Source organism: Dasypus novemcinctus, chromosome 11 (genome assembly GCF_030445035.2).
Source record: "Dasypus novemcinctus isolate mDasNov1 chromosome 11, mDasNov1.1.hap2, whole genome shotgun sequence".
NCBI lineage: Eukaryota > Metazoa > Chordata > Mammalia > Cingulata > Dasypodidae > Dasypus > Dasypus novemcinctus.
Window position 1 is genome coordinate 20,083,693 of NC_080683.1, and position 72,089 is coordinate 20,155,781.

The 72,089-nt window shown below is 38.7% G+C and overlaps 1 protein-coding gene across 1 annotated transcript; it reads left to right on the forward strand.

Moving 5' to 3' along the window:
- Positions 1-10,065: 10,065 nt before the first annotated feature.
- OPN5 (opsin 5) lies at positions 10,066-37,768 on the forward strand. Its single transcript, XM_004452792.2, has 6 exons — positions 10,066-10,195; positions 14,011-14,130; positions 20,685-20,855; positions 24,290-24,624; positions 34,283-34,524; positions 37,705-37,768. The coding sequence occupies exons 1-6, from the start codon at positions 10,066-10,068 to the stop codon at positions 37,766-37,768; spliced, it is 1,062 nt and encodes a 353-aa protein (XP_004452849.1).
- Positions 37,769-72,089: the final 34,321 nt, after the last annotated feature.

The window sequence follows — 72,089 nt, forward strand, 5'->3', positions numbered from 1 at the left end:
ATCCATTAAAATGTAAACTCTGAAGTCAGGAACAAATCCCTTCTGTCTTTTTACCATTATATTCCTAGCACCCAGCAGATTGATGGAACTTAGTAGCCATATATGTTCCATGCTTTTCTAAGTAGATAATATTATCTTTTAGTCATATGGCCGCTGTTAAATTGAGGATGTCAACATCTTCCAAACTATTACTGTGTCTCTCCTTGGAATTTCAATGTTTGGGCCTCTGCTTGAACACTTAACCCTTAACCTGGACTTTCTATGGTCATTAGTCATCTTTTCATATATATTGTAAATACCATGCAAGTAAGAATTCATAGAACCTAAGCATAATCTCATGCTCAAGTTAACGAATGAAAATTGCCTATTGAGAGAGGGCCAGATTACTTCAACGTGACAATTGGTAACATCCATGAACTCTCTTTTCCCTTCCCTCAACAGTGCTACCTCAGAACTCTCAGGTTTCAGCAGAAGAGTGGTGTTGTTGGCCAAAATTATGACAAAAACCCTTATTTAGAAGCTGTGCTCCACAGAAGATGCCATTTCTTACCACAGCTCTGGAATGTTGAAGGAGAGAGATTGAATGGTTGGATTCACGCGGGCTAGAGTTGTAGGGCAGGTCCAGTGGAAAATTGAGGGTGTCAGAAATTTGTGAAACTTGTTGAGTGACTAACTAAAGAAATAAACCTCGGGTTCCAAGACAGTTAAGAGAGAAGTCAAAAGGGGCTGACAGATAAGGGCAAAACAGATTCAGGCATGGGAGTGCTTGAGTGTTACACAAGGACAGGAGTTGTGGCCAATGGGTACAATAATTGAAATTTATAGTTTCATATACGGGGCAATTTAAGGATATTTGCAAACCCAGAGTGTGGCCATAGGAGTGAGTTGCTGAAACGAAGTTCATTGGAATCGAAAAGATCCATGGACTTGGGCTAAAATTATCCATTTAGTGTAGTGGACCTAATCCTGGAACTTGGGACAGCTGAGTCCACAGAGCTTCCATTTAGAGGCAAGCATTAATCTATACAAAAGTCATATTTTGATGTTGGTAGAGAATCAATATGCAAGTTAAGGAAGAGTTTTCTGTACTGTTTCCTTCCCTTTTCCTCCTTATTTAAGCATCTTATCATTATTCTTCTCAATCACGACCCGAAGAAAGACAAGTATGTCCTGAGAATCTAAGCTTTTAAAATCAAAGTATTTTATCTTCAGAGGTGGGGCAAGTTGGTGAATGGGCGATGAGTTGGGGTATGACTTGTGGTGAGATTCTTTTAAAAAAATAAGATATGAAAGGCAAAATTACAGTGTCGATGGGATAGGATATTTAACACTGAGATTATATTAGAAAATATGGGAATATTCTTTTGGGGGGCTAGTCTGAAATAATCTTGTTATCATTTAGGAAGCTTGCCTAAAATGATTGTGTTTATTGACACCTTACAAATTTTCTCTAAAATAAGTATAATGTCCCCTCATTTCCTCCATGAAAACATTGTTTGAAACAATGTAATGTGGTGTTTAAGATCCTGTTCATTGATTTAGTCAACAGGCATTTATTGAGATTCTACAAGGAACTAAGCAGTGTGGCCTTGAGTAAATGACTTAACCTTTCTAAATCTCAATATGCTTACTGATAAGTAGTGATAATAATACTTCATAGCATTATTGTTGAGCAGCTGAAATGGAACCATGCATATTAGAACATAAAGAACAGTGTCAGTTATGGAGAATATACTTGCAAAATGCTAGACATGAACTCTTGCAGCTGCTTAATGCCAAGGAACAAAACATCATTTTCAGTCCTGACAAATCTTTGTTTATAAGCCATGCAAAACACGTTAACTTTTATGCTTCAAAAATTATGTATGAGCTTTCCTTTTTCTATGGTCTTTCTAAAGCAGTTATATTTCAGGTGACTTTAAAAGAGTTTTTTTTTTTTTAATTTTCATTTTCAGGAGGTGCCAGAGAGTGAACCCAGGACCTCACACGTGGGAAGCAGGCACTCAACCACTAAGCTACATCTGCTCCCTGAGAATATGTTTTTTAATTTTTAAAATTTTTATTTTTAAAAGATTTTTTGAGTATGTTTTTTTTAAAATTACTAGAGAAGTTGTAGGTTTACAGAAGAACTATGCAGAAAATATAGAGTTCCAACACACCTCTCACCTCACACATGCAGTTAAATTATTAACACTTTGTGGTATCGTTGTTACAATCGATGAAACAATGTTATTAATATTAAAATTGTACTATTAACTATAGTCCATAGTTTATATTAGGGTTCACTCACTGATAGTGTTGTATGGTCCTATGGTTTCTTTTTTTAATTTTTATTCTACTAATATATATATAACCTAAAATTTCCCCTTTTAACCACATTCAAATAAATAATTCAATGCTGTTAATTACATTCACAATACTGTGCTACCCATCACCACCATCCATTACCAAAATTTTTCCATCACCCCAGACAGAAACTCTGTAGCAATTAAGCATAAACACCCCATTCCCTACCCCCACAGGGCCCCCCAGTAATCTAGCTTCTGACTCTATGAATTTGCATATTCTAATTATTTCATATCAGTGAGATCACACAATGTTTGCCCTGTCTGGTTTATTTCACTCAAGGAAGAGAGTATGTTTTGATAAAAATAACTGGATGAGATAAATAATTAATAAAGGCTTTAGGGTTTAATTTTTGATTATTTAAAAATTAATCTGAGACTGTTAACTCTGGGGGAAAAAAAACCCAAGTATATGGAGCCTTAAAGCACAGTCAGCAAGCAGCATTATTCTAGTTTCATGTCAGATCAATGTAAGGGCCAAGTAGCTGCTGCTGTTTTTTTCCAATCATTGATAAATTAAGCTTCCAAAAATTGCATCTCTCCTCATAATTCAAGAAGATGCAATTATTTTTTCCACAGATATGATTGGTCCTTACAGCAAAGGGGTGGAGGGAGCAGGGAAGTCTAGAAAATGAATACCTTTCACTTGATGAAGTCTAAAATCAGCTGAAGTGTAGAGTAACTAGAGTGTTGCCTTGGGAAGAACTGGTAGGAAGACGTGGCAAGACCTGAGTAAACCCAGCTAGAAGACCAGGGAGAGGAAAACTTTTTTGACAGATCCTTGACTTGGTAAGTTTTAACGAGGAGAGGGGGGAAGTGCAGTTATGAAACTGCAGATTCTAAGATTTACTGTCTGGAAAATGGGACTTTGAATTGGATGGTCAGTTAAAGAGTATTATGAGCATGCTTCATGGGGCAAAGAGGCAATGGTTCTTAATTACTTTTAGGGCATGTTTTTTTCCTTCTCTCTTTGTGGTTGTAAGAAGAAGTAGGAGCTGATTTAGAGCTATTTTTTGAGTCTTATGTTGAATACAATTGATAAGTTAATTGGATATTTTTTCTCTGTTGAATTTACCCCCAACTAAATTCAACTATTGTTTAATAAAACAATAGTCAACTATTGTTTATTAAAAGGCATCTTAGAAACAGGATTTCCGGTCAGAAATAAAACAAGGGAAGCACCCAGCAGTAGAATAATGAGAGGCTATAGAATTGCAGTTCCGGATCTTTCTGCATTTCTTGCCAAAGTAAATGTCTTTACACAATTTTTCTTCTTCATTTTTAAAATTGTAACTTGCAGGAAATTGAGCTATCATGTATTTCTTTTTGAGAAGAATTGCTGAAAATTCTGCCTATGTTCATGTAGAATGTTATTACCGAGGGCAATTTCATAACTATGAATCAGTTAATATGCTCCGTGAGAGGTATGAGCTAGGAGCTGGGATGATTGAATTGGGGAAGTGAGTGAGGGGATTTCTGGCCCCTTCTTTCAATGTTATTCTTTTTGCCCAAATTTCCTTTTATATTAGAATTTGAGGACCGGAGGAGGAGATACATGACCACAGTGAGGATGTAGTCAACAAGGGGCTTTCATCTTGACAAGGATTTGCAGGTCCTTTTGTGCTGTGCAGTGATGTCGACAGGGATGGAAAGGTGCTGGTTTCCTCTCTCTGGCTTACCGTTTGCCCTGTGCTCTCAAGCCAACATCTAGGCCAGGCGCTCACTTCTCAGGAGCAGAAGTTTGGGCTATTTGGTTGCTTCCCTCCAAAGGATTCTTGGGAATGCTGGAAACTGTTGTCTGGTATTTGTGTTGGAAGTGCCTCGTGTTCTGTGAGTGGAAAGTATCGAGAGCTGGCAATTAAAATAGTCATTGTTATATGAAATTTACCTTTTATCCCTTTTTGCCCGGGAGAAGTGGATTGGAGAAAATGTGGGCAAAATTGATTTGCAAGATATTACACAGAAGTTCGAAGGAGACTATGAATGAAATAGGTAGAGGTTATATAACACTTGACTTTGTAATATTAGAATTAATATTAATCTAAGAAGAGATAAAAACAGACCTCTCTAATGCTTATAACTCTTGCATTACCTTACACTTGTAAATATGTTTCTAGCAGTACTGGTTTAAAATAAATTGACACAGGGTTTATTATTCTCAACAGACAACTCTGCACTCATTTTACACAGCTTAGACAATATTGAATTGAATTGATTGTTGTCTTGGTTCTGCAGAGAAAAATACTCTTTTTTTTTTCCTTTCTTTTCTTCTTCCTTCTTCCACCCCTCCCTCACTTCCTATATTTCTTGCCAACTTCCAATATTTCTAGCAAAGTGGGTTGAAGGAAATACTATTTTGTTTTCTTCTCTGGAATCATATTGGAACATGACAGAAAAAAATCTGTACAGTTTATGTGCCTTTGACAACCATCTTCGGCTCATTGCTAGTGTTTTTTTAAGGCTGTGAACAACCCCCTCTCCCCCCATAGAGAAGGCAAGATCTCATTAGCACCAGATAATAAACGTTATCCCTCTGGAGACCTGGATTGGGATATATGAGCCCCCAAACTTTACTTTATTTCTTGGTTGCTGTTTTGCCTGTTGAGGTGCTTGTAGATATTTTTCTGAAGTACGAAAGAAAAACACTATATCCTTATATATACCAAAATAATTCAGACTTTTCACTAGAGTACCGATTTTGTCTTTGACATATTAGTATTGGTGTTATTTTTACTTAATAGGCATTAAGCACTGGTAGTTGGTGACACAGGAAAAAAGTTCATTATGGAGACGGGGGTCCATGCTAAGTGAGTTTACAGGGCCCCTGGTCTTAGTCAGTTCCTGCCTTCAGCCAGGGAAAATTTAGCAAGTCAAAGAGAAAATCTATTGCCTAATATTTTTTGGAGATAATTTTTAAGACTGACCAAATTGGAACAAAATTGCATTCTTATCATTTTTTCCCAATAAATGAATATTATTTCTTTATAAATATTATACAGAGTCCACTGTAGTAATACATTATGCTTACTTAAAAACGTACATGAATTTGAAAATTTAAAAGAATGTGCTAATTATGAAATTTATCTTTAAAATTTTTAAATAGTATTTCATTTTTAAAAGTCATACAAGAGCTTCTTCTTTCAAGTTGCAGAAGGTCATTTTCACATAATGGGAGTTTAGTTGTTTTTTTGGGGAGATGGATTACATATTTTTCACTTTTTTTATTAGAAAAGTTGTAGATATACAGAAAAAGTCATGCCGAAATACAGAGTTCCCATATACCCTCTCCTCCCATTATTAACATCTTGCAATAGTGTGGTACATTTGTTACAGTTGATGAAAGAATATTATTTTAATTGTAGTATTAACAATAGTTCACGGTTTACATTACAGTTCACTGTGTTGTACATGTTATATTTTTTCTTTTAATTTTCTATTCTGGAAACATAAATACAACCTAAGATATTCCCTTTAACCACTTTCAAATATATAATTCAGTGCTGTTAGTTATGTTTACAATGTTTGCTACCATCATTATCATTCCTTACAAAATTTTTCCATCACCCCAAATTAGAAACTCTGTACACTTTTTGCTTCCCATTACCTACTCCCACCCCAGCCCCTGGTAACCTATATTCTATTTTATGACTCTATGGCATTCCTATCCTTGATACTAACTTGTTGTGTTAATTCTTCTTAGGAGGTGACTCTTCACTAAATAACCATTTTCTAAGTGCATTCATTTTGGATGACTGGTTATGCCTTAAGTTCCCCCTGAATTTTTATTGTGGAGTCACAGAGGATTCTTTTAAAATTTAATTCTAGTAACTCAGGAGTGATTTAAAAACTTTCATGTGTGAAAAGGAGTGGGGATGATTTCAGCTTTCTCTATAATAAGCTGTTAAAACACTCCTAGGAAGCTTTATTCATGGTCAAAAGGATCATTGATTAGAGTAGCAGATATGAGAGCAGTGGGTATATTTTATTGATCAAAGGACTATGGTAACATAAATAATCACATATAATTTACTCCAAGAGATTTTCTTTATATCTTGACATAGAATCATAAATTCAGAAGGAATCTTGAGAAGTTATCGATTTTATCCTCCACTTGTAAGCAGGTCGCTTTCCTCCCTCTACATGCTTTCCTTGAATCATTCAGGTTTTAAAAGAAGCACTTCCACTTTAAGTATTTCAGTAGTAACGTAAGTTTCTTTATTTCAGTTTATTTCAATACAGTTTTAGATTTCTCAGTCACAAATATGTGTCCTTTCAATTATTGATTCCTTACTGCAGTTTTATACAGCAGCATTTCCCAAAGTATGTTGTTTTTCCATGCGCCAGTACCTTGAGATACTGTGAAAGAAAAGAAAGTTTCCATGGTTCTAAATTTTGGCAAATTCTTCACACTATAGAAGCCTCTTTGTAAATGATCTTTCTATAGATATTGGAGCCTCTGGAAGTTGTGCCCAGACCATGTTATTAAAAGAATAACTAGAATATAACAGTTACAACACCACCACCAACAAAGCAAAAATAAGTATACAGTTGTTTCAGATGTGCAGCTCATTGAGCACCTGTGGTTCTGATGATAGGATGCCATCCCTGGGAACTGAGGATGCAGTGATGAGGTTTCTGAGCACCTGGGAAAATAGAACTGGATTCCATATCCAGGAGAAGTGTTCAAATACAAGGGGTAAAAGAGGGAAGGAAACAACCTTTTTTATTTTTTAATGAGTAAACCCATGCCCATTCAATTCTGAAAAAGGAATGCCCTAAAACATATCTCTGAACAAATAAATTCTTACCTGTGTATTGCATTTATTCTTTTAAGTTGTACAGCTAGTGTTGTTTGCAGACACATTTCTGGTGATCATATTGCCTCATCCTGCTTTTGTTAGTCCAAGTACTGCACACATGATGAAATAGTCACCACTGCAAACTTAAATTTGTATTTCAGTGGTGTTGACAATGCCGAAGCTAATGACAATGCTAATGATCCCACTGCTAAGGTCCTCGCCTCAATGCATTGCTACTTCGGGCTTCATTCTTTCTGGACTGAAAGAAAGTTATTCTATGCATGTGGAGATAAGAGGAAGAATTAAGTAAACCAAGCACAATCTGGTGCCCCTAGAAGTACATTAAGGAGTTGAGAGAAGAGGAACTCTTTCCTCAAGAAGCTACTAAAGGAACTAGAGTTATTATCTGAGGGATGTACCTTTTGGACAAGGGCCTAGGAATCAAGTGGAATTTAGATAAAGACCAGGAAGAAAGGGAACAGGCATTACATGTAGGGGAACACCATGTGCACAGTGTAGAGCTGGAAATAAACTTGCAGTGTTATGAGGAATCCTGAGAAGACCCCAAATAGACCATATATTTAGGGTTCTATCCCTCTTTCTCTCACTCTGTCTCAGGAAACTGTCTTGTTCTTGTAAATAACTGTAAATACCCTGGAATATTTTATTGCCAGACTTGAGCAATGAAACAAATTTCCATCAGTGAATTTAGAATATCACACCCACATGTAACATGTCAAAGGAACTCTTCTGCCAGGCATTCTAAGCCCTGCAGAACAAGGTCCCATTTCCCTGGCTCTTGATTCCCACGGAGTTAGCCTTTTCCCATTCCTTACAATCTTTATGCTCACTTTTGCCTCCAAATCTTTACTCATTTCATTGCCCCACTGAAGATATCCTTAGCAGGTCTCACTGACTAGTAAAACCCTTCTGGATCAGTAAAGTTTTACATCATTAGTAACAATATCAAGGATTTGGGTCTGGTTGTGCAAAGTCCTGGCATCTTTCAGATACAGAAAAGACAATTTTTGATATTATGACAAATATTCAGACACACACACACACTAACACATCTATAGATACACAATACAATCTAGTTAATCTCAGATCTAGTTAATAAATATGGTTATTTCCTTGCTTTAAAAAATTGTTGTCCAAAACCAAATACGGCAACATTTAATTGCTCTGTGTTCTTGCACGTATTTTTATGATAATTAGTTGTATATTTTCTCTGTCCAAAATGATAATTTTATTTCTCAAGTCTATATAACATGATTCATCTCTCATAATGTTGGGTTCATAGATGTTGAATAAATACTTGAATTATTACACAAGTATACATTCATTTAGCATAGAATCCTGAGAACATTTGGCACACCGTGGTTATATCTTGATGGACAGGTAAATGTGGGAAAAGTTAGTGTCCCAGGACTTCCCATTTGCAAAATGCTTTCAAATTCAATATCTTATTGTTCCTACAAGACTGATAAGCAGTAGGTAAGAATGCCCCTTGTACAGCTGAAGGGATTGTGGTCCGTAGAGTTGAAACAATCTCCTCCAGATCATAGGGCACGGTTAGACCTGGGTTCAATCTCTAGTCTTCTGATTTGGAATCTAAAGCAGAGGATAGGCCTGGACAGCTAGTGGGCACAGGGGACCTGCAGTGAGGAGAGAATTTATCAAAGGGAGGAACAACCAAAGGGAAATCAGGATTTTGAAAGATAAAATGTTGACTTGGGGCAGGTCTTGAGATGGGGTGGGATTGCCAGCCTGGGCTGCAAGGTGGCAGTTAGGAAGAGATTAAGTCTGTTTTTTGGGGAGAGAGATCGAGTTACACCTTTAGACCTCCCCTGCTCACTCTGTCACCAACTCCACCTCATTTCCAGGCTGTTGTGAGAAGCCTAAATCTCTTCCCAGAGAGGTTGAACAATGACATCTATTGGTTAAACTCGAAATAATCAGGTTCAAAAGTGATTGAAATATACACACTGGAATTTCTTCCCCTTTCAAAACAAATGGCAGTCCCTCCAAAGTCATGGCATCAGCAGCATGCTTTATCTCAGGAACAACATACCATCCAAGTTTGGTATGAGGCATGTTGTGTGATTTATTTTTGAAGAGGGCCCATAAAAGACTTTTAAAAAGCCTTTTTAAATAAAAATTCAATAGGAACAGTACAAAAGACTGTGTGTTCTGGGGGTTCCTCTTTGCTCAAGAGTTCATCCTGGAGTAGGAAAGGGCAAATTGAGAGAATGGATCTGGAGGGTGAGTGGTAGGAAATAATGAAGTTGCTTTTTGTTTCAGGAAACCTGAGTCCTGGATCTTCCTGTTGGATGAGCTTTGAGTAACAACCGAGATTCAGTTCTTTCCTAAATGGCTCCAAATTCTAATGGCTCACTGAAAATTTTCTTGCTCTTTACTTCACTTTAGTTAAAATGTGTTGTTCCTTTGTAATCAACACTCTATTAACCAATGACTCTTTGTTCTCTTAGTAAAATTTTAAGCTCAATGAACATATAACTGGTGGAGACAGTTTTCTGGGAAATTAAAAAATACTACACTCTGACAAATTAAAAAATAAGTGTAGTGTCTATAACCCATTATATGATATTTTCTCTTGGCTCAGACCTTTACAAGAACTGTTAAAAAGTGGTAAAATGGATGGTTTGGCTTTAAAGGGCCACTTGGAAGAGAAGGAGAAAATGGAAGCTTGGATAATCCGCAAACTCAATAGTTGGGTACTGACAAACTTAGGTCATTGAAGGCAAATGTTAAATTTTTCATTAGTTATTAATTAGAGAATCAAGCATGACCCTAGGAACTTGTTTTTCATCTTAAGGCAAGAATCATGATGGTGAAATTCAGGTATGTTGTGATCTACACCGATTTGCTTTTCAGATCCCTGGTGGCTCAGGAACAGCATGGCATTAAACCACACTGCCCTGCCCCAGGACGACCGCCTCCCACATTACCTTCGAGATGGGGATCCCTTTGCATCCAAACTTTCCTGGGAAGCAGACTTAGTGGCTGGCTTTTATCTAACAATCATTGGTAAGCATCCTTAATTCTTCTGAGCAAAGGCTGCACCAGAAAAATCATGAACTAACACATTGATTTTGCACTAAGATTCGAACAATTATGTGGATATTTTTAATAGAGGTGGGGAGTGGGAGGAAGGGAACAGATTGGGGATGCATTATGGAGCTCAGCAAATGGTTTGTGAAAACAATGTTTAATCATCTATTGGGATAAATATACCACAGATAATCCAAAGAACTTTAAGAGCAAAGCAGTTTCTCTTGAGACTGTATTTCATTTTGCTTAAATGGTAGTAGGTTTATCTTCTAAAAAACAAACTTAATGAACATAAATCTTATTTAAACAGAGTGCTTTTACTTTATAAACACTTTTGGTATAATTATAAAATTATAGATGCAGAAGGAACTTTCAAACTCATCTAGTTCAGCCTCCTCTTTTCACAACTGAGGAAGTGCTGACCCACCGCTATGGTGACATCACTGCAGCATGCCTAAGTGATTTTGGTGAGAGCTGAAAACATATACTAGTGACAAATGGAAGTCAGTCCAGGGTCAAAAGAGTTTTGTGCATAATCCACAAGATGGTGACTTTGGTTCCAGATCTGTGGTATCCAGTGCAGCGGCCACTCTCCACATTGGCACCTGAGCACTTGAACTGTGAATTCGCCAATTTGAGATGCGCTGTAGAATAAAATACACAATGGATATTGAAGACTTAGTACCAGAAAAAATAATGTCAAATATTGCAATAAATTTTAAAGTGAATAATTACTTTGCTGTTGCTATTGAAAAAATTTAAAATACATTTGTGGCTCGCATTTCTGGTTTACATTATATTCTATTGGACTGTACTGGTTTAGACAATTGGTCTTTAATCGCTATATTTTTTTCGTGCATTTAAAATGGTTGCTTTAAATGTGGGAACCAATTGCAGGTGGGTTATGTCTTTAGGTGTGTCAGCCTTTAATCTTTTTGAACATGTTAGATGTTGAGTCGAGCTTTCTCTCTCTCTCTCAATCTCTCTCTCTCTTTATTACTGTCTAAGGATCTCACTCTTTCTCCTAAAATTAGCAAAATTCATTAGAATGCTCTTGAGAGCTATGTCTGTTTGAGGTAAAAGGAATCTACCAGTCTGAATCAGAAATTCTTCTGCCAAGTGGTTCCCTGTGTCTTTGTCTTTATTATTAACGGCCCAGTAATTTAAATTCTATTTCTTATAAATAGACTCCATGCCCTTTCAAATACAAATATATATTGAGCGTCCCCTCTTTGCCACCATTTAAGTTGCTGGGAATACAGCAGTGACCAAACTGGGCAAGCTCTCTGCCCACACAGGGATTAGGTTGTTTTAACATCCACGTTGCATTTTAATTAAATCTAAGTACTTCGAATTATCAGAAAAGTCAGCAAAAATAAGTGTCTTCCAAATTGAATTTAATTTGTCTCAATCAGCTGCAAGGAACGAATTAAAAAGAAGGGCCTATAACTTGGAATATTAGTCCACCCCCTACCGAGGCAGGAAGGGTGGGGGAAGAGAGGCACCAGGCTGTGTGGGTGGAGGATCGCGGGAGCCTCTCGCCCGACGCCTTGGGGGTGGCAGGAAGATCCACCAGCAGGTTCAAGTGAGAGTGCGGAGGCGGAGGGAGGAAGCACATCCTGAAAGAATTCCCGAGCACGGGGAGCATCCGGTGAATCAGGAGTCGGGGAAAGCCAAGGCATGTTTCGGGGCAGATGCTCTGAGGGCAGCGCGGGTCTCCCGGAGCGCAGGGCACGTCCTGCGTCCTGCTTGGGTTGGAGCTTGTCTCTGGAGACAGGTTTTCACCCCCCTCGTAGGGTACTTTTGTGTGGACCGGCCCAGATTCCTTTTAAAGAACCAGGGTGGAATGAGCAGTATTTTTGGTGAGCTTTATTACATACTGGAATGGGACGATGAAAAGATAGGTTTGCGTTTGGAATGGAGGGACAACAAACTTAAAGACCCATTCTTCACCCTCCACTCTTTTACTACTGTTGTAAATACTTAGTAAGTTTATTAACAGGCTGTATGTGGGAGTTAAGTTTTTTTTCCCCATATTCATAGAGAGACCCAAGATTTTGCTAATCTAAAAATGCTACCCCCCCCCCCGTCCTTACCTTTTTTTATCTTGTTTTTACTTCAACTAGTATTAAAAATAAGTTTGCATTCTTTTAATATTCACTGACAGATCAACATCTCCTATGGGTTTAGAGAGTGAATGATCTACACGTAGTTAACAGAGAGATGACTACATTGATAATGATGTGGGCACTGGGTGAAGCCCTGTGAAGCAGTTAGTAAAAAAATTAAGGAAAAGTAAGAAAATTAATAAATTCAAAAGAAATGTAGACAAAGCCAGATGTGGATTGGGAGCTGAGAGTGAAGTGTGTTTCGATGAACCTTGCGTATGGAGTGCCTAAGCATGCTTACTGTTCAGATACAAAGTAGGTGGCCTTTGTGTATGCTTTTTCAAGCCATGCTTTCACGTTTTACTTTCCCACTCTGCCTTGCTGGCTGGTTTTCCTGAATGAGGCGTAGGTTTCATTTTCGCTGATTTGTTCTAGAACTCTATAAGCTTTTCTGTTTTATCTTCTCTTCTGCCTTAAGAAAGCTAAAGTGGTTTAAATGACCCATGAGGCAGCACTGACTCCAGGGAGTCTGAGTTTCCCAAGAGCACAATGCAGTTAGCTCCTGGTGGTTTCATACCATCAGCTGAAACACACAGTCCTTTCCTTGCCCCCAAAATGAACTGTGGTGGAGAAGTAGAAGTTAAATACAAAAATCTGGGTTTCTCCTGTTAATACTCTCCTTATTCCTTACTACCAAAGGCAGCTGTACCAGATTCTCATTTATACACAGCTACACTATGAAGCAAGAATTCCTGAAGAAATCTACTCTACATGTTAAGCTATGGAAGTAGGTGTATTCTTTTCTTAAAGTCAGTAGGGATTGGGACGTTTTGGATTTAAATTGGGTTTGTAAGAACCTTTGCACAGTTTCATTGTGATGCCAAAGCCAATTAGTCATTAATAAAAGGATATTAAAAAAATGGGAACACGTTTATGCCATTTTTGTAGGTTTGGTGGGTTGAGGGTCACTTTCTCTCCCTTTGGTGGGAGGGGGAGAGCCCATAGCATCTTTGGTCTCCCACTTCCCCTTGATACTTAGTCCAGGAGCAGTCAAAGCTGTACTGTCTGCCAGCCACCCATTGTCCTTGTGTCCATGGGAGGCAGACGTCCTGGGATCCGGCTCCACGAGGGTTCCCTTTCCTTCCAGGGGTCCTTGCCGGCCCCATCTCCAGCCTCTTGCCTCTCCTGAATGCTGGCGCTCTCCCAGGAGTCCACAGTGAGAGTAAAAGGCACCTCTTTTGTTGGGTCTCCTCATCTTCAGAATGTACCAAGAGCCAAGGGATTAACCCTACTACTGATTAGAGGAAGGAATTTCTATAAATCCAATAATTTCTAAAAATGGCTCAGAAAAATACTCCACCTGGGGGCCAGTACAAGAACTGACCGTCGGGATTCCCACGCCCTCCCGAGCTCCACTGGGAAGTTCTTGGTTCCTTTCCTGGGTAAGTTCAATCTCATAACCTCGGAATCCTCTCCCTTTGGAGGCAGCCCAGTCCTTGCCTGCCACTCACAACTCACGCTGTTTCTTTCATCTTCTTAATTTAGATTTTTATTTAGAGTCCTCTCACTACCCTTCCCTCTCTAAATCTATGGTGTCCATATATGAAATTGAGAAGGGTTTTATAGCCGAGTGAACTCTCCATCCTCATTTTAACCATGGGAACTTATATTTTTTCCTTGTAGGGATTCTGTCTACATTTGGAAATGGGTATGTCCTTTACATGTCTTCTAAACGAAAGAAGAAGCTGAGACCTGCTGAAATAATGACTATCAATTTAGCCGTCTGTGACCTGGGGATTTCAGGTAATACTACCATGCCGTTTTCTTCTTTGTGGACTTAATGTATTCCCCATCTGAAATTATTCACTGACCCAGAGGTTGTCCCCCACCTTCCCTTCACAAGTCATCTTTACCCCGTTTGTAGTAAGTCAATGCAATGGAGTGTAACCTAGCGAAAGAGATCATTCATTTATTCATTCTTTCAACATTTATTGAATCCTTTCTATGTGCCAGGCATGTTAGATGCTGAATAATACCTGCTGCTGTAGATAGCTCAATGTGTAGTAGGCTGGATGAATCAGAATACAGAAACTTAAAAGCACGTTCCAGACCACTGCTCTGAGCTCTGACACACCCCTGCCATCCTGTGGAAATAGATTTAAAAATAAGCATCCAGGGGAGAGGGTCTTGAAGGGTAAATGCTAGCCCAAGTGGGCTAACACAGTCTAATAGGTGTGTATAGGAGGTGGAAAGAGCTGCCCTGCCAGAGGTGGATTTAAGTGTGGCGTAGGGTGCACGTGTAGGAAGCTTCTAGTACAGTGGTTTTGCTGTTCAAAAAACATTTGAGGAGCTTAAAAAACTACTCATGCCTGGGTCCATACCCAGAGATTTTGATTTAATTGGTTGAGAGTGTGGCCGGAGCATCAGGACGTTTAAATTTAGAAACCTCAGTTGTTTTATGTGCAGCCAGAATTGAGGACTATTGATTTCTTTCTTGCTTCTTTTGCCTCTCTGATAACCCAGCAAGGAGGAGCTGGAAAAAATAAAATTTCGCCTTTCCATATGATTCTTTTTAAAAAATATGATTGATTTTGGATAACTCCTCTCCCTTTGTTTTCATCTATAAATTTCCAGGGTTGCCTAGCAGCGCTCTGGTGTGCTTTAGGCCCTAGCATTCTGTTATTGAGCACAGTGTCTAGGTTATTAGGGTTTCAACCATAATTTTGTTTCAACCATAGACATCAGCTCCTCTTCCCATCTTTAACCTTTAAGCAGTTTTCCAGCTATTCATATATGGATTTTTAAAATTCTGGACTGCCAATCTACAACAAGGCTTAATAGTCCTCTACTTATGATGACACTTGTATTTATCACACAGCAGTAGACGTGTGGGCTCTTATTGAGAGTTTGGATCGCCTTGGTTCTTGGACAGGCTTTACTCAGTGTGGACGGGTTTAGATACCAGGACCTCTTGTGGGAAATACACTGTACATTGAAAGAGCACGACATGTCAGGCCCCTTTCTGGAAAGTAGTTGGCAGGAATTTCCTGGAATTTACCAGGCTGCACAAATGGCTGCCGTTTTGCACGCCTGCCACACGGTGGCGGTGTCGTGATATGAATGATAGCTTCCCTGGTCAGCCACCCAGCTGGCCCCTGAAGCCTTTCGCCCTGGTCATAAAAGTAAAATGTTTGAATGAAATCTGTCATTTCAGTCACACCCTTCACCAGTAAATAATACCAGGCTTCTGCTTAAGGTTGAATTAGATTAGGCTTGAACCAAAAGATCTCTGTTTGGTACAATACATTGAAAATGCTTTCAAACAAGCCAGTAGATTGGCAAAAAGCGCCTCATTGCACTGTGCATGTCTTTAGAATAATTCACCAGAAAGTAATTTCTTCTATTTGATAACTTTCGCTGATAAACTCAGATCATTTCTCCAAATTTTGAATATATCTGAGATACTTTTCCTTTTCAATAAATGATAAAAAAATTAAATCTCTTTTGCTTTTTCTTGGTCAATTATACTCCATTATAAACACCTTGAAGATGCACGTCCTACAGACCCGGTGTATTGGATCTATGCCACTTATACTTGTCTAAATACCAGTGGCTCTGGATAAATATTAAAATCGCCTGGGGAATTTGGAAAAAAGCCCACAAAACTATAGATGTCTAGGTTCTCCCCAGATCAATTAAATCTGAATATCTGGGGATTGGAGCCCTGGAGATTGACATTTAGAACAAAGCAAAGCAAAACAACTCCTCCAATGATGGTAATGTGAATATTTTAATAATTGAAGAAGGAAGAGGTGCTCTAGATGGCATCCGAAAGCTCGTCAAAGCTCCACTCCAAAAGCAAGCTTCAAAGAGCTTTTGCTAATCGGGTTTCCAGGTACAACAGACGCTAATTTCACTCCATCCACATGGCTTTCACTTGGCTTCTAGTTGCCTCAGGCACCCACCAAGCAGATGGCCACCTCAAGCCTTTCTGTTTACTGTCTCCTTTGGCCTAGATATTTGCCTGAGTTCTCTCTCATTTACTAAGGCATTGACCTAAATGTCACTTTATCAGAGAGGCCGTCCCTGACCCCCTTTTGTATTAATAAAACAATCACTTCTCTCTCCCTCCCTCCGCCTTACTCTGCTCTAGTTTCCTTCACAGCACTAGTCATGCCCTCTCATTCCATCTAGTCAGGTCTTATATTACAAATGTACTGTTTTTGTCTGTTCTCCCCTACTAGAATGTACATTTGTCAACCTTGCTCTCCACTTGTTTGTAGCACCTTGCTTTGTGCTTGTTACATGGTAAGCACTAAATAATTTGTTGTATAAAGTTATTTATATTCAGTTTTCCCCAATGATTGAGTCAGACGAACTTGGATTTTGCAGCTCTATTCTGAGGGCTCGCAGACTACCAGCTGGAATGTGTCTAGACAATTTGAGATGTGTGTTTAGGTTATAGAAGGAATGCAATAAATAATGTTAGTTGTTAATTAGCTGGACTAACAGTAGCTCCCCCATACCATGTAGTAATTACGTGCATACTTGGGAGGGGAAAATCTAATGGAGGAATGAATAGTTAAAATCCCAGAAATCTAGGTCTGGCTGTAAATAGGTTGGGTTTAATACCTCTCTGAAGTTACTCTCTCTTGTCTGAATAAAATGTAACTCAACAGAGAAATAAATAAAGAAGAAATCCACTAAAACAGAAGAAACCATGTAGAAATCTTGTCCCAATCTTAAAAGGAAGGTATTTAATAATGGGTTCTTAAGCCATTTTATTATTTTTTTAAGGAGGTACCAGGGATTGAACCTAGGACCTGGGAAGCAGGCACTCAAACCACTGAGCTATATCCGCTCCCCAGTGAGAGTTGTTTTTTGTTTGTTTGTTTGTTTTTTAGGAGGACCTTGTACATGGCAAGCAGGCGCTGAATCACTTTGAACTACATCCACTCCAAAGCCATTTTTTTTAAAACAAATTCTTTTTTAAAAAATTAATTAATTTTTATTGTTGTCTTCTAAAAGAGATAAATAGTGAATTCTTTTCTTTGACAAAGAGTTTGACTTAGAACAGGGGTTCTTAAACATTTTTGTTCCCGAGTTCCCTTTGCCAGTCAGGTGAAAACCACGGACCCCTTTACTTAGTCCACACTAAATTGTGTATTATATAATAAATATATCACACCTGCACCAACACGTCCCCACAAGAGTAATGCTTTTTTTTTTTAAATTTCAATTCAAGCTCACTGATCCCTTGTTAAGAACCCTGACTTAGAAGATGACTATACGAAACTGATGAAAGGAGATCTCTGATTGAAACAATGTGGGGAAAGGAGCTTCAGCTGCTTAGTATCTCTTCCCCACAACGGTCTATTCACCTCCCTTCCAAGACACACACACACACACACACTCATAAGTTTCTAGGGCTCTGGATAGGAGCATTTGAAAGTTGATGGACTGAATGATTATTAAAATCCCTTCCCTTTCTAATATTATCTTTCTCTGCCCCTCACTCAGAACATCTTTTTTGCTTGTCCTGCAAGCACTCAACTCTCTGGAGTTTCCTAAATATGTTTTTTAAGAAATTGATAATAACAACAAGGAAATACTAAAAGACAAATTATGTATATGTGTATATATATATTTAAATAAGTAAGAGGACCATTTCAGATTTCCAAGAAGGGAGTTGGAAGTTGTTCCAGCTGACACCACCCTCTTCACCTGCACTTTCTAGTCTTAGTGCTCCAGAGCACTGTTCATCAGCAGTGGCTCACTGCTTGGTTCTGTAATTAAGGCTTCCTCTGAAGGAGTGCTCTCATTCTCTCCGCTCTCAACCTCTTTCACAGATACTTAACTCTTAAACCACAATGTTCCCTCAGGGTGTAAGAAACCAAGTTCTCTTTTTCACCGGAAGACTCTCCTGCCTCTCCACTAAGATCCTAAGGTGGGGCTTTTGGGGAAAGGAGATAAGTGGACGAAAATCACCATTCCCTGGTCTTTATTTTTCTCTTTCTCCTTTTCCTCTTCATCCTTCTTTCCCCCTTCTCCTTCCTCCATTGGTTAAGACAATTTTGTGGAAGTTCTTATTATGAAAAAGTGCTTACTTCCCAGGAATGTAAGTGTATTCCAACATCAATCTATTAAAAACTTGCATTAAAAGATTAAATGAGGGAAAAAAAATATGATCACCTCAGCAGATGCAGAGAAAGTATTCAATAAAACTTAGCATCTATTTATGGCTAAAAAAACTACACACAATTTTTAGAAAACTATTATAGTACTATAAAGGAACTTTTTGGCTGATAACAGGTAGCAATAAAACCCAGAGGAAATATCATATGTAATAATGAAACATTAAAATCATTCCTTTTAAAGTCATCTACAAGATATGGATGCCTACTATCATTACTTCTATTCAAGATTGTGCTGAAAATCCTAGGACATTGTACTATTATAAGAAAAATAATTCAAAAGAATGAAACCTGCCATTATTAGTAGGTGGTATACTTGTCGACCTAGAAAGTAAAAATGAATACTTAGATAAAATATTACAAGTAAGGCGCACATTTATCATGGTTACTAGATGTAAGATGACTAAAAATGAAAGGCATTTCTGTACACCACCAACAAAACAGAAAAAGTAGAGAAATAGGGTACCATTTGTTGTACAAAATATATGAAAATACTATGAACAAATCCATAAAAATGTGCAAGTTCTTTATAAAGAATCTTATAAAACTTTTTGGAAAACATCAAATAAAACCAAAATTAAGGAAATACTATACTTGTGAAAATTATAAAGATGCAAATTCTTCCCAAATTAATCTATAGATTCATTGTATTTCCATTTAAAAATCCCTAATAGGATGCTTTATGGAACTTGACAAGCAGATTCTAAGATTTGTACAGTAGACCACAGGCCCCAAAATAGTAAAAAAAAAGAAGAGGAGAAAGTTGGAAGACTTGCCTGTTAGTATAAAGCTATAATAATTAAGACAGTATGATATGTTTCAGAGTAGATAAATAGACCAATGGAACAGAATAAAGAACGCTGAAACAGTCCCACACATTTGTGGCTTCTAAATTACAGAGCAGCATTGTAGTTTGTGGGGAAAGGGTCTATTCATAACAATACTGGCACAATTGGGTACACAAATGGCAAAGAAACATTCCTGTTGTCTTTGAATGACCAGGTGGCTACTCTGAGGAATGTATGCATGCTACACATGTAGTTAAGAATTCCTTGTATCAATATCAGTTCAGGGCTGATATATTCTTTGTCTTATTTTAAGGAATGCTCCCTAGTGGAAGGAGAACATCCTTAGTAAGCAGTGGAGCAGCATTTCCTAAAGCATAATTAATGTATGCAGGACTCCGTAGTGGAGTACATTTGGACAACTCTGATACACACAGTTAGTCATCTCTCTGACATTTGGTCGTTTTTGGACCCCTAAATTTTGATTGCCAAGAAATATATGTAATAGGTAACCTTGCACATTTTTTTTCTTTATAGAAAACTTGTTTAGAGAACAATCATTCATAAAATACAGGGTTCCTATACACCACCCCACCACCACCACCATCCATCAGAGTGAAATGTTTTTCCCAATATTATTTGGTTATGGAGATGTTCTTTTTCATTTGTTTATTTTGGAGACCAACTCATGGGATCACTGTTTTGCAGGACATCCCTTTGCAAAATGCTGAAGTGCATTGTACAAAACCTAGTTCCTTGTGAAAACTTTATACTGTATTTTTTACATGATTTTTCTGTAAGCCTACAACTTTTCTAATTAAAAATATTAAAACAAGACAAAAACTTACTTCCTATGAATGCTTTTTTGTTTACTCATGCTTCACTGTGCACCTTTGGAGGGAAGAAAAGAAATGGAGCATTAGGCACTCTAGTGGAAAAAACAGAAAATATGTTGAAGAGAAAATTTTCTCTCAGAGATTTCCCTATGGATACTTTGCACTTTCCTCTTAACTTTAAAATGAGCTTTTTGGTACAAAATTAAGAGTGACTAGATCTTTTATTTGTCTGCTGAAATCACATTTCTTGTATTCCCTGATGCTGCATTTTTTCAAGACAGTAATATGATAATTTTTAAAAGTCTTCCTGTGTTCTTTATTTTATAAGAATGATCAAAAACCCCTCTGAGTAACTTCAAACTCAGTTTATTCAGAGTTAACAGCATAGTATTATTAACCCAGAAATTATGAGTGTGTGTGTGCATGCATTTTCACAAATACCTCTGTGCTTGAGGGGAAAAGGGAGGACTAGGTGTGTTGAGGTAGGTGGGGAAATTTTAATTGGAGGGATACTTCCCTTGACAAATTGCTTGGCGCTCTAGTTGTAGGCAAGCCTTTCACCATCATCTCTTGCTTCTGTCACCGCTGGGTGTTTGGCTGGATTGGCTGCCGCTGGTATGGATGGGCTGGATTTTTCTTTGGCTGTGGAAGCCTTATTACCATGACTGCTGTCAGCCTGGATCGATACCTGAAAATCTGCTATTTATCTTATGGTAAGTAGGAAGGTTTCTCGTTCCCTGATAGTCAAAGCTAGGTGGACTGAGTATCAGAGATGTATGTGTTTTGCACATATGTGATGAAATAAAGTGATTAATATCCTCAGAGACCAAGAGTATTTCTATTTATAGCCTATTTTATTCTAACTTATGTTTAAGAATTTAAACCCATGTCAGTGTAGGTTGCTTTTAATATGACTACTTTATAGTAATATCTGGTGTTTTGCTACAGTGCTTTAAAAATACCATTTTCTTGTTTAAAATGTATAAGCTTCTTCCATGTTTTGCCATGCAAATGAAAGAAATAAAATGTAGTGAAAGGATGTTAGGTCCAAGATGTTTAGCTGGTTCCCCACATACTAGGTGTAATGACAAGGCAAGATGTTTATGATTCTCCCTTAGGACTCAGGCACCCTGTGATTTTCAAGATCTTCACCTCCAAGGTAGTCATCCATGCAGCTGCTCTTGCAAGAAAGGACACATACACACAGAAATATCACTCAGCACTTTTTTACCTAAAGTTTTAATATGGTGGCAATAAGCAAGTATTCAGAGAATAAATTTTTTAATTTTAATGATTAGACCATTCTACATGTTAAAATAATTTTAGTACTCTTGCTTCTTGGGTATTTGGGAACTTATGGACCTAAGCGAGTAGCATTTGGGCCTTTTTGTTTAATATTGAGAATCAGGTACAACCAGGGAATAGTGCTGATTCCTTCTGGATAAAGTCGTCTCTGTGGTGTTTCACAAAATCTGTCTATCAGAGTGGTTGCAACCATAGAGACAGAGCAGTGCCTTGGAGACTGAGGTAGAAATTGGGTTGCCTTGACCCTCTCAATGTGGCAGAATTTTCCCTCACCATTTAAAAGGTCACAGCCACCCAGCGGATGCCTCCTTAGCTGGAGCTTAGAACAGGCTCGTGGCCAGTGATCCAGAGAGTTCAGTGCCTGAGATGAGGTACCCAATTCAAACTACTCTCCCCCATAAGAAAAAAAAAAAGGTACAGCCCCCAAACCACATGGAAACCATGCATGATGGGAGGGGTCATGGACCACCATCTTCATGATCTAGTACTCATATTTTTAAGTTACATTTCTTTTTGTAAACTGTTAAAAACTCCTAACAGAAATAGCTTGAATCAAAATTTCCATTAGGATAAAAAACATACAATTCTACGTATTTTTGATGACAGCAGAGTCATATTCTTTCTATAAGCTTATCACCTTATTTGTATAATTAAATTATAATGTAATTAATTTAACTATAGATTTTCTAGAAGAGAAGGCTGAAAGCTCAACTTCCTGGGAATTTTCAAGGGATACTAAACCTTGATGTCTCTGCTTTTAAAGTGTTTTCTTGAGTTGCGTCTTTGCATCAATTAATAATGCTGCTCACCCTCAGAATCATTGCAGGGCATAACTCCACTTGGGAACTGTATGTATTTTCCAGCTTCTTCTAAAATCAGACCTCAATGGTATGGTTTCATCTTTTTTGAAGCACTATAAAACTCTTCACACAGTGTCCTAGAATGCTGGAATTAGAAGGTCACTTGGGGACATGTAGACCTTTCTCCCATTTAATATGGTAAGCTGTTCGAAGGCATCCCTGACAGATGGCCATTTTGCCTCTTCTTGAATAATTCCAGTGACCAGTGACGGGGAGCTTACTACTGTACAAGGCAGCCCATTCTCTGATTGGTCTGCTCTCATTGTTACAATGTTATTCCTTATATTGAGACAAAACTGCCTCCCAGTAATCTCCACCCATTGGTCCTAGTTCTGACTTCTGGAGCAACACAGAACCAATCTACTAATCTACTCCCACCTGTACTTGACAGCCTTTCACCACACTTGAATGTAAGTATAAAGCACCTCACCAAGTAACCCTAACCATAAATGCTTATACATATGCTTATGCACTTTCCTATACATATGTGATTATGCCAGTGTTTTATCTGTTATAATAGCCAATCAAGAGCTGACATAATTGGTACCCATATCTGGATGGGCTTGAGAATTTTGCATTTTTGATACAAAATGCCATGTGTTTAAAAACATGGAGAAACTAGAGTATAGGAACACTCTGTTATAGGTCTTGTTAGAGCTAAACGAGACAAACTAACTTACCCAGGAATAAAAATTCATGTTAATGTAGTGCTTCATAGTTTGCAAAGAAGGCCCCTTACATTATTTCATGTAACTCTCATCAAACCCAATTAGCAATGTATTCTTCCTTCCTCCATTTTACTGCTTTGAATACTGGTATCTAGAAAGGTTAAGTGTAAAAGGCCAAATACTAGAAGTAAAAGAATTAGGCCTCACTGATTTCCCAAACATTGTACTGCGGAAAGCAGAAGCAGGCTCTGAGTCTAGGTTGAAGAAACCATTTGGCTTTTATTGCATCTATTTTGATATTTCCTCTCCATTACTACAAAGTCAAGGTAGGAAGGACTTACTTCCCTAGCCCTCTTTGCTCAAGGTGATAAGTGAAGTGTGGGGGTAATTTCCTGCATAGGTTGGAGCAGTAGATCAGGCCTACCTGTCTGGTGGTGGTTCTGAACTTTGGAAAATGATCATTAGTGCTTTATGGCTGTTCTTAGATGACTGAACTATTTCTTCCTATTGGGATTCTCTTTTGGTTAACAGAAACTAGTGCTGAAAAACAGAAGTCTTTTTTACCCCAGAAGAACCAGAGGAACATTTACACAGAATTAATTTTGCAGAACATGATACAACCTATTTATATTCTCTACCTCTCCTGTTATGGCTGTGTGAGTGCGACTGTTGTTTTAATAATGTTTGAAGATCCTAAATCTGCTCCACAAATCACCATACACAGACAATCACTTTAACATCACTATATATACACAGTAATAATCATGGCCCACCAGCCCTCACTTGACAAATTCTTAGAAGACAAATGAGATTAGAGACACAAAAGGAAGAAGGGTTTTTAAAAAATACAAGGAATGTCTTATCATTTCTCAGTTCCCTCAAAGGATTCTACCTTGGAAGACCCACAAACACAAGCTTTTGATGGCTTAGTCCTTCCATTCTACCAACTGGCCTCATATTGGATAGGATCTCAAGTCATCCCAGATATTTTCCAAAGATTGTTCCTCATCTTCAGCATCCTCTCACCTTTTCACTGCCCCCTTTCTAAGCTTTAGTTACTTCTCCCTTTGCAAGGCTTCTGGATGCCTAGAGAAAACCTACTCTTTGAAATCTCTTTGGACTTTATTCTCCTGGAGAAAGGCCCATGCTTGGAACCTCTTCCTCTTAACTCCACTCTCCCTCAGCTTCAGTTTTCTGCCCACTTCTCCCAGAATCCAAAGGAATAACTCTTTGGAGTGGAATTTTATATGTCTGGGGGAGGTACTTGGGAGCAGGGCAGATTACATCCTGGTAATGCTTTTCTCCCCCCTCCAGGGGTTTGGCTGAAAAGGAAGCACGCCTACATCTGCCTGGCAGTCATCTGGGCCTATGCTTCCTTCTGGACCACCATGCCCTTGGTAGGTCTGGGGGACTACGTGCCTGAGCCCTTCGGAACGTCATGCACCCTGGACTGGTGGCTGGCCCAGGCTTCAGTAGGGGGCCAGGTTTTCATCCTGAACATCCTCTTCTTCTGCCTTTTGCTCCCAACGGCTGTGATTGTGTTCTCCTATGTGAAGATCATTGCCAAGGTTAAGTCCTCCTCCAAAGAAGTAGCTCATTTTGACAGTCGGATCCATAGCAGCCACGTGCTGGAAATGAAACTGACCAAGGTAACTGTGGTAATAATTTACAGAGGTGTTTTTCAAATGAAAAATTTGTAGGGCAAGGAGAATAGGGAAAGTTAGAGACTGGGAGAACTTAGAATCTCCATGGTTTATGTTTTTTTAAACTTCATTATTCTTCACCTAAACTTTCTGACTCTTAGTTTCTCTCTCTTCCTTTCTCTGTCTCTATCACACACATACACACACATTTCTAATACCCACCAAATTTGCACAGTGGATTGTATGGTGATACCACTGGGGCCTTATTTTGAGGACTTATTCTCTCTATTGAATAGAGTACTATTGATTCTTAATAATGACTTTGGCAATAAAAATCATTTTTATGAATCATGAAATGCCCCATAGACTTTACTGTTTTGTATAGACTTTGGTGAGTCTTCATTAGGAACACCCGGCCACCTCACATACGGAGTAAGAGTTTGCTTCATTGCTTTCCCATGGGAAGCTTGCCGTAACACAAGAGCAATTTTTGCAACATTGGGTTCCTTGGTAAATGCTAGTTTCAGAATTGCCTGCTTTTAGATACTGTGGTATAAGGAAAAGAACACACATTTGAAAACAGACTCAGGTGTAGATCCATCACTGGTTTGTAACCAGATTTGTAGCCTAGAGCTCTATACTTAAGTTCTTTGAGTTTTTTTTTCCTCACCTGTGTAACAGGAATAGTAACACTTGGTTGTGGTGGGGATTCAATGAGGCGAACTATGTTATCCTGTCACCTCGTACCCAGTAGGTGTTAAAAAAAACAGTTTTTTCCCTTATTCCCCTTAGAAATGCCTGGTAAAGTCTGACAGTGGTCTTCACACTTTCTTGATGGTTCATCCCTATAGTGAAAACACATTTTTTAGCATTTATATTTAATATAAATGACAAATAGGTAATACCATCAAACTGTGTATTAAATATTAGCAAACCCAAATTTCTATTTTGTTATTTTAATAATAACAAATATAGATTGAAATTCTAATCTTTCCATCTTCTAATCCATCAGTCATGTTGTCCACATTCAAGGGTCTTCACAGCCTACACTGGAGACCCCTGTCTAGGGTATCACAGTTCACTTACCAGGGCAAGTCTGGCTCCTTAATAAGTCAAGGCCATAGTTGTAATATTACTTTATCCAAGTTGCCGATTTTTTGAGGTTGTGCAAGAATCTTTTGGTTGCACAATGTGAGCTAGAGATTCTTGATGGTTCTAGTTGGCCTCTGCTGTATAAACCCCCATATGTTGAGTTAGAGTAAGTTTTGAGGGAAGTTTGCACCATTCTAAACCTATACTGATTACCTAATTATTTGCCCTCTTCTTAGGCAAAAACGCAGAGTCATGGATCTACTTCTATTTTACAATTGTCTATGAAGTAGCAATGTGTTTCCATGAAACACGGCATCATTTTATGAGCCAGGTTCTCCAGAGAAGCAAAACCAATAGAATATATATATTAAAAGGAACTAGCTCATGTGACCACGAGGGCTGGCAAGTCCGTACACCATAGGACAGGCCACAGGCTGCAAATCCAATAAAGGTGATGCTGAAGTCTCTAATCTGAATTTCAAATGGGAAGCTGAAGCTGTCTGGCTGGAAATTCCAGCAAGAGCCAGTGTTTAAGCTGAGGCAGAACTTCTTCTGACTTCTGATGTCCTGAGTTCTGGCTTTTAAGACCTCTAACTGATTGGATGAGGAGATTACCGACACTGCTGAGGCAAATTTCCTTTATTGATTGTATATGCAATCAAGTGATTATAGATGCAATAAATGATTGTAGAAGTGAATCCTATCTATGAAATACCTTCACAATAACAAGTAACCCTGTGTTTCACCGAACATCTGGACACCATAGCCTAGCTAAGTTGACACATTAACACCATCACATTAAGTTCTTAATTTCCAGTTGTCTTTTTAGCCCTTATCTGTGATTAAAAAAACAAATTTAATCCAAACTAAATTAATTCAAATCCCATTCTGTACCAGATACTGTAATAGATACTGGGGAAATGAAACAATGCTGAAAAAATTTCTTTTCAATAGTTTATGGAGGTCAGCCCAGGGGAAATGGTGATTTCCCTTATATTGGTATGTGGAATCAATTTACCTTTCAGCTCCTATACTTTTACATCATAACATTCATAACCTTATGATGCTGAGTTGTCACAAGTTCCTCTCTCGTTGTTATTGGCTCTGAGATATTTGTTGGTCTTGCTCAGTGAGTCTGTATCCTCATTTCCATGAGGCCTTTCTCTAGTTTCTTCGAATCTGTAACCTCATCATCCTCTCTCCTGCTAGCTGAATTGTGCATCTCGACCTATTCACAACTAGCCTTTTAGATTATCCCAGCATCTTTGTGAGCTCATAGAGGTGGGAAGCTTATTTAATCATGCTTTTGAAGCTGGTTGTTTTTTAATCAAACTATACTCATTGATCTTGACTGTGTAGATCAAGTTTAATCAAAGAGATGATAAATAAAAAGTATACTCCTTGATCTTGACTGTGTAGACCAGATTAACCAAAGAGATGTTAAATAAAAAGTCTAGGCATATTTATGCTATGCCTACATACAGGTAAAACTTACGTATTATATTACATATTATGTGATATATTCATATTTTATTTTTACTTAGAAAACCTATGTTAAAGTAACATATAAAATATTTCTAATCACTAACATTTGAACAAAATTTTAAGGCAAGACATTTAACCTACAACATAACTTCCTATCTTTAATTACTACTTAATTTAAACCTGATTTTTCCTACTTAGTAAAAATAAGTACAAATGACCTCTCACTAGGCCTTTTCAAGGTCTATAGAGTTCAGCTACCTCTCAGGCTTGGCAATTTGCTCATCCTCTTTGGTACTTCTGATCTTCAGAACAGCCTGGTCTAAAGGTTTATTACTTAAAGGCCATCTCCTTGGATTATGGGATCAAAATCATTTCATTTACTGTGTTCTTTCTTTCTAGTTGCATTGTTATCTGGGCCTGCGTTCTGACAGTTTGATATTACCAAGCTAAAAATTGGTCTTCCAAATCTTTCTCCATTTTGCAGCTTTCCTTTAACTAATTAAATTTTTGAAAAAAAGGTTTTTTCCTAGGTTTTTGTAGCAGCTATGAATTTCAGGAACTACGAACAGTGGTGAGCAAAAAATATGACTCCTTTCATATTTCTGTGATTCAATATAATCTCATTTTTATGTTTTCATCTAGTCTTGTAAACAAAGTTAATATTAGACAATCAAAATAAACTCAGCCACATAAGGAGTTAGCCTCTTCTTCCCAAGGCTATGTGTAATTCCAGGTTTTGTATTTTTTTTTTCCTTCGTAATTCTATGGTACCATTGTGGGGGCTTCTGGTCCAGTTGTTTTTATTGACCGTGGCATTTGCTGAGATGTCAAAGGATCCCTCTGGTCTTTATCCTCAGTTGTCACAGGTCATTTCGCACCCTCCTCAACACACTACCTTGCTCCCCACCCTCCCATGTGGCCTACCATGTGGATGTTGGCAATTTGGTAGGACCCTGAAAAGTGAGGCACAATTTTATGCTCTTGGATACTCAAATCTATTGAGGTTCTGTTCCTCCCTTGCTCTTAGCCGTGGCTGCTGGTGTTCTGCTCAGTGGGGTGGGTTTAGAGCCTTCTCAGTGTCAGTTATCAAGTTCTCTAACATATTCCCTCACCTTTGAGCTCTAGGTCCTTTACCCACTGGGGTGGGAAATTGGCTCTTAAATCTACATATATGCTTCTAAATTGTTTACGTATTAAATATAATGTCCAGAGTCCTTCAGGATTTTGGCTGTGGTTTTTCCAAAGTTATTATATTTTTTTCAAACTTAAAACCCTTTTTATCTCAACTATTATTTCTCCCACAAATTTCAAATTTCTGTTTTGAAACTCAAAAGTGGAGAAATGAATGCTTTACTTCTTTGTGTATTTCCATTGTAAAAGCTCTCCACAATGGAACAGTGAACATCTAATACTCTGGCTGCTGCTTTAATGAGGGGAAGGATGGAGATGGCAGGAAATACCAGAAGCAGAGATTACTTCTTCCCAATATTATAATGTTGCTCATGTTGTTACCTCATAGTCATTTGTTCAACACATATTGATCACCTATAATGTGCCAGGCCTAGTGAATATCCACATCCCGTGGCCACCTGGATTTCTGTGATTTTTCTTATCATAGACTTATTTCCATCCAAAAGCCTTCGTGATTCCCTTGGTTAGTTTAAGGCTCCCTATCAGGGCCCATCAGAACATTTGACAAATTACCTTTAGGAGTGCTTGTCTTACTCTACTGAATCACATGCCGTTGCTCTTTTTTGTAAGATAGTAAGCTAGATGATGGCAGGTGTTGCTTGTTCTGTTTACTACAGGTCCCTACCACCTGGCGCTAATGAAGATGACTCAAATGAATCCATGAGAGAAAAAGCTAAGTTAATCTAATTACCGTGATGAATGTACACAGGTCCCTTGATCCCTGACCATCAGGTTCCATTTTTCATGGAGTATGAGGCCCTCTGTCCTTTTTTTCATACCTGATGGAACATTCTCTTTTGCTTTGTTCTTTTCACATCAGTTGTGAAGCCTTTCTAAGACTCTAAGTTGTAAAGCTCTGTTTCCTTCACATGACTCTTCTTTATTGCTCATTGAATGTTATTTATCACTCCGGGTTCAAATTGAGAGGTCTCTAAGGGTAGTTTGTGAGAAAGCTGAACTATATTGATTTTCTTCTTCTTTTTAATAACCAATTAATTAATTACTATGCTTTGGTTCTCCTTAGCTGTTCTTAGCTTCAATATCACTTCTCAGAGAAACACTCCCAAAACTCATTTTAGGCCTCCTTCTTATGTGTCAATGTCATTGAACTTGTCATGGCTTATAATTAATTTATAATTACAGAATTATTTTGGTGATTATTTGTTCAATGTCTGTCGTTCTGATAGGGAATAAGGCCCCTGGGGGTGGTGGCCATGTCCTATTTACTTTGAATCCCAAGGACCTAACACAATGCCTCAAACATGTAAGTGCTTTATACCCAAGAAGGAAAGAAAGATCTGTTCAGAGTGACTTAATAATGGAACAAGTTTCAAACTAGGGGTCAGTTCCAGTTTTACCAGTAACCTACTGAGAGATCTCAGTTAGTCAACATTTGACATTTATTTTGGCTGCCAATAGCAAACCCCTCTTCATGTCTGAGGAACATTTTGGGTTTTGCTGAGAGTGGGTGGAAGTTGCAATGGCTTCTGCAAAGATTATCTCTTAAAAGATACTGAAAAGACCAGTTATTCACTTTCTAGGATTCCCTTGCAGCTAGAGCACAGGTATGGATGATAGGCTCCAGTCAACAGACATTCCCACATCAACCTCTCTCAGGAACTACTGACACCAGATCAAAGTGTAGGGAGTTCTCTCCCAAGTCTGTAACTAATGCAGCACTGGTTTCCATATCCAAACCAGTTCACTGTCACAATTTTGGGTAACATTTATGTCTGCTTGGCTTCAATTCTAATTGAGGCCAATATCCTTTAAACACATTCCTTTTCTGCCTCACTTAGCCAAAGTCCATTTCTGTTGCTTGCAACTCAGAATCCTGACTGTTGTATCATGGGCAAATCATTTCATCTCTATCGGCTTCAATTTATTCCTCCTTAAAAGGAGGCAGGTGGATTAAATGATCTCTAACTTACATTCTAAAACTCTGAGTTTCCATAATAATGTCTAGATAGGTTCAATTATTTAAAGATCTATGGCAATATTTCTTATTGCTAAAACCATCTGGCCTCTCTACTTAAATATTCCTTCCCCTCCTAGCAGTGGTATCCCACTTGAAGGACCTTTATTTTTCTATAATGAACAGTGTAGTCTTTCCTGTTTCTTTGAATCAGACACTTATAAATTATTTTCTGTTCTTTAAGCCAACCATTGCCTAGTCAGGGACTCTTGTATTCAATTTTAGACCAAAACCCCAAAACACAGATGCAAAAGTGACATGATTTCATTTGCATCATCTCTTTTCAATCACAGCTTTTGCTTGTTTATAGAGTAGTGTTATTTTAAGATTTGAGAACATTGCAACTGGGAAGTGCAGAATTTTTTTTTAGTATGAATTCATATTTTCTACTTGGATTACAACCAGGGCGAACATATGGTAGACGTACCAAAGATCTCAGAAGTTTTTCTGTGTAAGTGTATGAAGGAGGGTCTGGGACAGTTTGCTTTAGCTGTCATTTTGTGGATAAAATACAAGGAAGGAAGAAACCAACAAGACATGCTTAGAGTAGTTAAGTTAATTTCTTAGAAGGTGGCATGAGAGCTAAGTGTCACCATATATATAAAAAAGAAAGTATAACACATTGTTACGCTCCCAGCTTTCTACCTGTCACTTGTAGTATCATTCAGTGATAGACCACCCCACCTGTAGAGGGTTATAGTCATTACTGGCATTCACTGCTCTCTTACCATCTTTTAATATCAGTTTCCCACTTGTTGGGAGCAAAGCCATATACTTGCTAACTACAACCAAAATAGAAAACACCAAATCTCATTATTCCCCTGATTCCAGCAATTGTACCCTCTCCTGAAGCAGGAAAGCCCTCTCCTTTCCTATCCTCTCAACGCAGTGATGTGGTTCTGCCTCATCCGACCTTATCTCACCCTCCCCACTGAAATATCTTTGTTTTCAATTATTTAACTGGTTCTGTAATGTGATTCCATCTTGTTATTGCTGGAGAATTTATTCCATCTTTTGACCCGCCCAAAACCTTCAACTCAACAGCAGTTTCATTCCTTCTCATTTATTTCATTCTTCAATGTAGCATATAGCTTCAAACATTAACTTAAGTTTTATTTATATCTGGACAAATGAGCCTGGGGGCAGAAATTAGGCATCCCTTCTGGTGGTTCTTAGAGAATCAGAAATTCTGTCCCACTCCCATTGGTCAGAGGAGCTGGAATCTAAAACCCAGAGACTCTCCGTGTCACTGACTTTTCCCATTATTCCACACTACCTCAGCACACCTCCCTCCTTAGAAACCCTGTCTGCTAGAATGGTTCAGATATAGTGACCCTAAAAGCTGAGCCACATATAACTTGGAGAATTTACTTTCCATTTCACTATTCTATTTTTGCTTTAGTTGGTTAATTCTTTTGAATTGATCAAGTATGGACAACATTGCTTAAGTGACACTTATTGCATGCTTGAACTATGGTTGGAGATTATGTGCATTGGTCCTCTGCAGCAAGGATTACTTAACATGAACTGAGTTGCAGATGCATTATTATTTTGTAGAAGCTAAACACACATTCTGTGAGCAATCTTTCACAAAATTAATTTAGGAATTTGAAATTTTCCTAGCGAACCAGAAGGCAGGGACCAGAGTGAAGTCATTAAAAAATAAACAATTTAGAAAACATTGGCAGGTACAGATGTGTGTGTTAGAACTGGTTTAAGGATATCTGGGAAAGAAATTTTGGAAAATAGAAATGAGGATGTACTTAGATGTGAGTTAAGTGAAAAACAGACTGATGAAAAGATTAAACAGGTTCCAAGTTGAGTAAAAAGTGCCAAAACACTGAGTGTAATAAGAAAGCTTTAGAAGCTTTTGTGGAATATATTTTTAAATTATTTTAAAGAGGAAAATAAGCAAAATGGAAAAATATCTATGCCGACAGGAAAGTTGTAGAAAAATAATATACCTTATATTAACCTGCATTCACTTTAAAAACACAAATAACATTCTGTAGTACCTTTTACATTCTTTATCCCTCTTTTGGCTTGAAACTAAATTTAAAGTCATTCAATTTAAAGTATGTTGCTTTATTCTAATCCAAGAAAACCACAATGATTGCTTTGCTGTGTGTTAAAAATCCATGGTATGTTTAATACTCCTATGTCCGTTTAAAAAGGCTAATATAATACAAATGTCCTCAGTCCTTCCTGTTCCCCATGCCATACTCTTATAAAAGTAGACAATATGGAAAATGTAGAAAATACTGTGGACTAAGTGCTAATTTATTTTTCGTCAATGACTTTGGAAATAATGCTGAAAACGGCTTTTGAGAAACTATGGAATCATCCTATGACTCATTAAAGGAGAAAGGATATTGATGTTAAAGCAGGCTTTATTTCTATAGTTAATGTTTATTTGGGTATTTAGGGGGAAAAAAGCCTTCACAGTGCAGCCTTGAGGCATATATATCATTTACACACAGACCAAACAGACTAACATTTCTCCTGATTAGGCTTCTGCAGAAAGACAGAAAAGCAAGCCCAGGGAGATAGTACACAATAGTACTCTTATAGCTATTAAGCACTGGTGAGAATTTTGTCTCAGGAGCCTTAAGCGGGACTGCAGGGCATGTGGGAGATCTGGACTTTGTGGATGCATGTGTCTGGGATTTAGATGCCCTATTACCAAAACGGAGTAAAATAGGTATTATGAGATTTTTCTGTGCTGCTGTTAATTTCTACAGACGTGTCTTGAACTTCTTGGGTGGAATTTTAGAAACTGATGAGACTTGGGGACAGATTTTCCAAGCTCCTTCCTCAACACACTCTGCAAAGATGGGGTTCATGGTGCAGACACACCCTGCAAACCGGCTGCTCCACAGGGCTTGTAGACGGAGGAATAGGAGCCATTGCCTGCACAGGGTGGCTCTGCTCTCATTCCCTTCTCTCTCTTTCAGGAAAGCACATTGAAAGGCACATGCACTCAAGTGCCTTTGTTATAAGGAAAACTTATAGCCAATTGAACTTCTAAAACACCAAAGTGTTCACAAGTGTCCCTTGAATTACTATTAGTGAAACATTTTTGGGTTTCACTACTCATCACTGATTTTTGGTCCCCATATACCCCCCACCCCCTAAAAAAGACTTTTTGAAAATAAGTGAGGTCACCTATAAAATCAGTGGAGAATATCTGTTAACTCATTAGAGGAGGATATTGTCACAGGGAATTAATTGCAGATTGTGAAAAACTAGTGGTAGTGTTTTAAACCCAATCTCTAATTGTTCTTTGTTCTGAAAATTAAGATGCCTCTCAGGTAATTTTGTGAGTGAGAAAGGTGCTTTATGGAAAAGTCTCATTTTATACAACTGTGTCACTTTTGGTTGATGCTCAAGGATTCTATATTACTTTATGTCTAGTGAATTTCCACTATCTAAGCCTCAAACTTGAGAAAAACTTGAGCCAAAAGAAATAACGTTTAATATAAATCTCTGAAGAAGATTCTTATTAGAATTCCAAACCAAGGTAGATATGGGAGATTAAAGATTTTATTGAGGTGAATATACTCTGTCTAGTTTTTAAGTGGGTTGAGAAGTCTGGGAAGCTCAGCAGGACTGATGTCTTTTTTGCATGATTACTTGCCAAATGTAGGCACAGTTGGGCAGCTTTTATAGGATTATACTTTGGGTACATTTGAATTCTAGAGTTGAGAATGGATAGGATGTGGTAAATGGGAAAAAGAATTGGAATAACTTTGGGCTCCACTTCTCAGAATTCAATATGAGATGATTTCTGAGGGCAAGATAAATGGAAAGATCATAGATGGACTCTCTTGGGTGTAACTAGGCTACCGGCTCCTACCCATCATTTCTAGCTTGGCTGTTCCATTGCGACTCATGATTCTGTTTCCCGGTGCCTCTCACTAGGTGGCGATGTTGATCTGTGCTGGCTTCCTGATTGCCTGGATTCCTTACGCCGTGGTGTCCGTATGGTCAGCTTTTGGAAGGCCGGACTCCATCCCCATACAGCTCTCTGTGGTGCCAACCCTACTTGCAAAATCAGCAGCAATGTACAACCCGATCATTTACCAGGTCATCGATTACAAATTTGCCTGTTGCCAAACTGGTGGTTTAAGAGCAACCAAGAAGAAGTCTTTGGAAGATTTCAGGTAAAATTTCTGTAGCTAGGAAAAGAATGATAATCTTTGGTTGAAAATCTCCTAGGGTTCATGCCATTCAGATGTGCTGTCTTCTTAGGGTTAGAGATCACCATTGAGGTGTGATGTAAGGAGGACTTTACTTTTTCTTCATCAAAATTCCTGAAATCAGGTGATTGGCTATGTAGGGGTTAGATGATGTGGGTAGACAGTGTGAAAAGTGATTTGGGTTTTGCTCCTGTGAAACTAAGATACAGAACTACTCCCATTTGAGCAACCACTATATGACAATGGCTCTTACTCTTGCTTTTCTGACCCTACATCCATTTTACCCCAAGAATACTGCTCTGTATGATCCAAAATCAAGATCTCAAAACAGTGAGAGTTTTTAGTCTGGGCATTTCCACCTCAGCCCAAGAGTAAAAGAGCTGGGGAGGTAAAGGAAAGGGGGAAGGAAGATAACATTTTTACCTTGTGCCAGGTTCTTTTCCTTTCCCAAGTCCCCCATAGTATTCCTTCTCTTTGTCCAGTGAAGAAACTGGGCTCAAAGAGATTATGTAAGCTGCTCATGTTTACACAGCCAGCAAGTGGCAGAACAGGGATTGAAATAAAAAATTTACATTCTTTCATCCATGCTGTTTCTGCTATATAATGGATAAGTTTGGGGATCCAGCACCGATTTTCCTAAAGGCCCTAGAGGCTTGAGGTGAGTAAAGAGTTGAGGCCATTTGGTGATCTTTTGTATCCACCCGGAGCCAGTGAAACAGGCACCTGCATTCATGGGCTAATGAAGGGGAGCTGAGGCCCAGGTCTCTGAGCCTCCTTAAGTCTTCCTCACTTGATGTCTAGATATTTTCCAATATTTCTCTCTTGCTTAAATAGGGGACAACAGAAAAAGGTGGGGCTAGCTATGGGAATATGTGAGTTTTTAATCTTTTTCATTCAGTATGCTTGTGCAAGTGACAAATCTTTTTAAGTTTAATTTCCTCACCATGTAGTACAAGATTAAGCAAAAAAGACTATAAAGCAGACATGACTAAAGGTGCTGTTGTTGCTGAGACAGAGTGGAAAAATCCACACGGTTTGGAGGCAGAAGCCAGGGTTTAAGATCAGCTTTGCTGTTTGCAATAGCTCCAGCGTTTTGGGCATGTTACTTCACTGCTTAGGACCTAAGGATTGGGAAGAGGGCATGGCAATGCTTATCTCTGGTTGGTTTTTGTAAGAATTAAACAAAGTGGGTGTGTAAAGGGCTTGGAGACAAGTGCTAGTGGCTTTTATTTTCACATTATTGGTGGCTCATGCTTCTCTGTTGAACTGAATATTTAAATTCAAATGTTAAAATGCATCTAATTTTGGAAGGAATAGCACTCTGGCCTTATCAGCTATTAATACTTTATCACGAATGCAGGTAGTAGGAATACATGTAGTAGAGCAGCTGTGGAAGAAAACAGTCGGGGAACGTCTTCATCTAAAGGAGATGGGGAATTTGAAGGGAATGGTTGAAGACAAGTTTCACCTGCCTCATAATTTTGCCTCGGACTGACTCTGTGTTCTCTACATTCCTGCACAAGCATGAACAGCACATAAATATTCAACACTCAACTATGGGAAGAGGGAAATGTATGTGGAAGAAAGTGATTCAGGGCCACAAAGCTTTGGAAAAATCATCCGGCCAAGAGACGGCTCAGTTCACATGTTCCCATCAGCCATTTATATGCACTGTAGCAATTGCTTTGCCAGAGAAGGGCAAGGGCTCTCTCCTTACTCAGGAGCTTCAGGCGTAGTGCTGGCGTGGGGGGAGCCCTGGCATCCAGACGTTGAAGTACCTTTAGGGAGGGGATTCTAAAGAGATGTGATGAATTGCAGATTTTAGGAGTGCTTGAGAAATGTGCAGAAGTGGTGGTGGGTTTCTCTTTTGCTTTCAAAAGAAACCAAGTCCCCCCCCCCCCAAATTATCTTTGTTGTTATTAAGAAGCTAAGAAGGTGGGTAATTGGAACCCACAGACTGAGGTAAAGTGATATGGAAGTGTTTAATAAACTACCAGATCTATTAAACTGCGTTAAATTGGATTAATTGATGTTCTTGTTTTTTTTTTTTCATTTTCTGAGCTCTGAGATATATTTACTTACTATGGGAGACCCTTTTGGGGGATGTTTTAAAGACAAATAAAAAAAACTAATGTGTTAAAGATGAGATTGTGGAAATACATTTTTAGTCATTTTAACAGTTCATTAAAAGTTACATTAATTTTTCTCCTGAATTGAGTCCCCTGAGATTTTGGTAAAAGCTGATGAACGAAGGAAAAAAACAAATGCGCCCATTTTGAAACCCTTTTGAAGGTATTTACCACACCTTGTTACCCAGAACTTTCCATATGAACGGTGTCTCTCAGTGTTAACTTTGGAATAGAAATACTGGGGAACTTTGAAAAAACACTGCGGCCTGCACCCCCCCTGCAGAGACTTAGCTTTAATTGGCCAGGGTTAGGTCTGGGCATCAGTTGTTTTCTTTTGCTTGTTTGACTTCCTCTGATGATTCTCATACACAAGCCCTTTTTGGAAGGCAGTTAACTGGAGCCAGGGGAGGCAGACTTTAGCAGTGCAGCTCCTGGAGGCACAGGGCTCTGTTCACTCGCCTTCATAGAGACTGATGAGGCCACCTACGGTCAGTGACAGGACAAACCACGTGGAAGCTAGGCCAATCTCAATAAATACTCGAAAGACAGCGGGCATGTGCAGTGAATGACTGAGACATTTCACTTGCTATTCCTTTTTCAGTAAAGAACAAAGGAGAACAAAGGTTAACAAAACTCTGGCATTGCTATTGTAATCAAACCATGCCCCCGCCCCAACTTAGTTTGCAAGGCTTGTCTTTCCAAAGAATGCCCTTTAACTTAGTTGAGTCACAGTGTCCAGCTGAAGGCAGTTGGGTGTGAAAGGAATTTTGTAAGGAGAGGGCAGGAAAGTCACTCATTCCATAGACAAGTTGGTTTGTTTTTGGAAATCTCAGCCCAAGGGATTCCTTTTTTTTTGAACATTCTACAGCGAATTATTCGTTTCCATGTCTTTCTAATTCAGATCTTGTACTTTCTAGTTCAGATCGTCTTGGTAGTCAAGTGTATTAAATTATGTAGTCAAGTGTATTAAATTATGTATATGTTAAGGTGTAATTTTTTTTCTCCTCTACCTTAGGCTGCATACTGTAACCACAGTGAGAAAGTCTTCTGCTGTGCTGGAAATCCATCAAGAGGTGTGAAGATGGATACACAGATCACTGATGGACACATTGATTCAATTTCTTTGCCTCTTGCCTGCTGTTACCTCTGATTGTGACCACACTTTTCCCTCTATATTATATTTTTATATTTTCTATGCTTTTCCTCTTTTTCCTCAAGCCAGGGTTTGCTGGGAAATTCCAGTGGCCTAGTGGAAATGAGATGACAGCATAAGCATACTACTTTAAGGAATATTATTAGGATAAGCTTCCCTGGAATTTTCTTTTTCTCTTACTTTAAAAGCTATTGTCATGCAAACAGTATTAAGTCTGAGATAGTAAGAAAATGTTTTAAAGTTTTATTTATTCAGGTGTTATTAATTTTGTTACATCATTATTGTTTTTTAATGGATGTAGTGGCATGGAGACAGTTTCTGGGAGTCCTTTTAGGTGGGTGATTATTGGGACAGCGTGTTGGATGATGGCTCTTTAACTGGTAGATGCTTCTGGTTCTCACAGCTATTCTCTTCTCAAGCTAAGGGAGGATTACACTCTCATGGCAGTGATTCTGCAAAGTAGTCCCTAGGGAAATCAGCTTTGCTTTGACTCTCTCATTAGAAAACTCTCTTGTATCCCAGAATTTGAGGACAAAAATAATCCCTACTGATGATAATTTTACCCACGTGGGTTTTTCTCATTAAGTTCTACTTACCAATATAGTGGGTACAATAGGGCATTTAGAACTGTAATTGTTCAGCAGATGAATTTTGTGAAAATAGATATTCCTAAGTATTGTTTCTTTCATTCGTTTGTTCTTCATTACCTTTGTTCTTTCTTTTGTTAGTCTTTCATTTAACAAATACCTTCTGAATATTCTCTACAGGTAAAGAAATGCAGATAGGAATAAGAGATGGATATGATTTCAAAGGCTGATTCCTGCCCTTTAAGAGCTAACGAAAGGGGCAGGCATGTAAATACTAGGTCCACGATGGCCTTCAACCCAATGCCGTCTGGTCTTCTCTCCTAACAACGATGAGCAGGGACCAGCTGCACTGCAGTGCTTAGGGGTGAATTCTCATGCTCCCTTCAATTCAGGGTTCTTAACCTTTTTTTGTTCCACGGACTTCTTTACCAGTCAGGTGAAAACCACAGACCCCTTACTAAGCCCACACTATCCTGTGGATTATTTAATAAATAGTATCACACCTGCACCAACACATCCCCATAAGAATCCTGTTTTTTTGAATTTCAATTTAAGTGCACAAACCCCTGGTTAAGAACCCCTGCTTTAATTCAAGGCCCAGGCAGCTGTTCTCCATGCTCTGCCCATCCTGCTATGCTCAGCTCTTCTGATCTTACTTTCTGCTAACTGTGCTGTCCATCATCTCTCCACTCCTTCCTTTTGAGGATTCACAGAGAATTGGACCCTGTGCCAAGGCTCAGCCCTCAGTCCTTGGCCCCTTTAGTGTCTTTGTCCTTTTTTTCTCGGCAGTAAAATGAGCGTTAATGGGTATGTGTACAGAGTGTGCTCTGTGAGTAAAGAAAGAGGAGTGACTACTCTGCCTGGGCCATGAGATTGCTTCTCAGAGTCTAGAAAAAAGGGACAGAAATATCAATAGGAAAGAGAGGTAGGGGCTTTTAGGCAGACATGTAAAGTGTAGGGGTGTGAAAGTATGTGGCACCACAGGTGAAGGGGACACAGGTTTAGAGCACAAGTCAGGCAGCCTGGGTTTGCGCCCCAGCTCTGGGCCCTTTGGCAAGTTTGTGAAGATGGGGATGCTAACAACAATCAGCTCACAGGGTCATTGTGAGGATTCGATGAGAAAACGTCCATGTAAGTTGCTTAGCATGGTGGCTGTAAGAGAGGAAGTACCATTTCACAATAGCAATTGTTATTATTATTGTTAAGATGGAGATCAGAAGTGGGGCTGGAACTAGCCGTCAAGCGAGGGCTAGGTGTGACCCCAAGAGCCTTGCTCTTTATACTGTTATATGAAATTTACCCTGACGGTGTTGCAGACACCCTGCAGGATTTTTAGACAGAGGAAGGAGTGGAAGCAATAAGAAGTTTTAGAAAGGTGAGTCTGGTGGAAGTGTGGAGGATGGATTGTTCTGGGTGGAGGGAGGGTAGCAGGACAATGCTGGGATACCAGGTAGGGGGCTTATAAAGACATTACGATATACGAGGGCCTGAAGTAAGAAATGGTTATAGGTACCGAGATGGGAATAGAGGTTTAAAATATTTTAAGAAGTAGGAGGTTTTGGCAGTTGATTGCATGGGAGATGAAGGAGTCAAGGATGACATGGCGGCATCTGCTGAGAAAACAGCGTGGCTGATGGTGCCTACAGAAATGGAAAGAGCAGGAGGGAGATTGGACCCAGGAGAGATACTGAATAGTACTGGGGATGTGTTGAATATGGTGTCTGCAACACAGGTGAAGATGTTCAAAATGGGTAGTTAAGATATTCAGAAGTAATACTGGATGATATGGGGATTATAGGTTTAGGGAGAAGAGGATGTTAAAGGTCATTTGAAAGGTGGCTTCGAAACCTGAAGAAAATGAAGTGAAGGAAATTTTTTTTTTTTTTGTGAGGAGGATTGTGGAAATGGATGATGGAGAAAAGATGGAAAAAAGGACATTCCGCTTAATTTAGATTTGTCTAGAAAGTGGAATTTAGCACTGACATTGTACAGAAATCCCTGAAGGTAGACTGTACTCTTTCATTTATTAACAGCTTAACTAGTATGTGGCCTTTAGAACGGCTTAAAACATGTCTAAGAAAGGACTGGCATAATTATGGCAGGAGGGGAGTTTAAATACTAGGAGCGTTGGGGAAACGTCTTTAAATTTGAAAAATATGATTAAAAAAGTGATCCGCCATGTCTGGTTCTACAGGTGTGTGTGGGCACATGTGTGATTCTTTAGGAGCTGAGAGGCACCAGAATTGTTATGAGGACTGATCCAGAAGTAGAGAGCTGGTTCTATGAGTAGAATGAAGGAAGAAAAGAATGAGGAGTCACTGAGGGTCTGCTTGCTTGTACGAGGCTCTGTATGAGTGGATAATTTCCTGATTGGGTTTTACTTCCCCACAGGTTTCCAATGATTTGAGAAAGCTTTTTGAAGTCCCCAAACACTTCTACAAATTATTCTAAAGCTTACTTTGTAAATTACATATTGCATTTTGTACACCAGTGCTGTTGTCTGTGAACAGACTGTGAAATCTTTGAGCAGACAGCCATGTCTAGTCTCCTTTGAGTTTTCTTTAGTGGCCCAGTGCATGGCATTTGAAAGGCACTTGGAATTTGAGTGGTTGAAACCAAATGAATAACTATTGGATTAGATTGAGGAGAGACTTGGAAACATGGGGATTAAGTATTAAATTAAGAATGTCAAATTCTAAATCCCTGCATTATTTATTTCAAACTCTCTGGCTTCTGTGAACCTTAGTTCAAACATGGCCTGTGCCATTAATAAATGAATGAATAAATGAATTTGGGCTTGAGAGTAGAAATGTCTTATTAAATTGAAAGGTTGGATTTCAAGAATCATAATAAAATCCAAATATGCTTTGAGTTTTCCAAGCAGAGTGAGACAACAGAAGTATAGTACACAGTAAAACCCTAATTATTTGACTCTTAGAGATGCAACTGCCTCAAGAATCAAGCATTATGCTTATTTAAGACTGAAATGGTAACTAAAAATTTTGTCTCATTTTTCCCTTGATAAAAATGCTCCTTTTTTTAAAAATTGGTCTTTAGCAATATTTAGCCCCAAAATCCACCAGTGGAAATGCCTCATCCTTAAATTAGCACATATGAGGGAGAAAAGACAAGGAGGGAGGGGGATGGGGGAAAGGAGAACAAGCTGACTAGTAGGATATTGAAGGAGTTACCGATGTTGGCACAACAAAAATGTTTTAAGGGCTGCCAAAAATGTCAGAGGCCCTTATATGTAGAAAGAGATATGTCATTAAGAGGAAAATGTTAAAGAAGGTAGCATCACACTTTGATTCAATAGCTAATTTGAATGCCTTATTATCCAGAAGGTCAAAGAGTTGACAGTTTTGCATTCCTGTTATGAAAAAGGGGCAAATGGCAAGAGATATAACAGCTGGGTGGGATTTGTTAAGGAAACACATTTCAGGGCATGCCCTTGGCAGAGTGCAGACCTAGCCCAAAGTTTCAAGGCATCAACATCCTGGTATAGCAAAGCCGTGGTGACCTTGAATGATTTTTAAAGAAGATTGTGCCACTTTCAGCATATTATATTAACCATGTTATGCAATTGTATGAAATGTATGCTGAAAGTATTTTTACCCAAGAGATTGAAATCAGAACAAGTATTGGTATCTAAATGGCTTTTCTCAATGAACTTGAATCTGTTTTCCTTAACCATGGCAGATAGCTGAGATGCTGTAATAATCATATGTAGGAACCTTCCTAGTTTGATCACAGATATATATGCACCATGGACTCAGACATGCATTACATGAAACATGTATTTGAGGGCAAAATTTATTTTGAATTTTATATGTGCTTTATTGTTATTGTTTTATTTTGGATTTAAAATTGACTAAACCTAACTAGGTAACACTGCATTAACTTATTCAGCATTGCATTCAGGAAGCTTTAATTAAATGCCTACAATATAGATTATCTTGAGTGTTTTGGGCAATACAAAGGAAGGGAAGAAGGTGATTTCAATTTTCTAGGTATCTGGGGGTTTTGGCAAATCTTGAGCCTATTCTACATTGGCGTTATCTTTAATAGTAATAATTTTTGCATGTGTAATTTATGGATATTGGGGTTTACACTGATGAGCTATAATGAGAAAATGCAAAATATCAGGACAGGTCTGGGAAATGTATTTCCATATGTACCTGTGTGTCCTAGATGAGGAGAGAAATGTTGGGTTTCGGCTGTTTCCTCTTGAGCTGAATATACTCATTGTCAGGGACAAATGGTCTTTGGCAGGTAAGTTCTGAGTATCTGAATGTTTAGTTTGAGCAAGGTTTTCTACCATAGGGTACAACCCAGTGGGGCCAGCCAGGTGATTGGGGCACTGTGTACTACATATTTTCTCCCAAACTAGAGAATGAAAGACATAGCATAGTATGGAAGTTTGTAGTTTGTCAGATCTGATCTCAAACTCAAGTTCTACCAATTACCAGTTGTGTTGATGAGAGCAAATTATTTGATCTCTCAGTGATCTCAGTGATCTCAGTTATCAGCTATGAAACACGGACAGTCTTACCTCATTAGTGTTGGTTGTGAGTAATATGTATAAAATGGCAAAAGTTCCCAAGTAGTTCTGGCCCATTAAAAGTATATACATAAGTGGAAGTGATTGTTATCATTATTATTAGAAGAAACATGTAATTATTCCAAATGGGTTCTGTGATGACAGCTGGGATCTCTTTTTTAAGGGTGGTATGAAAGAGATGCTCAGAGATGGCTGGTCACTACAGATCCAGGAAATATTCAAGATTGTCTGAGAAGGTGAAAAAAACACCAAGATTCTATGGGAGTAGCCAGTGGTAGCTCTGCCACAGGGAAGCACTAGTGTTAGAATGTGGCACTTTGAGAAGATGCTTGCCTGTTAGAGCCACAGTTGGGGTGGCAGGTAAAGCATCAGATCAAGGAAAATAGGGTTTGCTCCATTCCAGTGTGAGTCATCTTGGAAGGAAAAGGGGTTCAGAGCACTTTGTTTAACTTCAGTAGGAGGATCAAGGTGACCAACCTTTCAGGGGCACTTCATTGAGGTTAGAACATGCTAATTTGCCACTGTGGATCTTTGTGGGAATAGAGGCAGGTACAGAAATTCTATTTGGGGTTCAAGTCAGATATCAAATTTCTGTTACCTGACCCTGTGGTGTCTGGCTGAAGAGTCTCTTTAGAGAAGAGTGGATCCTATTTTGAAGGCCCGTCTAGGATTTTTAATCTGTTAATGTCTATGTAGGATGCTGTATCCGGTGTGGTCTAAATCCTTGTTAACCAGAATGTAGTCTGCAGATCTGGAGCATGGCTATCTCCTAGGAGCTTGTTTGAAATGTAGAAATTAGGCTCCATACCTGACCTGCAGAATCAGGATCTACATTGTAACAAAGTGATTTGTATGTCAATGAAAGTTGGCCATATCAATGATTACGTTAAAATTAATGTAGTTATGAGTCTTTTCCCACTGGAATTGGAATAATCAGAACTTGACTCATCAGTAGCCTCCCAGCCAATGTGCTCAGCTGGTGTAAGAGCAGGAAGCTGGAATCCGGGTACTAGAGTTATGAGTCTTCTGTGAGGACGCCCTTTAAGCTGTGTTCTAGCCTTTGAATAAAGTGCAGTATGGCATCAGGTGTCTCCCAGGTAGAACACTGAGCTGTCAGCCTCCTGTGGAATTCTGGGGACTAGGGTCCATTTACCTCTCTAAGAAACCAGGCAAGAGAAACATGAGGCCTTTGGGTGAGTCAGCATTCTCTCATATACAGCCAAATTATCAAGGATTGACTATTCGAAACAAACTTGTTCAGAGAGAAGGATATTTTCTCATAATACTGAGAACTACACTTTTGTAAGTACTTTCTATTTTGTACTCTTGAGCATCCATTTCCAACACCCACCCTCCCAACACATGCATACAAACCCAAATGAACAAAATGAACAAAATCTAATTTTGTTAGAGAAAAAGAAAAGCATCTGATCCATTTGAAAAAAAAAAATGAGCCAGATTTGGCAGCAAGATATGGGATTTATCCAGACTGCCCAGAATTAGATCTGAATCTAAAAATTTTGATATTCTATCCCTGTGGAAGCAAAGCCAAGTGTGATCTCAGGCTGATAAAAAGTTTTCAAGGATTGGAAGTGAAGAATAATAGCATTACAGCAAGTCACTCTCAACACTCCCAGAGAGTGGAGAAACTGGCACTCTCTAAATATAGGACCAGGACTGAAAATTGTATAAACACCTCTGAGCCAGTGTTTTGCAGAAACTCGCTGCCAGTGGGGAATTGGCAGAGCATCCATCAAAAAGGTAATCTAATTCTGCAGTTGAGCCTGAATATGTGGTGTAGATGAGGCCCTTGGCTCAGAACAGGACTGAAATCATGCTCTGTACAAAGGCAGTACTTTCCCAAGGAGGAGGAATTTGCTTCAAGGTGAACAGGTCCTACCCAGCTCTTTTGAATCAGAGATGCTAGAAACCTTTCTCTGTTATCATTAGGTGAGGTAACTGGGAAGACACCCACAAGGAACCTGCAGTAAGGGGAGTAAGTGGGTAGTTTGACTGGCCCCCAAGATCAGCAGTCAGGTCTGTGGGAGCTGGGAGACCAGGTGGGCACTACTGTAACAAGTGGCCAGGCTCAAAGTGTCCATGGCAGGAGTCAAAGTAACTGGATTGTATTGGGGTTGAGTGGGTAAGACAGAAATAAGAGGGAGAATGGACCACATGAGAGTCTAAGAGAGGTGATGAGCAAGGGGATTTGCTTTCTCATTCTCAGTGGCAGGAGCCACTGCTGGTCTAGGCCCTGAAGATGGAGAGAGCTACTTGGAGGATCCAATAAGATGAAGGCCACATGGGCAGAGGAAAATAACTTCTAGGCAAATTGTGCAAAAGGCTTGTTAAAAAATGTGTGACAGAAAATATGGGAAAAGGAAGCAGATGTGGCCCTTTAAATTCATTAATTTTTAAAAAATCTACTTAGCTTTAGCTCCTGAAGAAAATACCAGAAGTGGTTAAGTCCGTTGAACCCACAGTTCAGCATAAGGAGAACCACAACTAGGATGTCTAAATGTTTGCTTCACCCTTAAGTCAACCTAAATTTCCCAGGCAGGGCATCAATGCCAGGACTTGCTGGTCTGAAATATCTGAACAATTCTGAAATTCAGGGGTACTTTTTTGTTAGTTGTTGGCACTAGAAAATGAGAAATGTGATACTGGAGGGGAGAAAGGAAATGATTTATTCCATATTCCGCTGTTTAGTGCCTTAATATCATTCAGGATAATCTTGATTTTATTTAACAAAATTATGATGTAACATAGTTTGTCATTTAACATAAATGATTTTCAATATAAAAAACCTCAAAATCATTTACATCCATCAGGCTGTTATGTAGGTATAATTCCCATTACAGTGCCTTATGTGGATTTTTAAAATTAAGATCTGTGCTTGCGAATGATTAAAATTACAGTGGGAAATGATACTATTCCAGATGACCCTCTTCTGGTTTTATTTTTGAAGACAAACATAAATGAAGAGTGGTGGAAAATCTTCTGAGGTTGTGTGTCTCAGATGGCAACTGTTTTGTATTATTCCAATTAGTATGAATTGGAGAGATGTGTTCTCATTAGAGTGTTAACCCCGTGATTAAAGGTGGTATAGAAGGTTGAAACCTTGGTTATTTCCAGGAAGCATATTTCTCTAAGGAAAATAACAGCTACCATTTTAATTAATTTAACATTTGCCAAGCATTGCTCTAATGCATGTTCAGCAAACTATAGCCTCTGGGCCAAACCTGGCCCACTGCCTATTTTTGTAAATAAAGTTTTATTGGAATGCAGCCATACTCATTCATTAACTTATTGTCTATAACTATTTTCCCTGTTGAGTAGTTGTGATGGAGACTGCCTGCCTCACAAAGCATAAAATATATACTTTCTGGCCTTTCACAGGTAAATTTTCCAAAATCTGTTCTGCTGTTTTATATGTCTTAGTAACTGTAGGGAATATTTTTTATCTACTATGAGGAAACTGAGGCACAGCTTATAACCTGCCCCAAATCACACAGCCAATCAGTGGGAGAACTGGAATTCCAGTACCTCCAGGCTGACTCCAGAACCTGTGCCACTTACTGCAGTGCTGTGAGGATTGACAGTGATTTATTCCATGTTTAGATTTAATCCTTTCTTTTTGCTTGCTTTAAAATCCCACTATAAGCCCCTTATAATAATTCTGTTTTCTTGACCGATTTCCAAGCGGGATGGGGAATTAACTCATTTCTATTCCTTTGAAGGGAGTCAGGAGGTCCCAGGCCAGGGGCATCAAATCCTAACTGCATTTATGATGTAAGAGAACCAGTTATATGGAGAAGCCATTTCCTAGAGCCCAAATGGTGTGATAGTAGTAGCCAGTGAGGGTAAATTCAAATAAGGAATTATTTATTGAGGGCTTTCTATGTAGGAAGCTAGGTGAAAAATAATGCATGCTCCTTATGTGAAAAGAGGTCATAGTCTGGCGGAAAAGCCTGATGAATAAATAGATGGTTTCAATACTTTGTAGGACATGCTATGATAGAAGATGCAGAAGGAGCGAGAGGAGCTCAGGAGTGTGCTCCTCAACAGGGGTGGGGTAGGAGGACAAGGGAATCCAGGAACATTTTTGGAAGAGGGAATTCCTGTTAAGAGTTGCTCAGAGGAAGAGGCTGGGGGGGTTGGGGGGGGTTGGTGGTGGCATGTCTTCAAATTAGAACAATTTGAGGAAAAGGGCACTGTATGTCAAACCATACTGTGTTATGGAAGCCCTAAGAAGCTGGGTAGGAGGCAAGGGAAGGTGCCAATTCATGAAGGTCTTTGAACATCATGGTCAAAGTTTCCATCTTTTCTAGGTTACTGTGGAAAACTATGGCAGTATTTTTGCACATGTAAGTTGTTTTCAGGTTTCCATTTTAGGCAGGTCACTTTGAGGCCAATGTAGGAGGCATCATCCTCCCAAAATAAGGCACTTGGAGCACCTACGTCAGTGTTGCTTGGGATGCTTGTTCAGAATGTAAATCCCTGGGCCGCACTCCACTCTTCCTACATCAGATTCTTTGTGGAGTGGTCCCTATGGCTCTTCATGTAAATAAACATCCCAGGTGGTTCTTACACATACCACAGTTCCAGACACATGGAAGGATGGTTTTAGGAGGGTGTCAGGGAAAAGGATAAACCAGGATAGCATAGATGAGTCTGAGTGAAGATAATAGTATTTTGGAAATAAAAATTGACAAGAATTGGTGATTTACTGGATGTGGGTGGTGGGTGACAAAGGAAAAGGAAATGCCCTTCATGATAAAAAAAAAATCTGGTTTAGGTTCCTGAAATGAGAGTATTTTTCTCCCACTCAAACTGCTCTTCTTCCTGCCTTGTTTCTCCCATGTCAGTTCAGACATCTGCTCAATGACTTCGCTGTTTTTCATTCTGAAATGAAACACACAAACCAGTTTGGAAATGAAGGTCCAGTGTAGTTGCCCACAAACTCAGAACTTTTTCCTGATTAGTTGGCTGGATGTATATTTATTGGAATGAGGCACCTGATGCATAAAATGATGTATTTTTGAAATTGTGAAGACAAATAGGGATGTAGAACCTGGCAAGAGGGACAATTTAGTTAAATTCAGAAGATTCAGGTCTGTGGGCAGATTGGCCACCAGAGAGCTAATGAAGGATTTATTTATGAAACAAAATGACCATTTTTTTCTGTGATAAAATATTATTAGGTTGATTTTTAAAAATCATCCCACATCTCTGTTGATCCTATCCTTTGAATGAAATCCTCATACCTCACAAATTCACATATAACCTATCACAGATAATCCAAAAGTGGAGTAAGAGGTCACTTCCCTATATTTGAAGGAGACTCTTTCTAGGATATAGTTTGCTTGGGCTGCTATTAACAATACAAGAGAACAGCCCCAAAGCCTGTGACTCCAGCAGACACCCAAATCATGTACTTATTGGAAAGAGCTTTGCATAGGGGAGTCATCAGAACTGGGTTTGGTCTGTGGTTTGTTGTGTGACCTTGGCCAAGTATGTGACTGGCTAGTGAATTTAGCCCTCATGGAGCTTATTGTCTAACAGGGAAGGTATAGTCAGGGGAGGGAGAGAAAATCTGGATTAAAAGGTAAATAGGTGTTCAGGCATAGGAGGAAGTGGAAGCTCTGGCACAGGAGAGGTGTGAGTAGAGGGTAGGGCAATTTATGTTGAAGGGATTGACGGAGTATAGGAGAAAATAAGCTGTACAGTTGAGTGGGGTGCAGCTCATAGAGAGCCTTATAGTTAGTCTTAGGAGACTGTATTTCATTGTAGACAATGGGCAGGAGTAGAAGACAAGGAAATGAGTTGAACAAACTTTGGAGGTGGGGTAGACAAGAAAGGAGACCTGTCCTAGAGCATTTAGAATGTCCAGGAATGGGACAGGATGAGATGCTTCTGGAAAGCTAGAATCTGCAGGACTAATTGCCTGGGAAGCAAAGGTGAAGGGAGTTGAAGGAGAAACTGTTCTTCATGACAACATCCATCCCATTCCCGTCCTGGTGTGTGTAGTGTGGTTAGGGTCTGAATTTAGTTTCCGAATCTCTCCACTTCCTGGTTGTGTGCCTCTCCACAAAACGTAATTTCTTCTTCTTCGCAACAGGAGTAACAAACTTGTCTTATGTGCTGGTCATGAAGCATGCATCTAAAGTGCCTACGTAGCGTCTGGCACACAGAAATGTTAGTTCTCTGACCTCCCACATCAACCATCTTTACCTGGTTAGGAGAAAGGTAATTAGCAAGGAATATAAAAACAATGATTAACCTTAGGAATATGGCAGTTACATATCTTAACTGAATTCTCCCACTCTAGTAGAGAGGCAGAGTTACCAACTAGAAAGTGCTGGGAACCCAGGCTGTCAACATATCTAATGTACATCCTCAGTCTACTGAGGGAAGGACTTACCTTCTCCTGAGCTTGGGCTTAGGAAAGCTGACCTTGACATAGGGTTGCCTAAAGGATATCAGACTGTGTCTCCATCTGGGGCAGCTGGACTTCACATCTTTCATTCCGCTTTTTGTCTTGCAGCTGAGGTGCTGGGCAGAGGTGGCTATACATTGGTAAAAATATATATTTACAGCTATCAAAGCAATGCAAAGGGGCCTTGTCCTGCTGGAAGAATCAACAGGTTAGTGAGGTAGGATTTGGCGCTGATACCTTCACTACAGTGACTGAGCACCTCTCAGGCATTTTCCAGGCCTGCACCAGTTTCAGTGAGGATAGCATGGACTGTTTATGCCCGGAACCATCTCACCCATTACGGTTAATGTGTAGATTATCTGTCCCATCCCATCTGCAGGTTCCCTGATGTGAGTTGCATGTAAGCAGAAACTGTCCTATTCTTGCAATTGAATTGCTTTGTCCTATTTTACTTCCTGCTCAGTTCTCCTAGGAATGCACCCTATTAGAAGTCTTTTGAGAATATGGAATCATACCAGGGCAGCCTGAATTAATATTTTTGTAAAGAGGAGGCTAGAGATCCATTGTCTCTATAAGTCAGTAAAATAGTTTCCTTCTATCTTTTTTTATTCTTTGGAACTGCACAGTAGAAGCAAAATAAGAAGATTGTACCTTAATTTCAAAGGTAGCCCCTAGGTGAAGAGAGTCACTATGCTTACTCCCATCGAGAATGGAAAGAGGTACTTTAGAGGATAGAAACAAACCTAAACACCTGGCAAATTTTGAGTGGCTTATAAACACATAACATGAATGAAAAGGACTGCCAGGAGAATGTGAAATGGGCTAGTTGGGTATTGACTAATGTGTGAATGCAAATCTTGGTGATAAGTGGGTTAGCTGCCTGTGAACTTTCTAAAGGTTAAGGAATGATAATAGAATTTTATTAATGCCCCTAGGTGAATTTAAAACATTAAATACAGGAACAAATATGCAATACCTTTAAAAAGGCATAATTAAAAATAATGAAGCATGTTTAAAATAATGACATTTAGAACAAGAGAGCAGGTGGGGACAATTTGTCTGAAAAACCTGAAGTGATTGTTGCTTAATGATTTCATTGTTATCAGTAGAGATATTTCTCTTTATGTAATAAATTGGGCACTTTGGCAAGTGAAATGGGTTCTAGGCCAATTGTAGCTCCTGTGGGATTCCCTGGCAGCTACAGTTAAAATGAAAGATGTGCACCATTACAAGTCAAGGTAAGCCCATTGTTGCATCAGGTCAATTGAATGTTCGATAAGTTAAATCTTGCTATCCAGGGGCTGATTCTGGTTTTCCTTCTGCCCAACCTTTGGTTGACTGTAGTAGCACATCTGGTTAGTACATGAGCAAAATAATGAGCTAAAATTACAATTTATGTCCCATTGTTTCTTTTGCAAAAGACATTTTGGGGAAGAAGGTTGAGATTCTGACAGAGATGATACTTGCCTCTGTATGGCTCAGCTGGGTCCTCCTTGATGCTGTCGCCACAGGTAGCTGAGTGTTGACCTCTCCAGGTCTTTCAGGAGTACAAAGAGCTTCATCTCCAAGTTAGTCACAGAAGCAGATAAATTAACTCTGCTTGAGTGGGCCTGGGAACTACAGGAGATTAGCCATTCCTTTTAGACATTGGTATATGTTTTTTTTTTCCCCCGATTTGCTTAATATCACTAAAAAAAAACTTTTATGGCATTTTTTCAAGCATACAAAAGAGAATAGTACAACGAACCCATGTTAACCCATCACTGTTGTCAAGAGTGAGCAACACATAACCTATCTTGTTTTATGTATACCTTCACCCCCTTTCCCATCCCCCACTCTCACCGGATTATTTTGAAGCAGAGAACACCCTGGGCTTTCACTAATTTTATGAATATCTGCTTTATGAAAGCAAGATTTCCTAGAGCATGATCCATAGAAACCTAGTCCTAGGTTGGTGAAAGGGAACTGCAGTTTTGGACTGTGAATTTTAAATTGTTATAACTTGGCTCAAACACATTTTTTAATCAAAATAGGAACCATGACAATAAACACATTTTTGCCAATGAGAAATAAATTTAATTATTCCTATAGTATAAAAACCCATGCTTTGGGATTTGATGAAGTTTTGGAAAGCATTTTCTGCATCCTGTTGGTTGTGGAAATGTTTTTCCCTGCAAAAAGTTGTCGAGATGCTTGAAGAAGTGGTCTTCAGTTCATGAGAGGTCAGATGAATATGGTGAATGAGCCAAAACTTTGTAGCCCAGTTCCTTCAGCCTTTGAAGTGTTGGTTGTGTGATGTGCAGATGGGAGTTGTCACGGAGAGGAGTCAGGCCCTTTCTGTTGACTAATGCCGGCTGCATGCATTGCAGTTTTCAGCACATCTCATTGATTTGCTGAGCATACTTCTCCGATGTAATGGTTTCGTTGGGATTCAGAAAGCTGTAGTTGATCAGACAGGCAGCAGACCACCAAACAGTGATCGTGACCTTGTTTTGTGCAAGTTTGGCTTTGGGAAGTGCTTTGGAGCTTCTTTTCAGTACAACCACTGAGCTGGTCATCACCAGTTATCGTATAAAATCCACTTTTTGTCACACATCACAATCTGATTGAGAAATGGTTCATTGTTGTTGTGTAGAATAAGAGAAGATGATACTTCAAAATGATCATTTTTTGGATTTTCGGTCAGCTTGTGAGGCACCCACTTATCGAGCTTTTTTACTTTCCAATTTGCTTCAAATGCTGAATGACTGTAGAATGGTCGATGTTCGGTTCTTTGGCAACTTCTTGTGCAGTTTAAGAAGATCAGCTTTGATCATTGCTCTCAAATGGTCATTGTCAACTTCTGATGGCCGGCCACTATGCTCCTAATGTTCAAGGCTTTCACCTCCTTTCTAAAACTTCTTGAACTGCAGTTGCTTGGCCAAATGTGTTGTTGATGTTGTGAGTTGTGTCTACTGCTTTACAATCCATTTTGAACTTACATAAGAAAATCACTTGAATTTTATTTTTGTCTAACATCATTTCTGTAGTTTAAAATAAATATAGAATAAATAGCAAGTAATAAGTCATCAGCAAAAAAAACATAAAGCAGGAGATGCATATTAAAATGATGTATAACATAACCACACTTATTTTAAAATGTATGCCAATATCAAACAGCAAATTTCAGCAATGCAAACCACAGTTACTTTTGCACCAACCTAATGTATAGCTACTGCCCAAATAAAGGATTCTAATCTTCAGGGACTTTGGGCAAATGCTAGGCACCATCTTTCTTTTTTGATGAGTTGCATCCTATACACTAGAACATTTATGATTCTGAGATGCCTTCAAGTAAGAACTCAGTTAGACCAGTATTTTCCAAACTTATAAATGAGTCTGGAACTGCTTATTTCCAGAAGATCCTATTTACATCTTCTGGAAGATGTGTTAAGAGATAATATTTACAGCATCTATCAGGTACTCATTATATGCCAGATTTTCTATTAAATGTTTTAAAAATGTATTATCTCATTTAATTCTTATAATGTTGAAGTGGATCCAGATGAATATATTGCCCCATTTTCAGATGAAGAAATTGAAGCTCAGAAGTGTAAAATAATTTGACCAAGTCCACACAGTGAAAAAGAGGCAGGACTAGGAGTTACCTTAGGCCTGTCTGGCCCCAGAACCTGAGCTCTCAAACACCACGCTGTGCTTTGGGGTCCATGGACCCCCAAGGGGTCTGTGGAAAGATTGCCAGGGATCCATGAGCTTGAACTGAAAATTAAAAAAAAAACACCATTGTTCTTGTGGGGACATGTTGGTGCAGGTGTGATGTATTTATTAAATAATACACAGTATAGTGTGTATTATTTAATAAATATAATAAATAAATTTAATAAATTCACCTGACTGGCAAAGGGGTCCATGGAATAAAAAGGGTTAATAACCCTACTCTAGTGGCTTTAACATACTCCTTTTTCCTTATAATGACTAGGAAAATAGGACCAAGGAAACTCACTTGGGCAGAGTCAGTAGGCTAAGGATTTTGTTTAATAATATTTTCTATTTGTATTGTCATTGTACTTTTAAAAAAATTTTCTCACATATATTGCCTTAGATAGACTTCCCAGTTTAGCCTTGCTAAAAGGGTAGGTTAAATGTTGTTCCTATTTAGCATATGAGCCACTAAGTCACAGAGAAGGTACTTGTTTGCCGTGGAATTAGATCCTTGATATTTATGTCCATGGCATTTTTCTTTTGACTGCTTCATTAATATTGCATTGACAAATGGGGTATGCCCCAAACTCTTGGCTTGTTTTGATTGATATAAACTTGGGAGGCGAAGTAATGAGAGGTATTGGAGTTTGCCTTAATCTTGAATTATGTGGTAGTGGGAAATCCACAAAATATTTTAGACGCAAGATTTAGTGCTTCCCTTAGCATCTAGTCATGTTTTGCATGGCCTTGTTAGAGTTGGAAAGGAGAAATCTAGAGATTTAGTTTTCTTGGAACCATCTATGAACTAAGATGAGAGCCTTTTGCTCCTTCAGATCAAGGAAGACTCCACCAGTGTTCACTGTGATATCCCCTGACCTGTTTTGGACACCATCTGTAATGGAACCACTTAGCGAAGGTGTCCATGATGCAGGTGCAGTGAGCACTGAATAGTGAGTAGGAAGGGTAACTATTTAACATGTTTCTCACTTACCTTGCAAAGGTCAAAGTATTGCTTTAGATTCCATTCTTAGTATATTGTTCCCTGGGTGCAAAATTACACAAATTTTAAAAAATATATTCAATTATTTTCAAATGTATCATGATGAGTAGGACTGCTGTGTAATAGCTATAGAGAATTAAGCACCAGCGCTGTTAGGGATTTAGCAGGGCAAACTAAAGCACCTTGGATTAACTGAGTATTTATTGTTGCTGAAACACACCTACATGGAAATAGGGACTATTTGGATGTGTGGCTGCTAATAATGAACATTATCACTTCATTAAAGTGGGCCAAGGTAAAAAAAATGTGATCCTTTTTTCCCACATGCTATAATTACCAGGAACAATTTAATAGGTTTTAGTCCTGTGTATATCTGAACCATAAAATTATATCATAAGCTGTCACTCATTGAAGGTGATTAAAATAAAAGTCTCAGGACAGATTATAAAAGGAGATAGTAAAGTGCCATGATCCCGGTATTTATTATACCTACTCTCATATTTAAGGAACAAGTAGATTAAAAACTTTTTGTAAAAAACCGTGGAGGTACCATGGTATAATGAAGAGAACATTGTACCTGGACAATCAGACAATCAGAGTTAAGGAATCACTTCTAATACTTTTGACAATGTGGCCTTGGGAAAACCTTTTAATTTCTTTAAGCCTTGGTTTGCTTATTTTAAAGTTATGATAATAATAAACCCTTAAAATGATTTTTTAGGATCAAATATATGATATATGAAATTGCAAAGTCTTAAACAAATTATCATTAATAATAATGATAAAATATGGGCACAATAAAGCCAGAGCAGAAAGGTAGCAAAAAATGACAACTTAGTGCCTTATAAGAATTGATGTATCTGGATATTCAAAACGAGACCTGCTTCTTGACATAGGAAGAGTTCTGGTTTATGGATGTATGGAAGGTCAGCCACTTGGAGAGCACTGAGCCAGGAAAAAGTAGAATAGCCAACCACACCCCATGAGTTAAGAGATGCAGTAAATATTAACTGTGGGTTCTGTGACACAAGGAACAAGAAAGGTGGTTTCTTTGGCTTGGCCACCTGGTTCCTCATTATAAATAGTGTAATGGTGGACCATGGTCATTTTGATGTGAGAGTGTAATTCTCTCTCTCTCTTTGGTTGGATTGATTAGATTGTAATGACCCATAATAAAAAAAAAATTGCATTACGTGCTAAAAAGGAGTGCTTGCTAACTCAACACTTTTAAGTCAATAAATGCTTAAAGCACTCATTTGCCAAAGGGAGTTAGTCAACTTATCCATGTTTCACTTCTGGAGATACTGAGAGTTGTAGAGCCCCAAAAGCTTCTTAAGAAGCACAGAAAGTTAGTGGTAGAATGAGAGAGTACTTCATGACATGGGACTTTTCCACCTGCTTTATCTACTAAAAGTTAATTAGGTGCTTTGTAAAAATATGCCTTGTAAAAATATTTGTTACTGCACAAATATATTATTATCAAGGAAAAATGAGATCCTAAATCTTAGAAAGAGTATTAGAAGTGTCTGGAATTTGCCGAGGGTAACTTCCAAAAGGAATTTGTGGAGATCTGGTGATAGAAAGCGTGCAGCAATTACATTCTAAATGAAGAAGGTAAACTATCTAATCTTTCCAAATTAAGAAGGAATGATGCCTGACCGGAAGTCCCAGGGACATTGGAAATTAACAGTGGAAGAGGGCAGCTTATAATTTGGTGGGGAAATGAAAACGGGTGAAGGGAGGTGAAAAGTAAAAGTTGAGTTAGTTGGCACCTTGGGGATTGTCATCTTAAATTCGGGTGAGGGTGGAAAGTAGTGACCCTTGAGGACTTATAATAGACTCTGGCAGTTTCATTGTCATTTGTTTCATCATAAATTCTGGGTGAATTTGCATTTTGAGAATCTCCATTGCTTGCTCCCCAAAAGAAATACTTCTAGTTATTTTTCAGAGCAAGTGTCACACACATTAAAAATATTTTGAGTGGTAAGTTGATTTGTTCAGGAAAAATTATTTCCCCTGTAATTAAGTTTGTCCCTTATGTTACAAATGACAAAATGAGAGAAAATGTAGATAGACCTCTCTGCATGCAAAAGAGACTACAGGCACTACAAAAATATTAAGATTATTTTAATGTTCTTTGTTGTTTGCAAATTGAAATAGTGATACAATGTCATTGGAATGATTGGAGCAATATTGCACAAAGTTGTATAAAAGAACAATATTTATCTTCCCTGCAATGTTATCTCATTGCTAACATTATGAAATGTATCCTTCCACATAATTCCTTATTCATACATAAATAAGAAAAAATTTTGAGGCCAAATCTTAGATAAAACCAAGAAAATCTCAAGTGCTTAAGACTTTTCCATTTGAGCAGAGATAAACCTCTTGTGGTTGAATCTCAATACACTAGAGTCTACAATGAAGCCTTTGGGGCTTCAATGAGGTGGCTGTCATAAAAGGGCACCAGAGCAGCACATCTACAAGAATTTACTTCTAGAAAATTAACCTTGAGTGGAATCCTAGATGCTAGACAATCAGACTTCTTCCTCAACCCTCATATCCCATTTCTTTAACCAAGCATCCCAGAAAGAAGTAGATGGTGACACGTCAATCAGTGACAGTTGCATATCCTTTGGGCAACTCTTATCACCAAAGTGTATTTAATACACAGGGTTGTTATGGTACAAAGATTAGGACATCAAGCTAAAGACACAGGGTCCTAACTCTTGGAACATGGAAAGAGAAATCAAGGACCTAGAGACCGATGAGCCAAGTAACTCAAGTAGCAGAATGAACTCAGAAATTAATGTATTTGTGGTGTGTGTGGTTTATATTCTGCAGGATGGGAAGGGAGGAGGGTCTGCAACAGTGCGCATTTGAACAGGAGAGGCGTGATGAGGAATAGCTACCTTGGTTTCAGTCATGCTGCTCCCTATGTTTAGCAAACATAACACAGGGAGGGCCAAAATAAAAGGTGATTTTCTCATGCAGACGTTGAATTTCAATCTAAGCTAATGGGGGTGTAATCCCATTATGCCAGAGTTACTTTTTTCTCTTTAAGATCTTTTTGGAGATTTTGGCATATAGTATGGTATTCAGGTTGTAAAATAACAAATACCATTATAGTTACATCATGTATCTGTCCACTCAATGGAAGAATTTAGGACACAACCCTCCTATCTCTCTCTGTCTCTCATCATCTATCTCTGCTATCTGTCTATCAAATCTCTACCATCTATTTATATCATTTATTTATTCATCTGTCATCTATTTGTCTATTATCTATTTAACTTTTGCATCCATTCATCAATTTATTTACATATCATGTATATATATACACATAGTGTACCTGAATACAATAGACCTGTCATCCAAAAATTCTTATAAATACATGTAGTATAATTAAATCATTTTTGGAGTTCTTTGAAATGGGAGAATTGGGTATTTCTCACTTTTGTGGCAATTTAATTATTTATAGAAGACTTAGCAGTAGCTGCTTTTAAAACTTTCCTGGTAGGATACAGTGCAATAGGCTGTTTTTGGTTATAAGGTCGACTATGTTTGGATATTACTTTTGGAGTTCTGTCTTTCTCATTGGACTTTACTTTTAGGATTTATCTGAAGTTACCTAAGGAATGTATTCAACTTGCTGCTCTGTAAAAAATCACCCCCATTCCATTTCAGTGTCCCGTGCTGAGATTTATGTAAATATATAGATAAGTGAGATTATAGAATGTCCACATTGTTTTTCCCTTTGTGAATAGCTATGAAGAGTTGTTAATAGATACTGAAATCAATGTATATGTTGCACCTCAAAAATGTTTTTCCCTATACAGAGCGCATCTGTGATCTGAATGACACAAGTCATGGTAATGATAGTGACTATGGCAAGAAATATGAATGTATATTCTGAGGCCAAGAAACCTCACTTATGTTCACTGGAGCTTCAGTAATAAATGTCATGCTCCAACCTACATTTTTCAAATGCTGGAAAACATTTTAATGTACTAATTGTGTTTATTCATTTTTTTGAAGCTTTGGAAAACACATAGCCAATGCCAACTGAAGTGTTGTTATTGAAGTTTTGTCATCATTATGTAACATGTTGCTAAATACGCAATCTTCATTCTTCAAAGATGATTTAGAAATAGTAGCACAAGAAGGGAAGGGCATCCTAAGCAATGGGAGCACAAAGGGTGGCTTCAGTGTTTTCTTCATTGTGATAGTAAGTGTGCTTTTAATGCATTTATTATTATAAAATGTCCTTCCAACCACCAAATATTCCTTCTTGTAGGTGGTTAGATTTCTGAATATTATCTGGGAAACTTCTAGAAGCATAATCTGTCAAGCAAACTTGTATAAAGCATTTGTAAGTACTCTCTATGAGAATATTTAGAAAATGTTTTAGCTTCTGACTCATTATCTCTAGCCCAGTTGTGTGTTGAACTGAAGGACACATTTGGCTGGTGCCCTGGGGAAAATGGATTAGTTCTTTTCATCTCTGTCAGTTTCTCTTTATCCACACATTTAAAACAATTTTTCTCTCTTTTCTTTTTAAGTCACAGCTGTGTTATTCAAGTGCATTTTTTTTTCAATAAAGAAAATATATAGCACTGACATTCTGAATTGTTTTGGCTTTGTCAGTATTGTTTATTTTAAATCTAAAGATACAGTAGCACAGTGGTTTATATATGAGAAGTTTTGAAAGAACTAAAATAAGGCAATCTTTCTTTAAAGGGATCAGTCAAATTGGACAATTCTCTATTTGCTTGTTATGATGATTTGTGTGGACTTTTCTAAAAACCACAATGTTTACGTAAAAATGCTCACTGGTTGGGAATATTTATAGACATTTGACAGCCCTGGGAGTTATTCTAGCAATTTAGAATACCCCTGTGAGTTGTGTCTGTGGTTTCCTAGTCTATAGAAAGGCAGATTCCCCAAGGTCACCCTCTAAAATTGGAACAAGTAAATACTTGATTGTAATCCTGAAGTCTTAATCTTAGGAGGCAACGTATTCAGGTAAGAAGAGTGGGTTCTTCCACTATGAGTATTTAGAGCAGTCATTGTATATTGTAACAAGGGCCCCAGAAATTTAGAGGAAAGTGCTAGTCACTGAACCCAACACCACAGCATAAATCTCAATCTTATATTATAGCCATTTAAGAAAGAAACAAATATTTGAGGGAGTTGAAGGAAAAAAAGGGGGTGGGGGATGCCTGTGTGTATGTGAGTGTGGGTACATGTGAATGTGTGTGTGAGTCATACACAAGATTCCTAGAAGTAAATCAACTTTCAGCACATAGAAGTAAATCAGTTCTTGTGCAATGATAGCCATGTTTTAAAATTTTTCAAAAATATTGATTCTGACAAAGCTTTATTAATAAAGGGTATGCTATGCCATAATAACAGTCAAAATCCCTAATCTCAGGTGTTTAACACAATAAAAGTTTGTTGCTTGCTTGTGTCATAATCCAATGCCAATGGAGAGAGGTACTTTGCTCCAAATAGGCCTCCAGGGTGAGGCTTCTTCCATTGTGTGACATCTCCAACTTCAACATGCAGTCTCCAAACCTGCTGCAAGAAGGGGAAATGAGAGTGGAGACATGAGCAGGTAAGATTTTATTGGTCATGCCAGGAAGTGTTATGCATCACTTTCACAATGGCCAGAACTGTGCCATGTGGCCCAATCTGACTACAAGGAGGTATGGAAAAGTGAGTCTTCCTTTGCATCCAAGAAAAAAATGGAATAGTTTTTTTCTGAAAACAAGTAAGTGGTTGTTATTTTTGGTTTGTTTTATTTGTTGGCACCAGTGAAGACATGAACTCTTAATACTAGTGCAAGGGTCTTTAAGTCTGTGTTGAAATAAAGTAGGGGGAAATGTAATATTCTCCAATATTTATGGCAGTCTATGTATATGCTGGATATTCTACAATGTTTATTTAATCAGTCTTTAAAGACCTTTCAAGTATGAGGTAGGGACTATTATTATCACTCTTAATTTACTTAAGTTTAATCAAAAGCTTGTTTGGCAAGTGGCAGAGCTGGGTTTTGAATCCTGCCCATTTGATATCAGGGCCTGAGATCTTACTCACTGAGCCATACCATTTCACCAAACAAACATTTATCTCTTAAGCATTTGTTTGAGTACTCTTTGTCTTGATTCAGAACCAGATGCTTCCACTTTCTGTGCCTAAGCTTTGTGATTTACAAAAGAGGGGCAAAAAACTTCCTATTCCCTTAGCATTTCAAACCAAAATTGGATAACACCTGTGAAATGCATTAAATTCCCTCAGATAAAGCCTGCACAATATGCTTATAATTTATTTTTTGAATATGCAAAAGCAAATCCTCCAAGGCCACTCTCTGAACCTTCATATGATATATAGTACAAAAAGTACAAAAGAATCTAGCATGAAATTTCCCAAGCATTTGTCTCCTCGCCATCCAATTTCCTAACACAGAGGCAATCGATATTACCAGTTTTATTTGTATATTCTTCAAGAGATAGGCTAGACTTCTAAAACAAATCGGCTTTTTTCACAGCTCCTCTCATAACAATTAAGATAGAGTCCAAATGATAACACTTCAAATAAGTCCAAAATTTGATTCTCTGGTAGATTATCTAGTGCTGTTAATGGTGAACTAATTCACTCTCATCAGGGATCCAGTCTCTCTATACTTTGTTACTCTGACATTCTCAATGTGTAGCATCCTTTTCAAAGTCCAAGGTGGCTGCTCCAGGTCCTTCCATCACTTCCACATTCCAGGCAGCAGGAAGGAAGAAAGGAGTAGAGGGTATGCACATTTACTTTAAGGGCACAACTTGGCAGTGCCATGTATCATTTTATTTATAATCCTTTAGGAAGAACTTAGTTACATGGGTACATCTGGTTGCAACAAGGCTAAAAAAAGTGGTGTTTATTTTGTTGGGGGGGGGGGCATGTTCGCCATGGTTAACTGGAGATTCAATTATTATGAGAAAGAAGGAGAGAATCAGTGACAAATAGCAGTCTCTCCTACAACTTCTCTCTCTGGCCACCAAAATATCTATTTGTTCCCTTCATCTCATAAGCAGAACAAACTCCATCATTCATCCCTATCTCCATAAAGGAAGACAACTCCCAACTCCCTTATAGTTAATGCATTAGGAAAGTCCAGAATCTCTGACCATGTGGAATCCTCTCCATCATGTTTGGTGGGCTCCTGTGGATTAATGAGCCCAGTTCCCTTAGTCCCACACATTTGATAGTGGTGGGGTAGGAACTGGGTAACCACCATAAAATCTCTCCTCCAGAAAAATGCAGGATGAGAAAGACTGCAGTCATAGGTGCATAGAATTCATCATATCTAGCTTGGCAGGCATTGTAAAGCTTCCTTGCCCCAAAAGTGGAGTAAATTCCTTAGTAACCCTATCTGGTAGCTCCTGGTTCCGTTCTCCGGAAAAAATTCCTTATCATTTTGCCTGTGTTTTCTTTGGTTTTGCTCTGTGAGAATCCATCCTTGCTATTTATTGTTCATTGTGGTAGTGTAGAAGTGAGCAGTAGAGAATCTGCCTTTCTTGAAGGCTACAGAGAGTGACCAATCCACTCAACTGGTGCAGGATAAGGACTTGGGGTTGTATTAGTTTGCCAAAGGGGTGCTGTTGCAAAATATCAGAAATCAGTTGGGTTTTGTGAAGGGTATTTATTTAGGGTAGAAGTTTACAGTTACCAGACCATAAAGCATAACTTGCTTCCCTTGCCAAAGTCTGTTGCCACATATAGGAGCAAGATGGCTGCCGATTTCTGCAAAGGTTCAGCCTTCCTCTTCTTCTTCAGGCTCTCTGGTCCCAGTTTCTTCCAATATCAGCTGTAGGCTGGAATAGGTCTTATCTCTCTCCTGGGGCTCATTCCTCTCTGGGCTCAGCTTCTTTGTTCTCTTCACAAGGTCAGCTATAGACTACCAGGCTTTCTTCCTGGGGCCTCTGCTGTGTCTCTGGAGCGGTCTCTGTTCCTCTGTGTTCTTTTCCTGTGTGTTTACTTCCCAGGCTCCAGCATCAAAACTCCAACTCTCTCCTCTGCCCTGTCATTTTTTCTGTGTGTATCTGCCCACCAAGGGCATCCTACTGATGTGGCCCAATCAAAGTCTTAATCACAATTTAATCAAGTAAAAGCGAAACCTTTGACGTTAATACAATCTGATATGCCCAGAGGAACAGTTGAGTTTACAAACATAGTCCATTATCTATGTTCGGAATTCATAAACAATATCAAATTGCTACGGGGATTATTTTAGGGACCAAAAGATACACACTTTTGAAGGTGAGGCTTGTATAAATTGCCTCTATCCTTGAAATAGATAGAGTGGTGTAGAGGAAAAAAGGCATTGAAGCTGAAGTTAGAATTGTTACTATCACAACCATGTGTGACTAGGAAAAGCCCCCTTTCTCAAACTTGATTTTTTCATCTACAAAATGAATGATTTGGACTCAATGGTTTTTGAGGTCCCTACCAGTTTAATACTGACCATCAGATTCAAAGGAGTAAGCAGTTGCCAATACGAGGAATATTTGTGTTCCACTCAATGTTGGCATTTTTTTTCCTCTTGTCGTTGGATGGCAGTTCACTAAAATAGAAGGAAAGAGTGTGTCTTCTTTTGCATTCATATGGTATATTCTAGCATAGTTTGTATCACTTGAACTAACCCCTGCTCCTCCATCCCTGCCTCCCTCCCTTGATCCAGAAGTAAGGGCAGCTTCCTCTCCCAGCCTGACTTTGGGCTTCTTCCCTAATCACACTTACAAGATAGGAACATTGTCAGACACTTCTCTGGAAGGAGGAAATCACCTCAGCTCAAGGGCTAGATGGTTGGTAGTCACAGATCCTGGAGCAGTGGTCTTCCTTTTTGGGGTGTGTGTGTGTGTTTGTGTGTATAATGAGGGGTTTGTTTATTTTGAAAAATGCCTCTATGATATTTCCTGATGCATATGAACACATGTGCACTTGCACACACACACACACACACACACACACACGCTGTTCTGAGGCTGCTTGGTTTCAGCATGGTGGAGAGTGAAAGGGTTTCTGGGGTGAATCTCATGTCTCTCCCTAACCTCCAAGCCCCTATTCCAACTTCCTCTTCCCCACAACACATATTATAAGCAGCACCGTAGACTAGTGAGGTTGATAAAATATTTTTACATAATGGCAATTCAAGCTATGATGAAAATTTGTAGGTAGATAATGTATTAGTTTCTTATTACTGCTATAACAAATTACCACAAACTTAGTGGCTTTAAACACACCAATTTATTATCTTACAGGTTTGGAGGTCAGAAGTCCAAAATGGGTCTCCTTGGGCTAAATTCAATGGTTTGGCCAGGGCTGTGTTCCTTTCTGGAAACTCTAGGGACACACTATTCTTGACTTTTCCAGCTTTTAGAGGCTTCTCACATTCCTTGCCTCATGGCTTCCTTTTTCCATTTTGAAAGCCGGCCAAATTTTTCTCAGGATGCCATCTCTCTGCTTCCAACCTTCCTGCTTCCTTCTTCGCCACGTAAGGATCATTGTGATTATACTGAGCTTGCGTAAACCAGGAGAATCTCCTCATCTCAGACCTTTAATTTAATCACTTTTGCAAAGTCCCTTTTTGCCATATATGGTAACATATTTACAGGTTCTGGGGATTAGGACATAGACATCTTTGGGGGCTTATTATTCTACCTACCACAGATGCCAAGAGATGGGGAAAGAAAACTGCTAGGTGGCACTTTAGGCAGCTAATTTTAGGCAAATGTTAGGTAATGAATTAATTTTTTTACCGGTTTATTTATTCAGGAACTATGTATTGAATGCCTTCTGTGATGTTGTTGCTAAGCCCAGCTCTAAGGTTAAGGTTTGAAAAACAACAGCAGCAACTCAGTTCCCATTCCTCTTAGGCCTTCAAATCTCCTGGGGGAGGCAGACATGAGCAAGTCGGCAGCAGGGCAATGGGTAAAGGCTTACTACAGGGGAAGTACGGAAGCTACAGGGACACAAAGCAACAGCCCCAAACCCAGCCTATGGGAAAGAGAGGATAAGTGATTGACAGCTCAGCATATGAGAATAGCTAAAAATAGAACTGCTGAAGTGTAGAATTTGGAAGATGGAAGAGTTAGATGAAACTGGAGATGGGACTGCAGGCCAGACCACAGCATTGTAAGTTATTCTGAGAATGGTACTTTATCCTTGATGGTAATGGGAGTCCCTCCAGGGTATGAGGGGCACAGTTCCCTGGTATTAAGTCATTTCACACAGCAGTGCCAGGCAAGAGCAGTGGTGGTGGGAATGGGAATGTGGGGTGCATATGAAGTACATTTTAAAAAGATGTGAGGGGACCAAGTGACTGACCAGATGAGAAAGTAGGATCATTGACTCTGAGGCATTGCCCTTGGTGATGAAGAGAAAAACAGGCAAGCTTGAAGTGGGGCTGGTAAATGTGAAAGTAGAGAATTCCAAAAGATGATCAGAAGCGTTTTACTCTCCACAGAGCAAACTTTGACAGACTTTAAAGAATCCAAAATGAAAATAATTTGTTTTGTTTAGAACTAGTTGTGGTCAATACAATTGTCACTTTCTTTTTTACTATAAAATGCAAGTATATGGATTTCATCTCTTTGAAGATCAAGCTGAAGGTAAAATTGAACAAGCTTTTCTTAAGTAAAGATCCAAGCATTTTCTCTCATTCATCCTATGTTCAATCTAAAGATTCAGTGATGGGGAAATTACTTTATCCACTAGGCAAAATGACAGGGGATGTCTTATGAAAATCTATATGCAGTAGTCCTTTTTCAGCCCTGTAACTGTAAAGCAGTAATACACCTCTTCTGGAGGATTTCACATGTTAGTAATTCATTATGTCACAGATTTCTCTTGGTGTGAAATTCCTCTGATTAAGAAAAGTTGACAGAGGCAGGAGTATAAAGTAATTCTCTTCTTCCCTCTAAACAATTCATACTTAATATTTCTTCAAGGTCAAATTCATGTATGAAAATAGTACATGGTGATAGCTCTTTAGATTTGTACTCACAAATAGGTGTTCTCAGCAGAGGTCTTTAGGCAGAAGAGCAAATTTCACTTATCAAAGTGCTCAAGGAAGCAGCATTGCTTGTCAGATGGGAGATCCAGAAGTTTCAGGGATCATCTTACCTAGATTTCTCTTACTTTTCTACTAATAAGAATGTGCCTAATGCTTGAATAGCAGTACCCTGAAAACATAACTTAATATGCAGAGCAAAAATATTCTTCCTAAGATCTTGTTTGTAATTTTGATGCTAAATGTGACCTTTCAACTGGCTTCAGAATACGTTAGAAAATATATGAGAGAACCAAATGTTCTTCATCTTGGCAGTGATCCTTGCAACATCTGTTCAAAAGACCAGCGACGACTCCTTTAACTTTTTTCAACTAACTTTCTCCAACCTTTAAGTCAACTGTTGTGACCTGTTTCTCAGAGTCCTAAAGATCTGGAAAATTGATCTTGATTGTTGTATGTGAATTCGAGAACCTGCACCTATATTGGCTTTAACTTGCAGGTGCTATTTTCATGGTTAAATGGATAGGCTTTGGCCTCAGCTCTAGGTTCAAGCCCCATTTCTACCACTTACTACCAGTGTGATCTTGGGCAAGATACTTAATCTCTCTTAACCTTAATTTCCTAACCAGAAAAATGGGCATAAAGGTAGTATTTACCTCATAAGTTGTTTGTAAAATTTAAATAAAAATAGAGATGGAAAGCAGCAATTGGGCACATAGTGAGCTCTTAAAATGAGACATTATTTTAAATTTGATCAGACCCTAAAAAGAGAAAAATGATGAGGGACTACCAAAATTTGAGAGGAATATTTGAAGATTTTCTTCTGATTTTATAGCACCTGGGTATATTATAATTTGGAACTAACTGCCTTTTATAATAAATCAAGCATTTAACTCTACTAATACATTAACAGGAAATGCATGTAAGTATCTTAAAGAGATCTAAATGAAAAGAGGAGATATGGATGAAAAGATGATGTGTGAAAAAGACTTTCCTGGTAGATGTTAGAATATTCTAAGAAAGCACAGAGAAGACCTTTTTGGCTTTGAAGTACTGATGGAGATGGATCTAGAGGAAAAATGGGAATGAAAGAGAGCATAATTCCAGGATAATCAGGGGAAAGAACCTACTTGTAAGAGAGCTCAATGGTTAGTATTATCCTTCAAAAGGGAGTGGCAAAGGGGGAATAGAAAAATGAGTATTAGCATACATGGGGTGTTCTCTATTCTCTTTCTCTGTACAAATTCCACCCAACCTCCAGGGCTCAGTTCACCTCTCACAGGAACCTTTACACAGTAGATACTAAAGCTCTTCCTGTCTCTTCTCTCTGAAGGTCCATAACCCCTGGACTTTTGAGATTTCCTTTGACACCTTATTTCTGTCTTATATTTCTTAGGTTGTTCTGATTTTGGAGATTGAAGTACCCAATTTTGGTTCTATGCCATTCTTCATGGATTTGAGCATATAAATATTTCCAGGTACTTTCATTTAAGCTTTACAACTACTCCAGGAGATTTGTGTATATATATTCAAATTTGCATAGTACATATTCCAGCTCAGTGAGTTTAAATAATCTCAGGAGACCATGCAACATGGAACCACTCTCATCATCCATTATCCATTGGATGCTCATGTTCCATTATTTTGTACAACATTAAGCTGATCCAACCCCCACAGCTTCTTCCCCTGCTCTGGTTTGCCATTTACTAATGTGAATGCTCCCTTCATATCTTTGTCTTATCTTAAAATGACTTTCTTGTGATGATAAGACTTCTCCCATGGATCTCTCAAAAAATACTCCCTTTCTCCTTCATATCTCATAAACCTTGTGGTAGCTTGAGGCCTTTATGGACCCCAGAAAAGATTATGTCCTTAGTGCTAATCCATTCCTGTGGGTGTGAACCTATTATAGGTGGGATCTTTGAATTTGATTGCTTCAGTAGGGCATGACCCAGGGTGAGTCTTAATCCTCTTTCTGAAGCCCTTTATAAATGGGATGACTATACCAAGAGAGACATGGAGAGAAACCCCTAGAAGTGGAGAAAGAAAGCCACAGATGGAGCAGCCAGAAGCTGCAAGTAGTGGAACCCAGAGGAGAATGCAGAGACCAGCAGATGGCTGCAGTGTGTCTTCTCATGTGTCAGTGAAGTTGAGGATGGCAACTTCAGGGAGAGCGCACCACCTGGTGATGACTTGATCTGGACAATTTTCTCAGCCTCAGAACTGTAAACTTATAAGTTAATAAATCCCCATTGTAAAAGCCAACCCATTTCTGGTATATTGCTTTTGGTAGCTTGCAAACTAAAACAAACCTCATGGTCAGAAAATGATGTAATTTTGCTTGCTCTCAATTGCTGATTCCAAGATCCTTCCTCCCTCCCTCTCTCCCTCCCTCCCTCCCTTCCTTCCTCTCTCTTTTTCTCTCTCTCTCTCTTTCTTTCCTTCTTTCTTTCTTCTACCTCAGAACAAATAAATAAATAAAAACAAAAAAGTCAGTCCCTTTGAAACTAAATACATTCAACTATTGTATCATCCTTTCCTGTCATTGTGGCTAACTCCTGGCTTCCCTGTCTCTCTCCTCTTTTCCTGAAGACTTCAGCCCCTGGCTTTCTGTCTTTCTCTCCACCTCTAGTCTTGCCTTCATTTATGATAACTTTAAGGTCTATACAAATGAATCGTCAACACCCTATTATCAGTTCTTTAATATCCACACATCGATGACCTTTTCCTTCACCCCACCTCCCAATCTTTGACCTCAACACTTCTAAAATCCTCACTTTAGGAAGCAGAATAATCCCATGCCTCATATGAGGACAAAGTTAGTTAGGGATGATTTGGCTTTGGAAGAGCTTTGTGGCTGGAGAATAGGGACAAATTTACAATGATCTGTGTGAACTCAAGACTCAAGATCAAATAGCAAGAAGGACATTTAGGTGGATGCAAGAGTGGTTTGTATAACTACTAGGTCATCCCCCATATCCTGACATTGTTTAACCCCATAGCTCATGTCAGAAATTACATGTAAGCTTTAAGAAAATAGTAAGATCTTGAATTGACTAACATTAAGTTTCCATCATTTAGTGGATTAGGGTCATAGAGTGGAGATTAAGTTCCATTATAGAAGATTATAGAAAGCAAATTCTCTGCACAGTTATTCAGGAGATGAGGTTTATACCTGCCTTATTCACTTTTCTTCTTTTTAAAATGACTACTTCATACTTTGTTCTCTACCTTCAAACTTTACACAAATCTTCCCATGTCTCTCTGCACATTATTCCTTGAGGAAATACAAACCAACAGAGAGAGACTCTCATATTTCAAGTCTTACCTACATTTATTTATTTCTGTAAACCTCAGCCTTTCCTTCCACCTTTACCATAATTGAAATGCTCATGTATCAAGGATGTACTGTTGCAGTTGTGTGCCTTCTTCTCTTCCATTATCAGCTTCTCCCCTTTTATCAGAAATTCCCCTTCAACATACAAATTAGTATTATGTTTCCTCCCTTCCCAAATCCCATACCACCTTGAGCTACTGCCTTATTTCCCTGCTCCTTGTCATAGCAAAACATTTTGAAAACTCTTCTCCTTGGATTGTCTCCATTTTTTCATTTCCTATTCACTCTGTCGTCCTCTGCAACATGTAGTCCTCTGCAACAGTCCCCCTCTCCACTCAATGTGCTGTTTTCATATTGGCCAATGACTCTCATTTTGCACAATCCTGTGAACATGTTTCTCTTCATTTCATTCAAGAGTTTAAGTTGTGTTATGCCCAAATGATCACTCATTCCTCTTTATTGTCTTGTCTTTCTCTTTAGGCATCCCACATTCCCAGTTTTCTACACATCTCACAGGCCATTCTTTTTTATGTTCCCTTTGCTAGTGACTGACTCCTCCTCTACCCAATCATTTCAAATTTTTAAAATAAAAAGGGAGTATGCCAAGTCCCAATATAAAATTCTTTAAGCAACCTTCCTATCGAACATTTTTCATATCACTCTTCTGTTTACTGTGCTATAGTTACCCTGGCAGCCTTCTTTGTCTTTCTTAAATAGGCCAAGCTTTTTCCTACATCAGAGTCTTTGTCCCTGCTATTCTCTTACCTACAGTTCTCTTCCCCATCCTTTGTGTGAACCACTCCCTCAGGGGTCAGTTCAAATGTCATCTCAGTGAGGCCTTTCCTGGATCCTTTCTGGGTTCCTTTCTCACAGTATTTTATTTCCACTATAATGATTATCATAATTTTCAAAACATATTTCCTCATTTTTTCTTTCATTCTACTAGAATATAAGTTTCCTGAGGGTAGGAACTTTATCTTGTCACAACTGCATCCCAAGGACCTTGAACAGTACCTGGCAGAGTAGGGGCTCATTAAATATTTGCAGAATAAATGAATAACTCTTTAGTGTCAAAGCATGAATTTATAGGGATTCCAACCCCCACGCACATGGCAACAGACTTTGGTGGGAAACCAACCTTGAGTTGTACTCTTTAGAGCCTTGTATCTGTAAGCTTTTACCCCAAATAAATACCCTTTATAAAAACCAACAGATTTCTGGTACACTGCATCACCACTTCTTTGGCTGTTAAGTACAGGTGCCTTGATGTATGTGATGGAAAGATTAAACTGAAATACAGGGGAATGCAAACTGAAAATTTGGAATTATTGAAATATCTGATGATTTATCACAGCAACTGATAAAATATATTTATTTCTTAATGATTGATGGAAATAAAATTAGTTATCTGTAATTGTTCAACCAGACACCCCCTACTTGCACAAATCCACAAGACATAAGTGGAGTTTTATGTTTTCAAGGTCCTGAAGAACAATTGCTCTATATTTAATAGATTGATGATGTTAAAATAAACCACTGTCTCCTAACTCTTTCAAAATATAAGTAGAGTTAATGAATTCAAATCATCAAAAAGTTCAGTGTACCTGGTGTACACACATTAGTGTCTGGGATAAACTGAAGGGAGAAAAACAGGAGGCTAATCAGATTGATACAAGTTCACAGATCAACCAGGAACAGATTTTCCAAGTAACGAAAATTCTTAAAGGCCCTTTTCTCAAGAATGGAAGAAATAATAATAATAACAATAATATTGATGACAGTTTACCCAACACTTATATGATAACTTCTGTGTTAAGAGTCTTACATTAATTACCACAAACAAACCTTTGAGCACTGAGAAGAGCTATAGAACTTAGTAGATGCTTAATAAATATAAATATTTGATGAATGAATAAGGGAATAAACAAATGGTACATAGTGAGCCCTCAATGTGAATGTGTTGAATCATTGATTTCACATTTTAAGAGCTTAGGAAACCAAAACATTGGGAGGCTATATATCTTATTCAAGGTCACACTCAAATAAGTATGTGACAGATGTAAAATTTGAAATGAATCCAGATATTTCAAATTCCAAACTCCAAGCACTTAAACTCTAAGCTATACCTCAGAGTGACATACTGCAGTGCTGTGAAAGAATGAAAATTGAAAATATGGAAATGAGAAACACTGAAAAAAGTTTACTCAAGCAAATTTTCAGTGCTCTTCAGTAGCATAGGATGAAATAAACAAACATTTCTTGTGAATGTTATCTATAACCTCCAATTACCTTCTAAGGGGAATGGTCCTGGTAACCAGAAGGTTCTTTTTCCAGCTCTGCGTTTGGACATGGGTAGGTGAATTTGGAGGACATGGTACATAGGTAAATCATTACTTGCTATGAAAAATGAGCAAGGGATTGAAAGGGTTCAGAGAGAGAAAGCCAAACTTGGGTGGGATCCCCCTCTGAGGAATGGCCGAGAAAGAAAACTCCAGGTGGGCAACACCAAAATAGGCCTGGGAGAATAGACAAGTAGGAAATCACAAGTTTATGTGCTATGGAGGTTGGAGTATAGAACTTCTTCACCCCCTTTCTAAATGTCTCCTAAAGTCTATACTACCCTCTAAAGTTTTGAGTGCTACCAAATTTGTTATTTTTGGAGGATTAGAAAGATGTTCTGAGTCCTACTTCAAACTTGGCATGGATGAGATCAAAGATGTGTTTGGGGCAACTGACAGGCAATAATTTGCTCTACTTGAGGGGTCCATCATTTGAATGACATGTTCTATCATATCCTGCGGGACATATCCTAGAAGACCCCACAATTTCCTTACTTTGAATCCATGCTCAAATTTTTGCTTCTGAGATTACCCTGTCTGCCAAGGAGTGGAGTTGGGAGCACAATCAGTGTCAGGGGCTACACAAAGTCTGGCCTAAACTAGACTCTGACTTCACTAAATTTCTCAGACCCAGCCCTGTGAGAAGAGTCACAAACCCCATGTCCTCTGGGTAAGTGTCTTTGTTTCTCTTTCCTCAAAACGTAACCTGGCACAGTAGACAAATTCTGTCTCAGTCTCTTTAGTGCCTCATCACTTCAGTGGCCCTCTGCCAGGCTCATGGAGGAACAATGGCAAACAAGACACATAGGTCTCTCTCTTCCCAGTGGTCATGATCTAGTCTAGAAACATTCTATGAAGGCTTTCTCATTCTCACTCCTTCCCTCCACTCTAACAATTGAACATTCTTTCTTTACTCTCTTCTGTACTTGGTGTTGACTTGAACCAAATACTGTGTTTTTCCTTCTAGTGCTTTTAAAAACCATGTTGGTTTCCCGGCTAAACTATTTACTCCTCAGGGTGGTTTTCATATCTCCAGTTCTGATCCCAGAGCCTGGCATGAAGTAAGTACTCATAAATGTGTCAGGAGTGAATGGCTGAGGGAAAGATGGAACAAGTATTTCCATGTGGCAGCACCGTGAATCTCAAAAAGAATGACTCGTCCTGGAGGTTGGCCTTCTGGTTGTTCCTGTGTTTCACTATGCCTGTGACCAGGAGAGGCAGCA

Coding starts and splice junctions, on each gene's coding strand:
- OPN5 (XM_004452792.2), top strand. CDS start 10,066: ATGGCATTAAACCACACTGCCCTGCCCCAGGACGACCGCCTCCCACAT. Junction 14,131..20,684: donor CTGTGACCTGGGGATTTCAG/GTAATACTACCA, acceptor TTGGCGCTCTAG/TTGTAGGCAAGCCTTTCACC. Junction 34,525..37,704: donor AAGTCTTTGGAAGATTTCAG/GTAAAATTTCTG, acceptor CCTCTACCTTAG/GCTGCATACTGTAACCACAG.